Source organism: Pinus tabuliformis, chromosome 6 (assembly GCF_031772625.1).
Source record: "Pinus tabuliformis cultivar Carrire ecotype Pingquan chromosome 6, CPIR1, whole genome shotgun sequence".
In the NCBI taxonomy this organism is placed as follows: domain Eukaryota; kingdom Viridiplantae; phylum Streptophyta; class Pinopsida; order Pinales; family Pinaceae; genus Pinus; species Pinus tabuliformis.
Genome location: NC_142292.1, coordinates 569,890,469 through 569,962,557, shown reverse-complemented (window position 1 = coordinate 569,962,557; position 72,089 = coordinate 569,890,469). Strand labels below are relative to the sequence as shown.

General features: G+C 34.1%; 2 protein-coding genes and 2 pseudogenes across 3 annotated transcripts; 3 read left to right on the top strand and 1 right to left on the bottom strand.

The window, feature by feature from the left end:
* The first annotated feature begins 37,266 nt into the window (after positions 1-37,266).
* Positions 37,267-46,469, top strand: BAC2 (Mitochondrial substrate carrier family protein). Of its 2 annotated transcripts, none has more exons than XM_089419121.1 (2): positions 37,267-37,619; positions 45,354-46,469. In XM_089419121.1, the coding sequence occupies exons 1-2, from the start codon at positions 37,383-37,385 to the stop codon at positions 46,038-46,040; spliced, it is 924 nt and encodes a 307-aa protein (XP_089275247.1). In that variant the 5' UTR covers positions 37,267-37,382; the 3' UTR covers positions 46,041-46,469. The 2 variants fall into 2 exon arrangements, with proteins under 2 accessions (XP_089275247.1, XP_089275246.1); XM_089419120.1 differs by lacking the exon at positions 37,267-37,619 and adding an exon at positions 42,381-43,232.
* A 15,486-nt stretch (positions 46,470-61,955) lies between these two features.
* On the top strand, positions 61,956-62,865 carry LOC149259791 (glutathione S-transferase TCHQD-like; annotated as a pseudogene).
* Positions 62,866-64,005: 1,140 nt separating this feature from the next.
* LOC149259789 (glutathione S-transferase TCHQD-like) lies at positions 64,006-66,992 on the top strand (annotated as a pseudogene).
* Positions 64,149-64,814, bottom strand: LOC149259790 (uncharacterized). The gene is made up of 2 exons (XM_089455195.1): positions 64,788-64,814; positions 64,149-64,598 (listed from the first exon to the last, which is right to left on the bottom strand). The coding sequence occupies exons 1-2, from the start codon at positions 64,812-64,814 to the stop codon at positions 64,149-64,151; spliced, it is 477 nt and encodes a 158-aa protein (XP_089311321.1).
* Positions 66,993-72,089: the final 5,097 nt, after the last annotated feature.

The following is a 72,089-nucleotide window of genomic DNA, read 5'->3' as shown; positions in this document are numbered from 1 at the left end:
TTGATTTCTGAGGCTCTTGTATATTGTTTTAATCTGATCAGACAATGGGTTGTAAATGGGGCAGAGCCTTATCACTCTTTGATTCTCCTGGAAATCAAAAGCCTTGAACATAAGCCTACCAACCCCTTCAAAATGAATTATTCTTGGTTAAAATATGAAAAATTCTCTTCCTTAGTAAAACAACACTAGAAAGATTTTAATCCTTAGGTGAGTTCCTTTGCAACTATCTAGTTTGGGGCAAATATTAAGATAAGAAAAACATCTTCATGGATTGGGCCTTCAAGAAGAGGCAGGTTGATGATCAATAACATAAAGAGGTGGATAGGGACATGATGTGTTTCTCAAATTTTGGAGGAGAAGGTTTTGTCAACACTAATTCAAGGGAGGCCCTAATTCTCTTAGAATCTAAAAGTAAATCCCTCATGGAAGCAAAGGAAACAACTTAGAGACTTAAAAGTAGGGCTACATAGGTAGAATGTGGGGATGAAAACACAAATTTTTTTCACCAATATGCCAAGGGTCACAAAATGCATAATACTATTTGGAATACTGTGGATATGGATGGAAGAGAGCTCTCAAGTTTTAAAGATTTGGTAGCTTTAGGGAAGAACCATTTTCAAGGCCTTTTCGAAGAGGTAGAAGGGGTTTGCATTGCAAAAATCATTCAAGTGGCTAAATCCTTCCCTAGTTTTGTTGAGGAGGAGGACAACAAGACCATCATAGAGGAAGTCTCAAAGGAAGAACTCAAAGTTTCCCTTCATTCTTTTCAAAAGACAAAATTCCCAGTCTGGAGGGAAGGCCAGTGGAATTTTTCTGTGCCTCTATGATACAATTGAGAATGATTTATTAAGAGTTGTTGAAGAATCAAGGAGGAAGGGCTGAATTATTCTAGCCTTTAATTCTACATTCATTTCCCTAATTCCAAAAGTGGATAATCCTTTGTCCTTAATTGATTTATGTCCTATTTATCTGTGTAATTGCAACTAAAAGGTTATTGCCAAAGTGATTGCTAGGAGAATAAAGCACATTTTATCAAAGTCCAATGCAAAAGAACAATTTGGGTTTCTTGAAGGTAGACAGATTCATGAAGCTATTGGTGTGTCTTAGGAAGGTTTTTCCAACATGAAAGTGAATAAGCTGAAAGGGCTTGTCCTTAAGATTGATCTCTCTGAAGCCTATTATTGGGTTAGTTGGCTCTATTTCAGGTTATTGTTAACTCATATAGGCTTTAGCTTGGCCTTATTTTGGATTATGAGCTACGTTTGGAATGTGTCTTTCACAATCCTAATCAATGGTTTAGCTTCTCTTTTCTTTCATGATCAAATGGGTTTGCGACAAGGGTGCCCATTATCTCTCTCCTTTTCTTGTTGATGACAAAAGGATTAAGGATAATGTTGGTCGAGGAAAAGAGAAGAGGTGAGTTTATAAGAACTAGTACTGTTGAGCCCTTATCTATTACTCATGTAATTTTTGTAGATGATGTCCTTATTTTTTTTAATGACTCCAAGAGAGATGTATATAAACTTCTTGAAATTGTAACCCTCTTTGGGAAAGTTACTGGAATGCTTATAAATGACAAGAAATCTTCTATTTCTTTGCATAACTTGGAAGATAGAGAGATTCAACATATGAGAGACATATTTCCTTTTGAGTTAAAAAATATAGACAAGGGGATAAAATATCAAAGATTCCATCTCAAACCTAACAACTACAGTAAGGAGGACTAGATCTTGCTTTTGGAAAAATTAGAGAAAAAGTCAAAAAGCTAGAGTCATAAATGGCTATCCAGGGTAGGTAAAATTTGTACTTGAGGAAATTTCAATATATTGGATGTCATTGGCTTGGATTCCAAAACGTATTTTGGAAAAGGATAAAAGAATTTGCTTTAAGTTCCATTTGGCAGGACATCAAGACCAATTTTTTCTTCATTGGGTTAAATGAGAACGTATTATTGTGCCATAACTTCCTGGAGGTTGGGGATTTTTCTTTTTCTTTTCTCCAAATCATTGGCCACAAAATGCAGATGGAGGCTCCTGTGTACTCAAAGCCTTTAGACCATGGTCATTTATCGGAAGTATATTTCCCTGAGTTTTCTTGAGGACTACATAAGAAGACAAGGCAAATCTAGGTCAAATATTTCAATTATTTGGAGAGCGATTTTGAACTCATTTGAAGTTATTGGCTTAGGTCTTGCCTGAAGCATATGCAATGGAAGTAGGGTGAGGATAAGAGATTATCCTTGGCTAGGAAGTGGGGAGAAACATCTCCTTCCTTAATCTCTCATTGATTTCCTTGGATATAGAGGAGTCTCTAATCTCTATCATTTGGAAAATATAGCAAACTCCACGATCTAGATTCAGGGATGGAAGTCAACCACTGATTTGGGGTTGTAGGCAGAATTTATAGAAGCTTGGAATGGATATTTGGATGCTCTCAAAGAAGGCCATATTAGAGTATCAAACAGAGAAGATGAACTGGTATGGACCTTCTCCCCTTTTGGTACTTACTCTACTAAATTTGGGTATATCTGTTTGAATATGGTTAGAGCAAATGAAGAACCAAGATGGTAGTGGAAGATGGTTTGGAAGTCCAAATGTCCAACAAAAGCCCATATTTTTATGTGGCGCATTTTAGGAAATAAAGCCCCCACTTAGGATGTAATGGAACAAACATTCAAGATAGGTCCAAGATGGTGTGCACTTTGAAAAATGAATGGGGAATCGACTACTCATCTCTTCATAAGTTTCCCTTTCACTCTCGAGGTGTGGAGTTGTTGCCACACAACTTTAGGATAGTCTTGTGTTTGAAATAACACTGCTGTGGATGATTGTTGGAAGAATTGGATTTATTTTCACTGACTAGCTATTTTGGCTCACAATATTCAATCCAAAGACACTCCTCCTCCACATTGTATCATTGCAGAATACCTTGATGTATAAAAATCATGGGAATTTTTTGACTTGGCTTCATAAGAAGATAGTTAGAATTTTGGGGGTGGATTCATTCTTCATCTTTCCGAGTCTCATTCTTTTCATATTAAATGGGTTTTGGCAGTGTATGAAACAACTGAGTTGAGATTTTTCTAGTAAATTTTTGTTGGTGTTTGCTAAAGAAAAAGGATGTGAACAACTTTAAGTTTTTGGTGACTCCCTGCTAGTGATAAATTGGGTCAATGGAGTTCAACACTGTAGAAATATTTTTCTTGTTCAAATTTTGGATGATATTATGTGTTAAAAATATCTTTTGATATTATTTCATGGTCACATATTTACAGGAAGAGGAAATCACAAGTTGATTGCATTTCCAAATAAGGCATAAATCTTGAGTGAGACTTATGACAGATTTCCTAACAGTGGGATAACATCTTAAATGAATTTTATCACAAGGTTTTCATTGAGGGATATAGACCAACTGATCCTTCTTGGAAAAATGATACTTTTTTCTTCTTTTTTATTTCCTCTTTTTTGACACATGTAATGGCTTGTGGGTGAAACAATTTTTTCTTTTTTTGACCATGTAGAAGACAATTGAATCCAAGGGATTCAAATGAATACACACAACGATGTGTATATGTAGAATGTGATTTTGTATCATTTTTCTAATGAAAGTGAATTGTTGCTTTTTTCTGAGGCAAAAAATTAAAAATTATTTTAATTTTTATTAAATTTGGAAATTTTATAAATTTATAACCAAAATTAGAATATTAAAAACCTTTTATAAAAACATATACAAAATGAATCTTCTCTTCCTTATGTTACTAGAGTTAAGGGAGAAATTTAATCATTGAGGGGGGAAATTCGATGATCATCACCTAGAGTAGGCATTGGTAGGTGTGTATTTTATAATTGAATTCATAAAATAATAAAAATAATAAATTTATAATTTCTCATGGGGTGTAGAATAGCAGGTGAATGGGTGCACTATTAAGTCACTTCTTGCATGATAGTCACCAATTTGAAATCCCATGGGTAGTACCATTACATAGCCTTCAAATAGTAATAATAATACTTTTTTTTTTTTTTGAAACCAGGATCGAGGAAATTTGTATTAAAGTAAAAAAATGCAATGAGAATTCATTATTGAAGTACATTAGGGGGGGTTTCTTGGCAAAAGAAAGATGGAATTCCTATTAAAAATAGTTCCCTACTAATATTAGAAGAAATGAATTCCATAGAATATTATTTCTAAAAAAACTAGAAGTGAAGAGTCCACATAAAAGTCCTAAAAGATAACGAATTATGTAATACATTCAAAACAAAAAGCTGAGAGTTGAGTCAGTCATTGGTGACCTCTTCCTTAATTGGTTGTTCATTCGAACCTTGGTTTATGATCTAGGTGGCTCCAAAAAAGCTCAAAAATCAAAGTCCTTGGATTGTAATGAAACTAGGATTAGATCAAATATCTCATTGCAAGATTTCCAATGGCACAAACGACACCTCAATCTGAGTTCGTATGCAAAAGTTATGGCCAATCATAGTTTTGGTCAAACTAGGCAAAAGTTAAAGTCAAAGTCAACATTCTGCTACGTGGCACACCATGCAAATGACACATGGTAGCAAAGTCAACAAGCCTAGTGCAACCCATTGAGTTAATGTGGCATCCTAGTTAGCAAATCAGGTGTACCCACAAGCAAGTGATGTGGCATCACCACAAGTCGACACATGACAAGTAGGTGACAAAAGTGGCATATGATGTGGACTAATGAGAACCTACCACATGGCCCAATCACATGGTGCCACTTGGCACCTCAAATTAGGTGCAAGGGGCCTTAGCATGGTGCAACCTTCATTTTTGTCTTATTCTCATGGTTTGGGGAGTTCTTACAATATGGACATACATATACCATATATTATATAGTTTGAAAACTAGATTAAAACCAAAATTATGCTCTAAAACCATATTAAAGAAAAATTGGGAGTCCATGGGTTTTGAACCTAAAACCTCCCCAGCAACAAGTAACTTATTATGACTATGCAAACCATTATTCCAACAACAAGTAACTTGTTATGACTATGCAAACCATTATGCCAACCACACACTTTGTCTTAGTCACCCTCACACGTTGTTATAAAATGACATTCAAATGGTTCAAAGGGAACCATGGAGAATCATGCAGATACATGAGAGATGAAGATGCAAGAAGATCAATGAAGTCATGAATCTCAAGAAGATTCTAGGAATATTGTCAGAGCATATGTTAAGGAATATTCCAAAGAATATTTTTATGAAGATTCTTTGATGAATCTTTAAGATTCCCTGGGGGGCTGACTTTTCATGGTGCCAAAATTATGTCGAATTTATATTCATTCTTCTCAATTTTTCGCAAATAATGCGATGGTGTTATCATATTCTTCGTCTGAGTAGTATAATTTTAGACAACCAACATAAGAGAATCTTTGAGGAATCTTTTAGGTTCCCGGGAAGCCTAGAATTGGCCAAGTCAGAAGGGGGTCAAGTTTACAGTCAGATTTCATGATTTTTCATCAGGAATTCAACCATGCAATCCATTTCTTTAGCAGAGGTGTGCATTTTTAGGTCGTCCCTAGGAGTGGAGGTATAATATGCATTGATGCCATGCCTTCTTTTGTTTTTTGTTGAGATGACAATTTGATGTTGAGATCCTTGTTTGCCACTTTGTTGGAGGATCCTTATATGCCACTTCATATGACAGTTTGATATTTTTTCATGCTAAAGGAGAGCTTATACAAATGAGATTTCTGATAGAAGAACGTCTCCTGTAGATACATGCCACTCTAGTTAAGGAAGTTCTTCCTTGTATTGATAAAGAACACATCATGTATTCATCATCATCTTGCAGCATTTAATGAAGCAACCTCCCCACTCTTGACACCGGGCCTGAAGATGTAGTCCACACTGGAAAAACTACGTTATCAAGTTGTGTGTGTTATTTGATTTGATGGTTGTCATTATGTTCCCTCTTCTTTAAAGTATGCACATGTGTTTTTTCATACTCTTTCACATGAAATTACGCTAACAACACATAAGTAAAAGATCTTGGTTAATTCGAGTAGTTGAGAGATTCAGATCAAGTTTAGTATCATAGCAATCTTCTCACTGACGTGAGTTGTGAGTGTGAATGGTAACTAGAGGTTGAACGTGCAATAAGAAGGGAAATGAAGGATCACAAAGATCTCTATGTGGACCTCCTCATGATGTCACACATGGTATATATAATGTATGCAAATTATGAGGAGAAAATGGAAAAAGAGGAATAAGAGAAAGAGAGAGAAGAGGATGATGCTCCATCTCCATATTCGAGTGAATATGCTTCTTCTTCATCTTCTTCTCATATTTCAAATGAAGATATCAACAAGAGCCGTCAAGCAGAGAATGTTGAATTGAGGGTATTTCTACAAGAAGCAGAAGAGGAGAAGCAGAGATTGCAACTTCAATTACGAGCCACATAAGAGGCCTTGGAAAATTTGAAGTACAATGAAGGCTTAGGGAATCCCTCATCACCTACTTCAGAATCAACAATTGAGGTAAAAAGTATTGGTAATTCTTTAGTTTTATTTCCACATGATGATGATGATTTGAGTGCTTTTGAAAAACACATTACAGGTATTGGTTCAAGGTTAATGAAGTAGATGGGATATGAAGGCAAGGGCCTAGGAGCTAATGGTAAAGGCATTCAAAATCCCATCCAAGTGGTGGAATTACTATTGGTAAGGTAAATCCCCTCTGCGGACAGAGGCGATCCCACTAGCCTATGACAGAACTAGCCACAAACAAACCACGCTGCTACGCAAGTTCCTAGTTATGCCTCAAAGGTGAATCAAGAAGACTAACCTGGAGTCCAACGCTATGATTGAAGCAGAGTTGATATCCTCGCTCCCTTGCTCCAACAGATCATAACGAATACCTGCACATACAAAGGAAGAGACAGATACCAACATAAAAACTACCAAGGCACAACTATATTTCAGTCAGAAAGGAAATAAATCAACATATCACCATGACAGATAATGAGATTGGAACTATAATAGCAGTCGCTCATCAATTAATAAACAGGAAAAGTTACAACCATTGTTCTGACGTCGACCCTTCTCCTGGCTGATTGAGTAACTATATGTGTCTTGACATGCATCTCCTCTCCGGCAGCATAACCTCTCTAGCACTCATTAGCATTCTCTCCATGACCAATAATCATCACTACTATAACTCAATTACCAAATCACTAGCATAACACTAACACCAACACTCTCTCTAGCACTAGCTTGTCCAATGCATAATGACAAGCTTATATAGATGGAGAAGGGAGGAGGATGCGATGAACCGGGACACCTTTTGTGGAATTAGCAAAAACCATAAAGATGGATAAAGCTCGACAAAAACTGATTTTCTATCCTCAGAAAAGCTCCATGTAATGAAGGAAACAACAGTCGGACGTGCATTAAGGCAAAAAGCACGACTAAATTTGGTTGGCGCGACTGTTGCTCTAAGATAGAGCGCCAATGGTCGTGCCCCCTTTTGAGGATCTCCATCATTGGCGCGGGTAGGATACTGTGGACTTGCGCCAATGGAAAAAGAGCATTTTTTAGGGATGATTTGCAGAAGGTGTCTTCAGGGAACATGGAGTACATACTCAGGGGAACATAATGCAAGTGTTTTTAGACTTTGTCACTTCTTATAACTCCCGGAATGAGTCCTCTAAGGTACGAAAAGAGGAGTAACAGGGATGGTGACAAATTACTGTGTAACAATTACCATGACATGTAGGATTGGGCTATGTCAGAAAGGAAGAGACAAGTCTGAGATAATGAAGGATGTTGAGAGTACATCAAAATCCTCTAGTGATCGTGATTGCAGTTCATTTCCAAATGGAAGTGAGCATTCCAAAAAGAGAACCAAAGCGAGGTATAAAAAGTCTCAGTATTCTAAAGTTCATTTTGATTACAAGAAAATTGGTAATAGTGAAAAAACCTTGTGGCATAAAAAACCACGTAGTTTTTGTGGCTTATATAACCATGTGATTGCCAAGCGTTGGAAGAGAATGGGAGAAAGGAAAAATAAAATACATGTAAACCCTTCCCCACATTAGAGTAGGAAGAAGGTCAAACAAGTCTGGAGAAAGAAGATTTTTTGCAGCCATTGTAACAAACATGGGCATCAAAGAGCTACATGTTGGGAGCTTCATCCAAAGCAACGACTGAAGGAGGAACATAAGGAAATTGTGAAGGAAAAAGGCCCAATTAATGAAGTTGATCAATAAGAGAAGTGACTATGGGAAGAAGAACCATAACCTGGTTGGGTAAGAAATAGGGATTTATAAGTAGTTGATCATGGCCACATTTTGTAAATCACATGTTGTGAGATATTTGTAAAAGTGATGAAGTGTTTTCCATCACTTATAAATGCAACATGATGATGTTTTTGGCCTTTTTCGTTGATAGATGGGGTATGATTTCCATTATGATTCCGATGTAAACTTGACCAATGAGTGTGATATAAACTCTTGGAAAGTATGGTGATTTCTTGGGTCATATTTGGTCATGTAAAAAGAACATGCATTTTGCAAGATGTACTATAGATTTGCATAAGATGCAAGTGTCGGTTCATCACTTATGGCTCCTAAGGTCAAAGGTGAAGGAGAAGAAAGTGTGGCCTGTTAGGGAACTTGTTGTGCATACAAGGGAGTACAACAGATTGCAGATAGTTTCATGCATTTGGAGGACCAAAATCTCCTAAGTGGGGAGGAATGATCCAGGTGGCTCAAAAAAATCTAAAAAATAGAAGTACTTGGATTTAAATCAAACTATGATAAGATCAAATATATCATCGCAAGCTTTCTAATGACGCAAACGAAACCTCAATCCGAGTTCGTATGCAAAAGTTATGGCCAGTCAAAGTTTTGGTCAAACTAGGCAAAAGCCAAAGCCAAAGTCAACATTATGCCACGTGGCAGGACGTACAGATGACACATGATAGCAAAGTCAGCAGACCTAGTGGGACCTATAGAAATGATGTGGCATCCCAGTTAGCAAATCAAGTGGACCCACAGGGGATGTGGCAACACCACAAGTCACATGACAAGTAGGTGACAAAAGTGACATATGATGTGGACCAATGAGAGCCTAGCACATCGCCAAATTGCATGGTGCCAATTGGAACCTCAAATTAGGCCCAAGTGGCCTTAGCATGGTGCAACCTTCATTTTTGTCTTATTCTCATGGTTTGGGGAGTCGTTACAATATGGACATATGTATACCATATATTATATGGTTTGAAAACTATATTAAAACCAAAATTAGGCTCTAAAACCATATTAAAGAAAAATTGGGAGCCCATGGGTTTTAAACCCAAAACCTACCCAACAACAAGTAACTTAATATGACTATGCCAACCATTATGCCAAGCACACACTTAGTTTTATTCACCCTCACACTTTGTTATAAAATGCCATTCAAATGGTTCAAAGGGAACCATGGAGAACCATAGAGAATACATGAGAGAAGAGAGTGCAAGCAGGCTAATGAAGTCATGAATCTCAAGAAGATTCTAGGAATATTTTCATAGCATATGTTAAGGGATATTATGAAGAATATTCTTTATGAATATTTTTAAAGGAATTTTTAAGATTCCTTGGGGGGTGATTTTTTACAGTGCCAAAATTATGTCGACTTTATACTCATTATTCTTAGTTTTTTCGCAAGGAATGCGATGGTTTGATTATATTCTTCGTTTGAGCAGCAAAATTTCAGACATCGAGCATCAAAGAATCTTTGAGATTCCCAGGGAGCCTAGACTTGACCAAGTCAAAAGGGGGTCAAGTTCATAGTCAGATTTCATGATTTTTCGCAAAGAATTCACCGTGTAGTCTGTTTCTTCAACAAAGGTGTGCATTTTTAGGCCGTCCCTAGAACTCGAGGTATACGATATATTGATGCCATGTCTTCTTTTCATTTTTGTTGAAATGATGATTTGATGTTGAGATCCTTGTTTGCCACTTTATTGGAGGATCCTTGTATGCCACTTCATGTGAGAGTTTGATAATTTTTTTATGCTAAAGGAGAGCTTATATGAGCAAGAGTTCTGATATAAGAATGTCTCACGGAGAGACACGGCACTCTAGTTAAGGGAGTTCTTCCTTGTATTGAAAAATAACACATCATGTGTTCATCATCATCTTGCAAAATTTAATGAAGCGACCTCCCACCTCTTGACACCGAGCCCAGAGACATAGTTCACATTGGACGAACTCTATTATCAAGTTGTGTGTGTTCTTTGATTTGATGGTTATCGTTATGTTTCCTCTTGTTTAAAGTATGCACATGTGGTTTTTAATACTCTTTCACATGCAATTATGCTAACATCACATAAGTAAAATATCTTGGTTAATTCCAGTAGCTGAGAGATTCAGATCAATCTAGGACTTGGTTGTTCTTGTTGTCACCCTCTGCAAAATGTGTTTTCAATTGCTAAAAAAGGGAAAAAGAGTAGAGAGGTTTTCAGCCATATTCCAAGATACAGAAGTGCTCAAAGCTAAATCAGACCCTATCCATTGAATAATTCTCAGAATCAGTTTTCCAACAGTATGTGGAACTCCCCAAATGGACTCCAGAATCAAAACTTAGAGCAGATTGAAGTTGCCTTTGAAAGCTAGAAAACAAAGAGAAAATGACTAAGGGTAAGGCCCTAACATATCATAGGTCCCACACATCGGAGGTCTAGAGAGACATCGACATATCAGTAGTCGGTGGGTCCAAGCCATGTCGGCGATCGACGATCGATGTTTTCAAAGTATCAACCTTAACAAGGTTGCGATCAATGAACATTGATAGTGTTAAAGCGTTGAGGAGGGCCTAATGTAGGTTAACAAAGGATTTCAACATAAAAACAGAGTAGGACTGGGCCTCTTCTCTCTCCTCCAATGGGACGAGTGGCAACGTGAGATTGGTTCCAATAAGGGACACATGGTGAGCAGAGATTGGTTCCGATAAGGACACGGGGTAGCTGATGTCAGCATGATGTGGTGGTATGGTGGGCACATGTCAGGAAGATTCAACGTTTTGAGGGGTCATAAGGGGCCAAATTAGGGTGACACGTGTCACCACCCACAAAGTGACATGTGGAAGAGTGATGATGTCACTAATCGGAGATCGACGTTCGCAGGATGAGGCATGTTCTTACATCAAAGTTAAAACCCCGATTGCGATCTGCCGATAAAGGGTCTCCGATATAGGGGCTGGTCCGCGGTCACTTAAAGAGCCGAGGAACCAAGGGCTAAGCAAAAAGGGTGATCGATGATCACACGTTTCAAGAGGATGAACCAAGGAAATGGATAACAAATCACTGATTTCCTGACCTCCAATATTTGGCTAAGCACACGGTCTATAGAGGAAAATAAAAGAAAAGGAGCCAAAATATTTAACAAAGGAAAAGGGTTCCCGGACACGAGTCCAAAGGCTCTAGTGCCTTAGGGTTAAGCCCCAAGTCACAATCCCCCGGTCATATGGAAGAAATGGAGAAAGGTGCTAAACCAAACGGGGCCAAAGGAGATCGAGACTCGCTGTTCTGTAATGCCTTTAAGAGCAAAAGTCCTGATGCAGTAAAGTCTCAGTAGTATGGTATAGAACTCTGAATGCGTATGGGTCTTTAGCTGCAGTATTAAATGAAGGCATGGAGCAACGATAAATCAGTATGGGGGCTCAGGAAGACTTAATGCCTCAACATGGAGCTCCACTCAGTCATACAATGCAGGACTACCTGGTCAATCTTCACTTCTGCATGTGACAAGCCACCACAGGTGATCACTACCACCTCCAGAGAGTGTGGAAGTTAGTTAGTTAAGGCGAAAGTGAGAGGTGAACCGACCAAGAAGTAGAGAGGCACATCATGGCAGAGATGTGGCCTGATCAAGGGTGATCACAGGGACGAAAAGAGATATTGTCCTCACATCATCATTTAGTTTTTCCTTTTTCTTTTATTTCTATAATTTCTATGCATTTTGAAGAAAGGAAACGAATCCGTTAGAATCATTTTGGATAGTAGGGCTATCGCATGCCAAGGCAGCTAGTCAATCAGACAACTGGCCCTTGGCTAAGATATTTTGTAACTATCGATTCAAAGATCCCCCTCTCCTTATAAACAAGGGAAGAAACACCTAATAGGGTTTCCAGAATTCTACACCCAAGAGGCCCAAATTCTGTGATTCCACTTTTGGTTCTACTCGCCTATTTATGAGGAACTTGAGCGATATCTTGCTAAATGTAATGGATTGGTGATTTGGACTCGACGATTAATGAAACTATTATTTTGATTCCTATCATAGAAATGTGCAGTATGTTTTCTTGTTTTCTTATCACTTCATGTATGTTTTTATCCCTTTGAAATAGTGTAATGAAGCTGCAGGTTTCACCCTTGTTCATGGTTGTATATTTGTTGCTAACTAGTAGCAGTACCTGTGTTAGCTACAAATTTAATTATGTACCTGTAATGTGCACAAATTTACTTAATGTTATTTGGTGATAAATGTATCCATGATTAACGCTCCACTGTTTTTGCCATTCCACCTCTTCAATCTTCCATACTTATGCCAGAACATTGTTGCTTAGGATTATGTTTTGTTTACAGCCCTATGCGTCGAATTCCCTCCTTTCTTTCCTCCTCTTCATGTTACTAAAACTTCAATATTAAGGCTTCTTGTTGTTGTGAGAGCCACCAGAATCAGTCGTTTCTCTTTGAGATGAACTAGATCTACCTCCTATGCATTTAGATCCCTATATGTGTTTGAGTCTACTGTAATGAAATACTATTGAACCAAGCCCCCTTTATTCTCTTTTCCCAACTACGTGACAATTGGAGTGCAACAAAAATCCATACTCATAATATCCAAAGCACTCCTCTATTAAGATGTCTTAGGCACAGGTCTACAATCAACCTAGAGGCTCTTTCTATGAGGCTTTTCATATCCCCTAAAGCACTACTGCTATAGGTGCTAGAAAAAGTGACGACATCTTTCTGGCATCATTGTTGGGAACGAATTATAATATTTTTCCGTGGGTACAACAAATATTTACATTCCCTCTGTTAGGTGGGAAACAAAAGTGTGGGTTGAAGATCTCTCACCTTGGCGACTCCATTGTTTCAATTTTATGGTAAATATCCCGGCGACTCCATTGTCTATATCTCTATTTTATCATCTCGACTTTCAAGCAACCTCATACTCGTTCTGATGCTAAAGCAGTCGAAAAATTTCCCTACCTTTGAAACTGAGATCACTCACCTACGAAGGTTTTCAAAATGGCCATTCCTGCATTCCTGGCCAACAAATTTGCCCCACTGGATTTTTCTTCTATTGTTGGTTATCCAAGTCCTGTCCCTTCATTTCATGAATGAAATATCTATTTGCCTAGATTCAGTGGAAACACAGATAGAAGGTTGAACCAACACCTTAAGAATTTTCATGAATGCATGGAACAACAGGGTATTTTTTTTGAAGATGTGCAAATGAAATTGTTCATGTACTCTTTAGAAGACGATGTTAGAATTTGGTATAGAACAAGACCTCGTGGCAACATATCTTCTTTAAAGAGTTTTCACATAGAATTAAATCATTATTGCAAAAGATTATATCCTCCGGATGCTCTGTTTGAAGATTGTTGTGCATATTATAATGATGAAAATATTCTTGAGGTTAATGACCCCAGTGAATACGCTTTTGGAGCTCCGCTCCAAGAAAACATATATTCGCATCAAGAAGCATCACCCAATGACTAAGAAAGAGAAGAAGGAGACATCATAGAGCTACAAATAAATCCTTAGAGCTCTCATTCAACCAAACTTGATGATTATCCTTCTTATTATGTATATGACTCCAATGGAGAGTCAAGTGATGCAGAGCCACAACAATCCCAGTCATGGGAAGTTGCAAAAGAAGAGGAGGCCCACCAGGAGGTCAACAAAGAGGCTCTAGTCCATGATTCACATCCTTTGCCTCGAGAACAAGTTCAAGGACCTCCTCCAATTTATGATTCATATTATTCAGAGGAGGATGTGATGGTTACATATTTTCAAAGGGAGTGGTTTACCAGCAAGTGGGGAGAAGGCTTCTAGCAATACGTTTTTCTTGAAAAATATAAGGCTAAGGAGCTAAACAATATTTGTGGCTTCCTTGGCCAAGAAGATATTGGTCAGCAGAAGTTTCATGAAAATAAGGCAGCTGTAAATTTTTCTTGTCAGTTCTATGACCCTTTAGCTGATAACATGAGCACATTCTTTGGTCAATAGCAGAGGTTGTTTCCGGAGCATGTATCGATTTTTTTGTTGGAATACTTTTCATGGTGCATACTTGTTTTGATTTTTAAATTTTAGCAACATAGAGGCATTAGGTCCAGCACCCAAATGCTAACCTAGTACCATTGGAGGGATGAACTCACTTAGGTGAATTGATGCTCAATACTTAAATAGGAGTTGTATATAAATAAGCTCATTAGCTGAGCATTTATTTTCCAGTTGTTAGAATTTACTTTTCTACATTTTAGTTTGATGAGGAAAGGACTCCCTGCAAGTAAAGTTCCATGGATATTTTCTGGTTATATAGGTGCATTATAATTTTTGACTCCATGCCCAATGGTGAAGGCTACTAGTCTGTAGGTTCTTAGCACCTTGCCAACAAGGCACTGTCCCTAGGTGGGGCCAATGTTGTCACCCTCTGCTAAATGTGTTTTCAGATGCTAAAAGAGGGAAAAAATGCAGAGAGGTTTGCAGCCATATTCAAAGCCACAAAATCACTCAAAGCTAAATCATACCCTCTCCATTGAATAATGCTCAAAATTAGCTTTCCAACGGTATGTGGAACTCCCCAAATGGACTCCGGAATCAAAAGCTAGAGAAGATTGAAGTTGTTAGGCCCCTATACTACTAGTATAACCCCTTATTGTTATTAGTACAACCCCATTATTATATTGTTGTACCCATGTAGTCCCCATATTGTTACTATTGTGCCCCATAGAAGCCCACTATTGTTATTATTGTGCCCTTACATTATTATTGTTATGTTGGCTCTGATTATCTTATGACTCCTTAGACTCCTATACATAGAAAAGAGGTCTTGTCATTTGTATCATCCAAGAATTGTTCATTTATGTAATGTAAAGGAGGTTTCCCCCTCAAAGAGGCTGAATTCTAAGGTGTTGATCTATCTTTTCTATCTTTTTGTGAGTTGATTTCGTAACATTTGGTATCATATCTTTGGATTCTAGGGTTTCGCTGCTCCAAACAAGTCATCGTGGCATTTTTGCTATAACGTTTTTTTTGCGACGTTTCAAAAGCTAAAAAAAAACCCATTTCAGAAGAAATTGCGCTGAATCTTGGGTCCGAATTTCAGAGCTTTTCGCCCTATATTTGCGGATATGTGATCTGAGGAAGTTGGTCTTTTTTCAGACTCCTAACTTACATTCCAAATAGGTGACCTGGGGAAAATCGTCATAACTTTCTCTCTGAGCATTAGATTGAAATTTCATAAGAAGGTACAAAAAGAGGACGGACTGTAGTTTCTTGTATATATTTTTCAGAGCCAAAGGTTGAAACAGGACTCATGGCATGTTGTACAAGTTCTCTCTACTGAACTAGTCTATAATCAGGTCACTATGGGAATTTGGCATAACTCTTCCCTGGAGAATCAAATTTGGATAAGGCTGGTGGCATTGGAAAGAGGACGCAGAGGGCTACATCAAGTCGCAATTTCAGAACTGGAAGATCCGAAATTACAGAGTTATAGTCGTTTCAAGATCGAGCTCCTAAAATCAAGAAAAAGAAAGATGAGGAAGTTTGATGGCAAGGATCCGGTAAATTGGATACTACAGATGGAGAAATATTTTGATCTACATGGTGTACCACTGTTACAAAAGGTATGTATTGCATCTTTATATTTAGAACCAGATCAATTTTTATGGTATAAAGGGCTTTGTTCTTGTAAACCGCTTGTTACGTGGTCAATTTTCACGGAGGAAATGATAGCACATTATGAGGATACAAAGAGAAACACCTTGTTTAGCCAATTGATAAATCTAAAAAAAAAGTGTTCAATGGAAGAACACATTGAGGACTTTCAAAAATTGAATATAAGGGTAAACAATATTCCAGAGAAGCAAAGGATTGATGTCTTCATAGGTACTTTAAAGGATAACATTCAACATGAGCTTCGTCTTTGGGAACTTGATTCATTGGAGAAGGCATTCAAGTGGGCAAGAAAAATTGAAAGTGAAATTATGGAAACAAGGAATCCAACCACTCACGACTATAATTATGGAAGTTTTTCTTCTCCTAGCCTTCCACAACCTACAAGGGTGACACCACAACAATTGGAAGAAAAAAGAGAAAAAGGGCTTTGTTACAATTGTGATAGCAAATGCACTAAAGGTCATAAGTGTGTTGAGAAGAAATTATTTTACATAGATTATGAAGAGGAGGAAGAAAAGGATCAAGAAACATCAAAAGAAGAGTATATACACCAGGAACCAACCCCAGAGAAAGAAGAAATGAATCCGACCATATCTTGTAAAGCATTGGCAAGAATTACCACTTCTCAAACTCTCAAAATAGAAGGAGATATCAAGAAGAAAAAGGTTCAAGAAGTGAAAGATCACATCGAGAAAGAAGAAAAGAATCCAACCATATCTTGTAATGCATTGGCCGGAATTACCACTCCTCAAATTATCAAGATAGAAGGACATATCAAGAAGAAAAATGTTCAATAAGTGAAAGATCACATCGAGCATCAAGAAATGAATCCGACCATATCTTGTAAAGCACGGAAGAAATTACCACTTCTCAACCCCTAAAGCTAGAAGGACATATCAAGAAGAAAAAAGTTCAAGCAGTGAAAGATCACATTGAGCATCAACAACAAGTTCTCCAACTTTTAAAGGATAATGCCACTTTGGTGTAGAATCGAATGAAACCACTAGTAGATCAACATCGCAGTGAATTTTTTTTTGATGTAGGTGATTAGGTATTTTTATGGCTACATCTCAAGCAAGCTATTTATGAGAAGGAAATGTTGGCAATACTACATGCACTTAAGAAATGGCGACCTTACGCAATGGGAAGACACTTCAAGGTAAAAATGGATCATGGTAGTCTTAAATACTTTTTAGAACAAATATTATCTGTAGAAGAACAAAAAAAATGGGTCACAAATATATTGGGTTATGAGTTTGACATCATCTATAGAAAAGGGAAGCAAAATTTTGTTGCAGATGCAGTCTCAAGAAAGGATGAGGATGTGGAAGCATTGTTTTGTGCTATTTCTATTATCCAACCAGATTGGATAAACGAAGCAAGGGATGAATGGAAGAAGGATGAAGAAGTGTGGCCACTCATTCAAAAGTTGCAGAAGATCCCAATTCAAACAATATTGTCAGAACTTGAAGAGGAAGGAAAAATCATATTGGAACTTGGAGCAGTCACAGAAACAAGAACTCGAGAGCTATGAAATCAATCAATTTTAGAGTATCTCATCAAGTGGAAGAACTTACCCGCTGAAGATTCCACATGGGAGGACAAGAATATTCTACAGAAGCATCAAGAACTACTCAAGCGTTGAGGACAACACTTTTTGAAGGAGAAGGGCATGTTAGGCCCCTATACTACTAGTATAACCCCTTATTGTTATTAGTACAACCCCCTTATTATATTGTTGTACCCATGTAGTCCCAATATTATTACTATTGTGCCCCATAGAAGCCCACTATTGTTATTATTGTGCCCTTACATTATTATTGTTATGTCGGCTCTGATTATATTATGACTCCTTAGACTCCTATATATAGAAAGGAGGTCTTGTCATTTGTATCATCCAAGAATTGTTCATTTATGTAATGTAAAGGAGGTTTCCCCCTCGAAGAGGCTAAATTCTAAGGCGTTGATCTATCTTTTCTATCTTTTTGTGAGCTGGTTTCATAACAGAAGTTGCCCTTTGAAAGCCAGAAAACAAGGAGAAGATGACTAAGGGTAAGGCCCCGGCATATTGGAGGTCCCACACATTGGAGTTTTAGATCGATATCGACATATCAACAGTCGGTGGGTCCAGGCAATGTCGGCGATCGACGATCAACGTTTTCAAAGTGTCAACCTTAACAAAGTTGCGATCAGCGAACATCGATAGTGTTAAAGCACCAGGATTGTGCCTTCAATGTTAAAGCGTCGGGGAGGGTCTAATGCAGGTTAACAAAGGATTTCAACATAAAACCATAGCAGGGCCAGGCCTCTTCTCTCTCATCCAACAAGATGTGTGGAAACGTGAGATTGGTTCCGATAAGGGGCACATGGTGAGCAGAGATTGGTTCCGATAAGGACACAGGGTAGCTGACGTCATCATGACATGGCGGTACAGTGGGAATGTGGCAGGAAAATTCATTGTTTTGAGGGGTCATAAGGGGCCAAATCAAGGCGACCCATGTCACCACTCACAAGGTGACACGTGGCGAAGTGATGGCGTCACTAATCAAATATCGCCATTCACAGGATGAGGCATGTTGTTACATCAAAGTTAAAACCTCGATTTCGATCCACCAATAAAGGGTCTCTGATACAATGGCTAAGCTAAGGAACCAAGGGCTAAGCACAAAGGGTGATCGACAATCGCAAGTTTCAGGAGGATACACCAAGGACATAGATAACAAATTACCGATTTTTCGACCTCCGATATTGGGCCAAGCGCGCGGTCTATAGAGGAAAATAAAAGAAAAGGAGCCAAAATATTTAACAAAGGAAAAGGGTTCCCGGACACAAGTCCAAAGGCTCTAGTGCCTTAGGGCTAAGCCCCAGGTCACAACCCCCTGGTCATATGAGAAGAAATGCAGAAAGGGGCTAAACCAAAGGGGGACAAAGGAGATCGAGACTCACTGTTTTGTAACACCTTTAAGAGTAAAAGTCCTGATGCAGTAAAGTCCTCGTAGTATGGTACAAAACTCTGAATGCGTATGTGTTTGCAGCTACAATATTAAATGAAGGCATGTAGCAGTGGTAAATTAGTATGGGGGCTCAGGAAGACTTAATGCCTCAGCATGGAACTCCACTCACTCGTACAATGCAGTAATACTAGGTAAATCTTCGCTTCTGCTCTATGACAAGCGACCATAGGTGATGGCTACTAGCTCCAAAGAGTGGGGAAGTCAGGAAGTTAAGGTGAAAGCGACAGGTTAACCGACCGAGCAATAGAGAGGCACATCATGGAAGAGACGTGGCCTGATCAAGGGCGATAACAAGAACGACATAGAGATATTGTCTTGCCATCATCATTTAGTTTTTCATTTTTCTTTTATTTCTGTAATTTCTATGTATTTTCAAGAAAGGAATCAAATCATTTAGAATCATTTTGGACAGTAGGGCTATCGCATGCCAAGACAACGAGTCAATCATACAACTGGCCCTTGGCTAAGATATTTTGTAACTGTTGATTCAAAGCTCCCCCTCTCCTTATAAATAAGGGGAAGAAACACTTAATAGAGGTTCCAAAATTCTGCACCCGAGAGGTCCAAATTCTGTGATTCCACTTTTGGTTCTACTTGCATGTTCATGAGGGACTTGAGCGATATCTTGCTAAATGTAATGGACTGGTGATTTGGACTCAAGGATTAATGAAACTATTCTGTTGATTCCTATCAGAGCAATGTGCAATATGTTTTCTCCTTTGTTTATCACTTCATGTATGTTTTTCTCCCTCTGAAATAGTGTAATGAAGCTACAGGTTTCACCCTTGTTCATGGTTGTATATTTGTTGCTAAGTAGTAACAATACCTGTGTTAGCTACAGATTTACTTATGTACCTATAATGTGCACATATTTACTTAATGTTATTTGGTGATAAATGTATCCATGATTAGCGCTCCACTGTTTCTACCATTCCACCTCTTCAATATTCCATACTTCTGCCAGAACATTGTTGCTTAGGATTCTATTTTGTTTATAGCCCTATGCATCGAATTCCCTCCTCTTCATGTTACTACAACTTTAATATTAAGGCTGCTTATTGTTGTGAGTCGGCCACCAGAATTAGTCATTTCTCTTTGATATGAACTAGATCTACCCCCTATGCATTTAGATCCCTGTATGTGTTTGAGTCTACTGTAATGAAAGACTATTGAACCAAACCCCCTTTATTCTCTTTTTCCAACTACGTGACAATTGGAGTGCATCAGAAAGACCTACTCATAATATCCAAAGCACTCCTCTCTTAAGATGTCCTAGGAACTAGTCTAGAGTAAACCCAGAGGCTGTATCTAGGCGGCTTTTTGTATCCCCTGTAGCACTACTGCTACAAGTGCTAGAAAAAGCGACAACAATTCCTTTGAGCCTATGATCTTGTGTTTGATTGTGATCAGGGATGGTTATTGATAACTAGAGCATGGGTCACCTTTAAATTATTATTGGGACAAAGAGATAGAGATTCAGATCTCGGGAGAGCCTGCTTCAAAGATGATTGTTGGGTCAATTAGAGTTGAATATCGCACACTTGCGATTCCAATTAGAGATGCGCCTAGTTTGGAATATCAACACACTCATGACAACTTCATTTTTCATGAGTGCTAGAGGATGCATGGGCATGAGATTAATGTTGATCTAGCCCGATTGGTGTTCTAATTTGCTTATACTCACTTCTTAGTCTCTTAGGATTTGTTTGGTTTGACGTAGTTCTAAATCCTCAATCCTCCTCCCATCCTTTTGGCATCTTGTATTTATTTATTACTAGTTTTTTCTTTTCTTTCTCCTTGAATTTTTTGTCATGATGATATATTTTACTACTTGATTCAAAACATCGCTTACCAATATGTTTACTATGGAGGAAACTTTAGAAAATCTCATTAATCAATAATTCATTCATTGAGTGTGCAACTATGTTTCTAAATTACAATTAATTAATGTAGACTTATAAGTGAAAATGGACCATGCTCTAATGAATTAAATACCCTTTGAATTGTCTTGCTTCCCTTCAACTAAAATGTTGAGAGTCTCACATAAATTGGAGTACGTTGATCCAAAATTAGGTGGATTTGTGCCTAGAAGGGCTAATGAAGCTGTGATATAGATGTAAAAAGGAGGAGATAAGGGAAATTGAGATTCATCAATCCTTATATTGCTAATTTAGAAGAAATGGATGGTGCTCTACATCCATATAAAGTGCAGTTAAACTATTCATGAGGGAAATCCTAGATAGATCTTGCTGACATATAGAAAGGTAATAATAATGTAGAGAGCGTGAAAGAACGAGTAGGTGGTGGAGAGGTCTTACCAACTTCTCCTCACCACATGCCATATAATGTGTCACCTTATTGTATATAATGTGCCTTGTGTTGATTTCAGCATGACTTGACATGGAGAGATTATGGTATTAGTTGATCATATTTATTAGAGTTAATTAGTGTTATCCTTACTTTTTTCTAGATTACCACATTTGTTAGAATATAAAATTATTTATCCTAGTGCCTTAGAATATGGATGTTTAGATATTGGTGGTATTTTGTACTTCTCATACTTGATTCTCCTTAGTATCTATTGCAAGTGATATTCTTCAAAGGGGATATTATAGTGTAAGGTGTTGATGATTACCATAGAATCCCATAACACGATCAACTTTCAAATTTTGTTATGCACATCTTATTTGAGGCCTTGAAGGAGGGAATAAGACTTGGTTCAATTATTTGAGAGTTTTATACTACTCCAAGTGTAATAAAACACTCTTATCCCCTGAGGGCTATAGATAACCTCCCCACCTTGCACCTATCACCCTTGGGTTTTCTTTGAGGCTCCATCAAATAAGAGAAGATAATATAACTAATCTTTTAACCATGAGACCAACTTTGAGTCACTAAATCAAAGCTTCCAACCTATAGAAGGTGTAGAGGAAATTCTAAATACATGGGAGGGAATGTTAAATTTATCAAAACATATTAATTCTTCCCATAGAAGTGCTATATTATTCTGAGGGAAGAGATATTTGGATTGAAGGGACTCTAAGAGATGAGTTATGGCTATGTTTCCCACTTAAGTGGGGGAAGAGTCTCCCTGCAAGAAAGTGATTCTATTTATAGGTAGCCATATGTTCTAGCACAAATATTTGGGAAGTACATTCCATGCTCTATTGAAGGAAACATTATTTTTTCATGATCCTCTACACAAATTTTACAACTTCTCAGGTAGTTGGAGGATGGATGTTGGCCTTTGAAACTTGTGTTTCATTTTCTCGAAAGGAATGTCCCAAATTTTTTGAGTGAAATTGTAGTACAAGAACATGTTATTTGAAGTTTCAAACTAATCCTGGGCCGATTATACCTTGTTTTTACAGATTTTCTGATGTTAGAAGCATGCCATGCACAAAAATTCAGCTAAAATATTGACTTTTTAGAGGCCATATGTTTGCTGGATTTTCGATTAGACAACATTTACATTAGTTTAATTGAAAATCCAAAAATACAATTACTCAATCATCTTTTTCTTATGCCCCAAGGGAACACCTAAAAGTAGACCCAATGCAAATCATTTTTGACAAATGGTTGGTGACCTACAAAAGTTATAGTTTATTAATAACTCATCACCAAGAGATAATCTATGTATTGCTTTCACTACAACAAATCTGCATGCCTTCCATTTCATAAAGAACTCTTTGTCATTGGAATGTTCCTCAAAGGAACAATTTGCGCTAAATAATGAGGGCCTACAACTATTTATGAACACTGCAATGTACACATGACTCATGAATGACTGTTGATGTTATAACATGTTCTTCCTGTAAAAGTTTCTAGAAGCATAACTATTCATGCACATACTATACATGGAGCTGCTATGTTTGTTTTTAGCAATATTCAAGTACTCAAACTAACTACAAAGGGGACCACAAAATGACATAAATGCTATTGATTGTTTAGGAGGAACAAATAAATGTGAAAGGATAAACAACACAAGGTTTGAAACCTTTATTTTTAGACTTGGTAATCATATAACTATAACCATAGAAGGAGAATTTGGTTCCAACATCAGGAAAATGTATGGAAGATAACCAAGCCCCATACAAAGTGAAATTGTAATAGGCTTGGTATTTAATTTGTAGATGGATAGGAAGAGGGAAGTCATCACTACCCTCCAACAATTGAACCGACTTTGGTGTGTACTTAGACATTTTTTCTCTCAACTCATACAACTTTTTGGATCTCTTAGTAAAGATGCTTTGGGTAGTATTTATATCATATGTTGGATAACTAGAATTCTCCATTGACTCAAAATAAGGAGACAAGTTGGTCAATTTAGGATGAAAATTAGTTGATCTAGTTTCCAAATTTTCAAAAAAGGAGCATATGAAAGTGGTCATATGTGTCTTTTCTATATCACATATTGAATTCTTGATTGTAGTGGGAGGTATTAGATCATCAATTTTTGGTAGTTGATCATTAATATAATGGGACAATGTGACACGTTGATGGTTTTCCTTTAATGCTTTACATTTTGAACGACCACATACTATTGGAGTGTTATACAAGAGATCCAATTCACAGTGTAATATCGTTTACCCAGGTTGATTGCTAGAAGATGGCATGTTACAATTGGTAGGGTAAATAACTCTTCATGTTTGTCAAATATTTACTTGTGGTATATTTTTCCTAATATAGTCTTGTGACATTTTTGGATTGGTGGAATATCTTGCACCGCTGAACTAAATCTTGAATCACAATCCTACAAAATTCAATGAATAATCATTTAAATGTACATGCATAAATAATATAAATTCGATTAGATAAATGAATTAAGATTAAAATTTAGATTTATTACAAAAGAGACACTGAAACTTGAAAGACTTGCAATGATATGAAATGAGTTGGATTCTAAAAAATTGACAATTTGATATTATAACTTTTTTTCCCTTACATTTTATCCAAAACCATGATAAATTAATTCGTTAATAAAAATGTTGGGAAGCGTAAAATAATCTAACTTTAAACATAATTCCAAATGGTTTTTAATGTAATTGGCACTCTTAATTTTTTTGATGAGTAGATGCGTCTATGTAAAACCAAAGCAAGTGATTTCATGATATTGATCGTTTTAATATTTCCTTTTTTATCCAACACATTCTCAAAAAACTAAAAGGGATTCATAATTACATTTCATAATATTAAAACCTTTAGCTTTCTTGGTTGTTTCTCTTGATTTCTCTCACAAAGAATATTTTTTTCCTTACCAGCAATAATTTTTTATAGGTTTTTAACTTGTATATGGCGCATTGCATTAGATCCCAAAACCTTTTAATATATATATCATTGCATTAGATCCCAAAACCTTATATATATATATATATATATATATATATCTATATATATATATATATCTATATATATATATAAAACGTTTCACAGTTAATAGTTTTTATTAGATATTACTAGAGCACCCATTGGTAAGTTTATGTCAACATCATTGCTTATTTTAAAATGAAATAATAATGCTTTTTAATATAAAAAAATTATGTTTTAAATTTGTTAATGAGCGTTGTAGTGCACAAAATATAGTAATGAGGCACTGGTGTATCTACTATTTTATAGAGCACGACGTAAATTTAGTAATTTGTAAATAAAATAGTTTTCTCACAAAATGGTAATCATATAGTGGTGTGTATATATATTTCAACGACATTGGGGTGTATAATTTTCTTATATGTATGGTAATTTATTTTGTAAAAAACATTTCATGATTTCTATATAAATATTTTTTAGTTTTTTTTGAGAGAAGAGGGTTGATAAAGGCTTAAAGAAAATAAGGCAAGTTCTTTAAGTTTTATTAAAAAATTAACATATTTGAATTATTTGTAGGTTTACATTAATGTTATATATTGGTTAATGCTTGTGATGCAGAGTAAAAATTCGAAGAATCTCGATAATGTTTTTCACAATTTGAATGCAAAAGAACATAAAAGTTTTATAGAAATGTTGCAAAGAGAGGAATTAGGTGGATCAAAAGGTAATCAACATAAAGTTTTATTTTGGCAATTTTTTTCCTTCTAAAAATGAATTTAACATTAATCACTAATATGTTTAAAACACTTGATTTCACCTTCTTCTTTTTTAATGTTGTGCAATAACTAATAATGAGGGAACTAAATGCCATCCTAAGAAGACAAAAATTATGAAGGATGCAAATATGATGACTTGATCTTTAGTTCATTTGGAGTGGTCCTAGAAGTTGATGAGAGGAGGATTTTTTTTACAAAACTATGAGTAATATAGTGGAAACACTATATTAATTAATATTTCACTAATCAGATTATACATAAACTATACGAAGTATTTTTGGAGCAATAGCCATTGAAGACTTGAGATTTGCATTAGAAAAAAACTTACAATAACAAAAAAGAATCATTCATGCCAATTAAAAAAAATATATATTGTGTTTTTCTTTTTTAAGAATATTATGAAAATTCAAATAGACAAACAAGGGACAACCCAATAAATGCTGATAGGGATATCCAAGAAAATGTACAAAGGGATGATAAAAGAAATAAACATAATTGGATCATAGGAGGAGCCATCTTAATATCAATGTGCATTAAATGTATGCAATGATTCATTTATTCTTATATCTAACATTGAATTTAATTATTGCATGAAATACTAATTTTTAATTATTTTTTTGTAGAAAAGAAAACAAAATGGAACCCATTCATCACCTAAAATAAGACATGGAGGAAGAAAATGGTTACTTACAAATTTTGTGAGTACTTACATTTTTAGCCTTACTTAAGATTTCATATTTTTTGTGATCTTATATTAAAATAATTAATTTACACTTTTTATGTATGTCTTCTAATAAGTGCTAACATACAAAGAATGTGCAAAGAATATCCAACCAAATAATTGATATGCCCCAAAAATGGCCTCCTTTACTAGAGCTTTATGCCCCACTAGGAATCATTGTTCCATCACATGTATTAAGTTAGAAAAATAATTTTTAAAAGAGTACTATGACAAGGCTTCATTTGTACCATCTTAAAGAGCTAGATCCCATATTGTCCTTTTCTTGACCATTACACAAGCATGTCATGTCATGGTTTCTTATGTACCATTTGACAAAGACACTATCTCATATTGCATCTTGACTATTACACAAGTGTGGGTATGCCTACCTCATTTTGAAAAGATTGTATAGATATGTCTAATTCCATATTTGTTGTGGGTGGCCTACTTTCTTTCTTTAACAAGGATTCTCCTCAATTTGCTTCCTTCTCAAAATTGTTATAGGAATATGTGAAGTATAAAAATGGCCTCCTTTATTAGAGTTTTATACCCCCACCAACAATCATTGTTCCATCACATGTATTAAGGTAGGAATATATTTTTTTAAAGAGTATTATGACGAGGCCTCATATGTACCATCTTAAAGAGCTAGATCCATATTTTCCTTTCCTTGACTATTACACAAGCATGGCATGCCATGGTTTTTTATGTACCATTTGACAAAGACAGGATCCCATATTGCATCTTGACTATTACACAAACATGGGTATGCCTACCTCACTTTGAAGAGATTGTATAGATATGCCACCTTCCATATTTGTTGTAGGCGCAGTTGTAGGTGGCCTACTTTCTCTCTTTAACAAGGATTCTCCTCAATTTGCTTCCCTCTCAGAATTGTTATAGGAATATGTGATGTATTTCTTCTATACCATACTCTACTAACCCCACACATAAAGGGGCATTTATTATTAGGTTACTTTCATCCACTTGCAAGACTTAAGTGCTTCTTATCAAATGCATTATAAATAAGTTCTTAAAGTGATTTATAAGCTTAAAATCGGTAAAAGACATGCCAATTATACATAAATATTAAAATTCAACTTCCCATTTTACAAGTTGAAGAACTATTTGGTGCCCCACATTTACATATGATGCATAACTATGTAGGAAATCTTTCACAAACCACACATTTATTGTTTAAATGTGGTCACTTCAAAAGTTGCTTTTGTCAATGAACACCCATACCATTCAAACCACTCCCTTAGTTGAGTACATAGCTATTCTTAGTGTATATACAGTCACATGGGTGGAAATTTGACATTCAGACTCCATTTTAGAGCCAAAATGGACATAGGAAATCTATAAATTAAGGCCTCCTCTTCCCATTTCACTAAACTCAATGATTGTAATTTTGTATTGCAAGATTTTTGCCAAAAATCATAAAACCCTCTTTCTTTAATCCTTTTATTAAACTTCATGGTGTTTATACTACCCAATTTTTCTTTATTTAATCATTTGATAAAACTAGATATAACAAAATTATTTTTTTTAATCATTTGATAAAACCAGATATAACAAAATTACTTTTTTTAATCATTTGATAAAACCATATATACCAAAATCACTCCAAATTAGAGATAATCTAAAAATGAAAAAGATTGAGAGCATCACCTGCAATCTCAAAAAAGATGAAAGCATCAAATGCCACTTTCACTATTTAATGTAAAATCTTCATCTTATTTTTAATTTTTCAATTAATAATAATACAAATATTTCATTATCTCCTGCCTGTAAATTTGTAAATTATCTTTCATTACATGCTGTTTATAATAGTAACATTGCTAAGAAATAATATAATAATATAATTTGCATTTAGCTTTCAATTTATGCAAGCTTATTGTGAGATTGATTCTACGTGTGAATCCTCCTCTTCACACTTTTCTCTGAAACCAATTTGCAATGGGCTTCCCTCAAAATGCACCCCACCTTTACTCTCTAATGTTCCATTCATTTAATGCTCGAGGATGGTTTAGGCTATACCTTACTCTCACATTTATTTATGTATATCTTAACTGGATTTATCCAATTATTAAGATTTATCTAACCACCTAGAACATCAATCTCATACAAGCATGTCTATATTTTAAATAATGTATATTATGATGTATATTTCTGTATTCAAGTTTTTGTGATCTATATTTTAATTTTTGAGCTATCTTTCAGTGAAAATTATGTGGGAGAATTTTTTGCTGACATATTTCGAACCATCTAGTGTGGTTCATCGTCAGGACAAGATGGAGATTTAGATCGTGGCATCAGAATTTGATGCCACGATCTGAATCTCCATCTTGTCTTGACAATGAATCACACTAGATGGTTCGAAAGGCGTCAACAAAAAACTCTCCCATGTAATTTTCACTAAAAGATATCCGATGCCATGATCTGAATCTCCATCTTGTCTTGATGATGAACCACACCAGATGGTTCGAAATGCGTCGGAAAAAAACTCTCCCATGTGATTTTCACTAAAAGATAGCTCAAAAAAAATAAAATAATGCATACTCTTTGTTATCTCGGTTACCTCATTATTGAGAGAGAGATTATGACCACTTTGGTCTTGGATGGGCAGTAGCGTCAACTTGTTATCTGCAGAGTCAAATTGCTACAATACTTCCGGGAAGAGGCCGTTGCTTGCTCTGGATATTTATCTACATCTACATTGGTTACTGTTGGTTTGGTTGAATCCATCATTTGATCTTAATCTCAATTTGGCTTTACTTATGAGTGAATAAGGTTTATTCAGAACCCAATTAGCCCCAACAAGTTGAAGCGTGGGTTTTATTCCTTTAGATTTTTTGGATTAGGTCCAGACAATTAGGTCGGACAGGCATAAAGCCCCTTTGGATCAACCCACTTAGAACATTCCAACCAGGAAAAATAAATAAAAAAATAAAATAAAAAGAAAAACAATATTCCAACCAGAAAAAGGAAGAAAAAAAAAGAAAAACAAGGTCCATTATGGTAAACCACGAGCTTGGGCCGGGTCCTATGTCAGCTATGATTTCGCAAACAACTTATTGTATTTGCAAATGCAAAATCATTATCACTTTAAAGAAAAAGTTACAACATAGTATTACGTAGACCTAAGACAACCTCACTTAAATTATTTGTTATTATAAACTTGAATACTAATAGTATTACGTAAACCTAAGACAACCTCACTTAAATTATTGGTTATTATAAACTTGAATACTATAATACAACCTCACTTAAATTATTTGTTATTATAAACTTGAATACTAGCTACCTTATTACAACTTTAGACATAGCTACCATTTATATTTCTATTCATTTCACTTACTTTTTTGATTTTTTTTCCTTCTAATTTCATTTATGTTATGTGAATTTTTTGATTAATTAATTATAAAATTATAAAATAGAATTAATTAATTATTAATTAATTAATTAATTTATTTATATATATGTGTGTGGGGGCATAGTATGATATATTTAGTTTGTTTTTTACTGAGTATTAATTTATTTTTGACTAAAAAATTATGACCTTAATCTATAATTTAACATTGGGAATTTAATTTTTGTTATTTATTATTATTATTTAAATTGATTTATTTGTAAGATGATTGGTTGAGGTCTTATTATGAGTTGTTTAGTAATTTCCATTTTTAATATTATTAATTTTTAGTTTTTAGTTTTATTTCTTTTCTATCTAAATTTCTGATTTTTTCCTTTTTTCTATTATTTCCATTTTCATGACTTCTATTGTTTTTCTCCATATTTTCAATTTAAAATGACTTATTAGCATATTAAAACATATTTTAATAAATTTAATTATAAAAAATTATATATATTAATAAAAAATAAAACACATAAATATATATTAAAATAATATATTTAAAGTATATAATTGTTAATATGGACTATTAGTTAATCAAATTTCTTAATTTTTTGTGATGACACTCAACAATATAATATTTTATTAGTTGCTATGTGGTCCATTATTTATTTATTATTATTATTATTATTTTTAAAATTAGTGCAAGATTTTATATTAATAATTACAAAATTCTACATAGATAAATCTTTATGTCTTTATTGTTTTTTAGTTTAATTAGGCTAATATTGGTGTGTGAAATAATAATAATATCCATTTTTAAGGTCACAACCAAGCCTATTGGTGTATGAAATAATAATAATGTCCATTATTTATTTATTTATTATTATTATTATTATTTTTTAAAAATTAGTGCAAGATTTTATATTAATAATTACAAAATTCTACATAGATAAATCTTTATGTCTTTATTGTTTTTTAGTTTAATTAGGCTAATATTGGTGTATGAAATAATAATAATATCCATTTTTAAGGTCGCAGCTAAGCCAGACACCAATATTGGTGTATGAAATAATAATAATATCCATTTTTAAGGTCACAACCAAGATTTTTTTTTTAAAATTAGTGCAAGATTTTATATTAATAATTACAAAATTCTACATAGATAAATCTTTATGTCTTTATTGTTTTTTAGTTTAATTAGGCTAATATTGGTGTATGAAATAATAATAATATCCATTTTTAAGGTCACAACCAAGCCTATTGGTGTATGAAATAATAATAATATCCATTTTTAAGGTCGCGACACCAATATTGGTGTATGAAATAATAATAATATCCATTTTTAAGGTCACAACCAAGCCCCTTGTTTGTGGGACAAGGATCTACCAAGGCATACATACTCTACCCCCTCTGGTTTTGAAGTGACCTCTTAGGAGGAAACACATGCTCTTAACCATTAGGCCCACTCAAGCTCTCTATAGCCCTTGTTAAACAATGTTTTAAATATAATAATAAGTCATTTTAAATTGAAAATATAGACAAAAAAAATTATAATTCATGAAAATGGAAATAATAGAAAAAGGAAAAAAATAAAAAACAAAAAATTAAATAAAAAAGAAATAAAAATAAAAACAAAAAAAATAGTAACTAATAGAAATGGAAGTTACTAAATAACTCATAATAAGACCTCAACCAATCACTTTACAAATAAATAAATTTAAATAATAAAAAAAATAAAAAAAATTGAATTCCCAATGTTAAACTATGTATAAACAACCCATAATAAGACCTCAACCAATCACCTTACAAATAAATAAATTTAAATAATAATAAAAAATAACAAAAATTGAATTCCCAATGTTAAATGGATGCAGCAATTTTTTTTGGTCAAAGACAAACTGAAAAGTTTTTATAATATTGAGATTCATCTTAATTCCAAATCTATCTTTTGAAGTGTTTTACATTCTAAAAAGAGAATTGCAACTCAAAAATTTGATCGGTGCATGATAAATCAGGAGTTCAGACTGCGCAGACACACACTCTCTATATATATGTGACAAGTTAATTTTAAATACTACGAATTCATTTATACTCCCTCGTTCTAGGATGTAAAAAGCACTTATCAATGTAAATTTTTTTTTTATTTTTTATTATTATTATTATATTATACAAAATTTTTTTGTTAGTATTTTTTTGAAAGGTTAGAAATCAACTCCATGCTAAACACAAAATTACCTATTTGTCGTAAGTAACTTTTTTTTATTTCATATATATATATATATAATCCCAAAGGAACCTAGTAACCCGCTTCCATGTAGATACCAGTGAAGTAAACATTTATGAATTGTCCTCTTATCTCTAAACCAGGTCACAACTGAGTGATTTGAACATTCCATCTCTTGAATTGTCCTCTTATCTTTAAACTGGGTCACAACCTAGGGATTTGAACCTTGGATCTCTTAGTTTTAGACTCAAACAAGGGATTTGAACCTTCCATCTCCCAATTTGCTTAAAACTCACATTACTTCAATCACCCATTAAGCTATTTGAACCTTCCATCTCCCAATTTTCTTAAAACTCACATTACTTCGATCACCCATTAAATTGCCCCTAACACATTTTTAAAAATATTTTATTTATTATTTACTTATAATATTTTTATATATATATATATATATATATATATATATATATATATATATATATATATACATCTGGAACAATAAAATAATTAAGTATCTTTCTTATACTAGAATGTAAAAAATACATAATCCTATTATTTTTTTATTCATTTTCATATGTTATTTGTTAAATCACATTGAACACTTAAAAAATATACTTCTCTCTTATACTAATTTACTAAACTCAACCTAGTTATATTAAAAAATGATTAAAAACACCTTTTAATATAATTAATTAACTCAATTAATTAATTCATCTTCATTAAATAAAATATCTAAGAGTATAAATACATAATTAAAAATGATGTAATTTAATTAATAAACAAAATAGCCGATTTTCCCATCAATTTAAAGTTTACACTATTTAAGTTGCAAAGTGAATAATATTATCTTCAGTTCATTAAGTTCATTAAGACATTTGTACTTATTCATTTCCTTAAGTGAATAATATATCCAGTTCATTAAGACGTTTGTCCTTATTCATTTCCTTAAGTAAGGAGATCATGCAAGAAAATTCTTCCATATCTTGTTATAAATATATAGTTTAGGTTTCCCAAAAAAATGATTTTGAAATTCTTTGTATATATTGACAGTTAATGAGTTTAAAATCTAAAAAGTTTTTGAAATTAAATAATAATTATTATTATTATTAAAATTAAAATTTATATTTGATTAAAATTTACAACATTTCATTATTAAGTCACGATTTGATTTTTTAAGAATTTGATAATAAAGTTTTTAATAAAATTACGATTTTTAATTATTCAAAATGTGTTTTCAAACCTCTAATTAATTAAAAAAAATATTTTTAAATAATTAGATTTTACAAATTACATAATTAATACTTATAATACTAAAATACACTTTAAAAATACCTTTAAATAGTTATATAACTAAACCAATAACACTTATAATACTACAGAAACACAAAAAAAAACCCTTAAATAATTATATAACTAAAACGAATAGTATTAAAAATAAATCTTACCAAAATTTAAACAAAATTATCAAAACATATATCCAAGAAATTAAATAATTAATTTACAATTTTTATCCTTATATAATACTTATCCCTATTTTTTGAACTAGTTTTTATGAGAAGATCACAACTCATTGAAGTGGCACAAGTGTCAAAAGCCTTGGTCTTTTTAGATACGAATCGGAAATGCACCAAGGACTCTAGAAAGTAATTTGGTAAAGTATCTCAGACTCTTAAAAAAAAACATTATTTTCTAATCAACTAGGTCATTAAATAATGGAAAACTTTATTCTAAACGAGACAGTTCCATAAAAGAAGAGATGATAATGAATGATCTATAACTGAATCATCCACCAGATTGGATGGTAAGGGATCTCCATAAGTTTTTATTTTTTTAATGGAAACTATTGCTTTTATAGGTGTGTGATAGTGAGGGATCTCTACAAGTTTTTATTATTGTGATGGAAACTATGGCTTTAGGAGTGCCATTCTTAAGGCACGCCTCTCCACTTACAACATGGCAGGAATAAAAAACATACAAAGTCCCCACACTTACAAGTTAAAATGCATTAAAACATACAAGGTCCCAATAACCCCATAGGCTTTATTTAATTTAAATAAAAATGGTTAATTATTGAAAATAAGTTTATTTAATTTAAATACAATTAATTATTGAAAATAGGCTTATTTAATTTAAATAAAAAAGTTAATTATCGAAAGTAGAAGGCATGAGTGGAAAGTGGAAAATGACTCAAATCTTACTAGCTAGTAATAATCTTCATATAATTTACCCATTATGAGATTGTTTTCAAAGTTAATTAAGAGTTTATTATATTTTATTATAATGAAATATTATTAATTTTGATTAAATAAAATAATTAAAAATTTATTATAATTTATTATGAAATAATAAAATATTATTAATTTTGTTTAAATAAAATAATTAAAAATACTTTAAGAATTAATAGTAATAGATTTTTTTTGAATAAAATAATATTTTTTTAATAATTATTAAATAATATTAGATTTATATTCATCATATTATATAATATGATATTTCGCTTTTTAATAGATAGTAATACTTAAAATTAAGATTAAGTAAAGTAAAAATACAACATATTACAAATTCATTTTTAATTATTTCATTTAATATAACAAATATAAACAATATAACACATGTCATGCATTGTAAAAATATAAGTGTAAAGTGCTTCATATTTTTATAATTAAAAATGACGTTTATGGTAAAACCTTAAATATAATAGAATGTATAGTGAAAGTTTTCACAATTCAACATGTCATATCTTTTTGGTTTAAACTACTTCATAATTTTTAGTTTGATTCATTTTACAAATTCCCTTATCCTTGAGGCAAAACATAATGAGAAAGCAAAAAATGAGTGAACAACTTGAGTTTTTGTTTTCTTTCTCAAAATTTTGTATGTTATATGTAGTGAAGTGATTTACTCAAATTACATGAGACTATTTTTTTTAACATAGTTTAAACTAAACAACATGTCAACTATAAAAGTGTCAACTCTACTATCTATGGTATTTGATAATTGTGTTTACTCATTATTTTCTTTCTCACTATTTTTCCCTCTAGCGTTGAATGAAGTTGTTTACTCGAAATGCATTAGCCTATTTTTTTAACACAATATAAACCACAAAGGTATCATAAAATGATGTAGAGTCTATTAAAACCAAAACCAAGGTGTACAATAAACTCACACTACTAAAAAAAATAGTGCACTTCCAAAATAATTGTAAAGTCTATAGTGCACTTGTAATATAATTGTAAAGTCTATAGTGAGTTTCCATACAGGCACATGGAGCCAAAAACATTCATAAGATTCATAAAATTATTGAAATATTGGAATCATGGACACATCAAACAATATGAATTTTTTTACTTGATTTATGTTTCCATCTATCATTGTTCAACTTGAGATTAGGAAACATGGCTTCCCATCCATTATTAGCTTGATCATGTCTCTTCAGGGGGTTTCTCATTCTTAAAAATGACTACAACAAGTGTTTGGGAACTTGTGACTCTATGTCTTGATCCAATATTTCTAGGTTAATTACTACAACACCCTATTAAAAAATATAACCCACCCTACTAGCTACTTAAACTCTTTATCAAACAATGTGACCCACCTTATATCATTACATGCTTTCAAAGTGTTGAGATTTCATAAAACAAATTGAAGGCTTAGAGATGCAGGAAGAGGCCACATCTTAAGGTAATCTTAGAATACTATTATTTCCTAGAATGAGATGAAGGAGACTATGTCATAAGTCAATGTGAAGGTCCGAGAAGGGTTGAACCTAAAAAAAAGGATTGTGCTCAATTTTTTAGTAATGCATGCATGCTCCTAAAATATATTGCTTGTGTTCTCCTCTTGCACCAAAATTGTGTAGCATCTTTGTACGAACACCGAGATGCGAAGAGGCTCTCCGCTCATGGCACAGGGAGTCCTCTCCATTATTCCAACAATACATCAAAATAATTTTGTCAAACTTAATCATTATAAGTAGTTATATCAAACTCAATTTTCTATACTTCCATAGTAATTTGCATGCAACGATCATGGGAAGCAGTTACATTGAGCTCCACTTTCTATATATGCATATTTTGTATACAAAGGTCATGATAAATATTACTATACACATTAAAAACTTACTTAAACGCTAAACTTCATCATTCGTCAAAGAAACCACATCAAATTCCACTTTATGTACCACTTAGTGATTTGCATGTAACTAGATTGTGAAGTCCCAACTACATCAAAGTTTGTTTTATATACCCACATAGTTATTTGCATCTAACTTGGACATGAAAAGCAACTATATCAAGACCTTCAATACCTACAAAATGATTAGAATGTAAACATCATTAAAATAAACACCAACTTCATTATTCATGAAAAGTTACATGACACATCGACCTATCTTAAATAGTTAACTTCATAGGTCATGAAATGCAACTACATCAATCCCCACTTTCTATGCTTAGGAATGATTTGCACATAATCCTTAAGAAAAGATGCTAAATCAAGTTCCATTTTCTATATTGACACAATAATTTGCATGTAAATATCATGATAGGTACTCGCATTAAGCTTTATTTTATATGTTTACACAATGATTTCCGGGTGAAAGTCATGAAAAGCAACATTTACCATGTTTAGCTTGCTTAAGTATTTAATTTCACAAAGCACCACTACATCAAGCTCCACTTTTTATACCAACACAATGGTTTGCATGTGGAAGTCATGAATTATTGCATACATTGAATTTGATTAACCATTTAACTTCATTGGTAATGAAAAGTAGCTACATCAAGCTTGGCTCCCAGAACAATAATTTACATGTAGAAATTATAAATGCATTATTTAAAATATTGATTTGGCTTAACTATTTAACTTCTTAATCCTAAAAAATAACCATGACTTATTAGACCTAAATAGTTACGCCAAACTTGACTTATTAGACCTATAATTTGCATGCAAAGTATTTAAATTTTTACTTAAATTAATATCTAAAAATATAAAAATAAACAACCAAATCAATTTATATATTTAATTAAATAACTATATTTATAATTTTTATATAAAAATATATTAATATTGAACTTATTTCAAATCTATTAACTATAATTTATATATATATTTTTAAAATTTAATTATATTATAATTTTTCCATTACAATTCAATTTATAAATTACTTATTATCAATATTAAACATCACTATCCTAATAATAAAAAATAATAATATATTACCATATTTTATATTCTCGCAATCATGCACATGTTACACCTCTGCTTTCGGTGAATAACAACAACTTAACCAACACCTTATCCATAATCTTTAATAATACCTAAATTCCTCCACCACATATATTATATAAGCATTAACAATACATTTATTAATACATAATAAATAATATTACTCATAATTTCCTATAATCCAATAAACCAAAAGATAAGATGAATTTAATAATATCCACAAATAACGCCCGTGACCAACCTGAGAAGAACGCCGAGCAAGCTTAGCATTTCCAAACCACTCACAAAGGATTCTCGAGTGGTCCTCCTCCTCCCCCCTTACTGACTTCCACCTTCGCATGTGATGCCAGATTCCATTGTTTCAAATCACTCACCATCATATTTAACAGTGCAATCCAACATAAGTGCAGCACTGCATCGAAGCCACGTCCTTTACCTCCATTAAAACGCAGATAAAGCTTTTCCTATGCTTTGGGAGGAAAAATAGGCATATCCATGATTGGCTGCAGATTGTTTTAACAGTGGAGAGATTCCAAATTTTACATACAGTACGTGGCTTTTGAGGCCCGTCACGATCATTAATAACAGACCAGACATACGTGATTGCGAAATTGCTGCACCCTATTGAAAGGCTGAGTCAGGAATGTTTGTGGGCCATTAAAGTTGCAGGTGTGAAGCTGAATACAAGAAGGCATGAGATCCGCGCCCAGCGTTGTGGAGGAGATATTTGAACACCGTAGTGATTGTTATGGGGTTGGCTTTGACAGAGAATTGAAGAGAAAAAAATATATGCAGGTCGATCAGATTTGGTACGTGAGGTACAGACACAAATTAGATGGAGTATCTTGCAGGCAGCGGGGGACGGGAGTTTGTTGCAGGCGGGTTCGGAGGAATGGCGGGCGTTGTTGCGGGGCACCCACTTGATACTCTCCGGATTCGTTTGCAGCAGCCGCAGCCGCCGATGGCGGCGCCGACTTCGGCTCTGAGGATGGCGCAGAGTATCGTGAAATCACAAGGCCCTTTGGGTCTCTACAGGGGCATGGGGCCTCCTCTCGCCACAGTTGCCTTTCAGGTCAGATCCTTTGCTTCAACACTTTTGTTACAGTTGTGAAAAGCTGGTTTCGTTGTATTGAAATTTTGTAATTCTGGTGTTTGAAATTGATTTGCAAAAATTGTTACAATGGTGAAAAGCTGGTTTCGTTGTATTGAAATTTTTAAAGAATTGATTTGCAAGAATTTCGCTCTTATCTTAAGAACTAATATATTTTTATATATATATATATATATATATGCACTATAAATTTAAATAAAATTTAAATGGATTTTGTTTCTAAAAAAATTGCATATAAATATGAATGAATTGATTTTTATTTCTGGTCTAGATTAGTTATATGATATTTGCATGGAAAAATTTGTTTTTTATTTAATTATAATATGTTTTTCTAATAAAAATTTTCATAAAATTGTGAATTTTAGTAATTTAAAATGTATATTTAATGTATTAATAAATTCAGTGTCTTAAAAAATATCTAATATATAAAAATTTTGCAAAACTACACAACTTAAATTTATAATTTTGAAATTGTTTTTAACTAATTAATATAAAAAATATCAAAAATCTTTACCACAATAATCATTAAGAAATAAAAAATCATCAATTTTCTATCTCTATTACATAATTTGATTTTAATTTAATATCTCTTTAATCTATACTTTTGATTATACATTCCAATTGATTAAAATTTATTAAAATTAATAAATATGAATTATAATTTATTAAAATTTTAAAATATATGAATATGAATTATAATGTAGAATTTTCAATTCTTTGCTAAAATTTCCTTATTCTTTTTGTTTTTCATTCTTCATTTTTTTCTCTTTTATATTTTTTTTATGTTTCAAAACAATTCATTTCCTCTCTAATCATTCTTTTTATTTTATTATTTATTCTATTCTATATTTTTTTGTTTATTTTTATATTTTATTTAAACAATTAATTTTCTCTTTAATCATTTTTCTTATTTTATTATTTATTCTATTTTGTTTTGTTTTTTTTTTTTTTATATGCAATTTTTTCTATTTTATTTATTTTCTCTTATTCTTCGTTAATTTTTAATTCTTTATTTCTCTTGAATTTATTATATAAGTTTCCATTTTTTTTTTCCTTTCTCTCTTTCACATCATATCCCATAACAAATCATATCCATAAAAAATCTTATTGTAGAACAAAAATATTAATATATAAAAATAACTACTATAGATAATTATCAGAATCCTCACCTATTAAAACCCTACCACAAAAATCTTTCACAATATTTTTCATTGAAAACCATATATAATGCGGTATTTTACTATGTTTCTCGTTGAAATCAATATATAACGAGACTCGCGCTTCATTCAACTGCCCAAAAAAATTATTATGATTAAATGGTATTCTTGAAAAAAAGCTTAAAAATAAATTTAATTTTCAATATAAGTTATTTTTAATTTGTAAAATGTATTATATATATATTAATACACTTTTGCTTGGCTAAGATCGGGATAACATTGATGTGAAGTCCATTTAATGGTTGAAGTAGCATTCTATAGCAGCCAAGAATTGGTTTGACCTTAGTTGGTTTTTAAAAAAATTAGGATTAGGCAACTAAGTTACTCACGTTCTCAGTCTCTCTAGTTTCTTAATTTGATAAACTTTTTAAAACATCCAATTATAAGGTAATTTTTTTAAACTTCAAATAATAAAAAATAAAAAAGAAATGAAATTATAGATATGTAAAAAGAGAATATGGTTGATTATAAAAGAAAGTACTGTTATATTTTATTGAATTTTTTTGGGTTTAAATATAATAAAATATATAAATTATAATTTTTTTTTTTATGATTGTGGTGAATCTTTAATTTTAAAAAATTATTTGGAAAAGATTTATTATTCAATCACAATGTTGGTTATTATTAATATTAGATATTCAAGTTTTCTTGCATGTTCGAGTATGTAGGAATTACTTGTAATGATTTTCAAAGATGTTTAAATTTTGCCACATAAAATAACATGTCTTTCGAGAATACAACCTAAAATAAATTCAACTTGTTATCTACTTCTCAAGCTATGCCTTCATAATTATTAAATTTTAATTTAAAACAAATAAAAAATACATATTTTTTTAATAAATATAAGATATTGTTAAATAAAACTAACAATTAGAGATAATGAATCATTTAAGTTTTTTTACGGAAAAATTTTAAGAATATGAACAACTGTGAAAATCTACAATTTCTTATTATGAAAGCTTTTAGATCACTTATTTGGAGAGATTGCAACAAAACAAAATACAATTTTATTGGTAAATTTATAAAAAGGAGAGAAAATGATATCATTATATGTTTTATATTTATGATTAAAAAATTATTTCTATATTGTTAGATTTTAAACTTTTGTAACTCATAATGTAGTAAGCAAGTTTTTCGGATTAATCACATTAGAATTTGGTCGATGTTTCGAATCAGCTAATGTGATTCACCTTTGTCACAAAGATGAACCACATTATCTGGGTCGAAACGTCGAGTAAATAATTATAATGTGATTAATCTGAAAAACTTACTATATTTCTATATTATTAAAATTATATTTAAATTTAAATAATTTATATGTAATTATTCAAAACAATTTAGTAATTAAATAAAAAAAAATTTTCGTTATTTTTTTAACATTGTCATTAATAGAATATAATGACCTCCTCAATTTTAAGAAATATTATAAATTTCATATTTAATTTATGCCCACTTAAATTAATATCCAATATTTATTGTTAAATATAATAATAATAATAATAATAATTATTAATATATACTTCAAAATATTATCGATGATATCTTTCATTAACATTTCCAATTTATCTATATTTTCGTATTAATTATTCTATAATACTACTTTGCACCTAGAAATACAAAAAACACTGAATTAATGATCCTAATATGAAGCTTCTCTAAAATTAGGGAGGATCCCAATCACATTACCAAAATGGAACCGATCTTAAAATTAGGAAGGATCTCAACGACATCACTAATTTGGAATCATTAAAATTAGGGACCACATTATTAAAATGGAAATCGAATATTTCTCTGAATCCGAGCTTAACTAAAGTGCGATCTTAAAGGAGAGTTGCCGTACCGTAAAAGCATTATTTTGAAAAAGCAAAAAGATAAATGGAGATAACGACACGAGTATGGACAAACCAGTGAGTACTGTCTTAATCTGCGGAAACAACAAAAATTCCTTAAACTCAAAAAATTAAACCCATATTTTAAAATCTAAAGAAGTTGAGAGGTGTCAATGTAAGGGAGGATAATTTGTTATTGCGACAAATACTTTTTTAATTATTTAATACATGTGGAGCCTATATAAATATTTTAAATTAATTTATTAATTAAATAAACGAATTACTGCAAATAAAGTCAGTGTCGTCCTTAGATACAATTAACTTCCGTATACAAGTCACTGTCCTCGTTACGTGTACAAGTCTTTCTAGAACTCTGGATGGAGCTATAAATAAATAGTTTAAAATATATAAATTAGCTTAGAAAATAATATAAATTTTGGTAAGATTATAATAAAATTTAATAGAAATTTTTGAAATTTAAGTTATAGTTGTTAAATTTCAAGATTTTGGGGGTGAGTGGTTCTTGATGATGTTGAATCTATTTCCACTATCAATTTCTAGATTCAAACACTCCAACATTATGATCTTTTGAATATTTTTTTACTAGATTCTAGCAAGAAATGTGTTGTTACCGCATATTTGTGATCTCCATCGACAACACCGAAATAAATTTATAATATTGTTCAGTGAGTTTAGTTAGGTGGTAAAGTCAATATTGTTATTTTTTTGTTATGTTTAATTTATACATGTGATATTTTGAAATTATAATGAATAGTTTCACAACTAATTTTGTTATATTGATAAATTTTTAAAATAAAAATATGCATATTTTTTATAAAAAAATAAAATATTTCTCATAAAATATATAATATATTTATTGAATTAAGGTTTCTCTGATCTATATCAAATTTGTAAGATAATTTTCAACGATAATCATATCAAAATTCATTTATCCACCAGTTTTAAATAATATATATATTTTTTTCCTTCCAATTCAAAATAATAATTTTTTAATAAATATATTATTATTAATTTTTTTTGAAATACACCTCATAATTTATGAAAACTACATTTGAAACCCTGTGAACTTAATTTTTTATTTGAAACACTTTGAACAAAATCAAATTGGTTGAACAAATATCAAATTGATTTGAGTGTAGAAAATGCCTATGTAAATGAGTGGCCCATAGCCATCTCAACACCTTTTCATGGAAATCCACCTCAGATACCATATGGAAGGGATCTTATCAACTTTTCATGGAAATCCACCTCTTATCACCTTTTCATGGAAATCCAACTTTATGGAAAATAAAAGTTCACATGTACAATCTGATTGGGATGCTTATTTTAAAACTAATCTTTAATATGTGTTTTATTAAATTTTAAAATATAATTTTTTATAAATTTATAATTATTAAAAAATTAATTAAAAATAATATTTATTTTAATTATTAAATAATTGTTTGTTTTATAAAATAGTTATTAAATATATATATTTTTTTGTAATAAAGGATTTAATTATATATATAAATATTGTGATTTTAAAAATATATATTATTCAATCTGAAAATACTTTAAATCTCAACAAATAATTATTTTAAAAGTGCTTTAGATCTCAAAATATATATAATCTTGAGATCTCGACATTTATACCTAAAAGGCACTTTAGATCTCAAGCATTAAATTGTTTGGTAGCGAATGCATATTATTTACCGCATAAAAATATCCGAGCTCTCAAATCCCAATCCGGATTCCTCTGTACTTGAATCTGAACACGCTTTGTACCTGCACGGACTTCTATATTTTGGTGTGGGCAAACATAGGAACCATAACTTTCATCTTTCCCCGGAGAGAGTTTTACAGAGAATATGACCACGCAATCCAAGCAATGGTGGCAGGTTTGTCAGCATAAACAGCCTTAAAGGTCAGAGACTCAGAGTCCTGCGTTGGATTGAACACAGACTCCAAAGTATTTGCGGGTCTTTTAAAATTGAAACTCTAAGAGTCCAAGGTGCCTTGCTTCCTTGCAAAAAGCACAGTATATCCTTTGATGTCATTAATGTAGATTCTATCCTGAGACCTTGGGAATCAGCACAGGATTCAATCGAAAATTGAAGATTGTGTCGGATTCCATTCATCAGCCCCTGTTACGAAGGATTTTAGAATACCATCTGTTGTTTTGGACTCCAGGTTTTGTTGTGGCGTCGGATCTGTACTGTAAATAAGAGCATCAGTTAACAGGGGATGAGAGTTGTGGGTGGGTGGATAGAAAAATGGAGTTCTGGCCTGAGTTCCTTGCAAGCAGCTGGGGGCGGGAATTTATTGCAGGTGGGTTTGGTGGGATGGCAGGTGTTTTTGCAGGGCACCCTCTAGATACTCTCAAAATTCGCTTGCAGCAGCCCAACGTGGCACCACTGGCAAGGCCACCACCCTCGGCTCTAGGATTGTTGAAGAATATTGTGAAAACAGAAGGCCCTTTGGCTCTTTATAGGGGCATGGCGCCTCCTCTAGCATCTGTTGCCTTGCAGGTAACTTGTTATCTCCTCTGCCCAAATCAGTTTTTAGTCCGTTTTTTTCTTCAATGGGTTTTCTCTATCCATTCGTGGTTGCAAAATAATAACAGATACATTACTTGGATCAAGCAGAGGAATCTGAGTTTCCCCTTCCAACCAAAACAAGAAAAACCAACGTGTTTACATTTGTTGGTGTATTGGATCTGATTGATTGTGGTAGGATGTAAGGGGTCTATTTTCCCTCTTAGTGGATTCATTGTGGATTAGGGGATGAAAAGGATCAGAGCATCAACTATTTCATGTTGTGCTACAGTTGAGTCAGTTGCATTCCTTACTGCATATGCAAATTTGCACAGTGGTAATGGTAACGTTTATTTATCATGTTGGTATATTACTAGATTGTAGATGATTACATTATTTCAAAATTTGGCAGCATAAAAGTCTCAATGATAATTCAATGGGTGGAGTTTTCATTGCTAAATACTTTGCCAATTGAGAGGTCACAGTCAAATCCTCTAAATCCCATGGATTGGCCACACGGTCAAATCCTCGAGCAATTCGTCGAGTTTCTGTTGCTTACCAATCGAAAAATCACAGATCAAATTACCTTACCAATTGAAAAATCACAGATCAAATCCTCTAAACGCCTTTGGAGTTATGCCCCAAGGTCAAATCCAGTAGACGCCCTTGGGATTAGGCAGGCTCTACCATAAGCCCGACCACATCAGACGGCAAGTAAACCACAATTGAAAAAAAACAAAATTCTGCAGCATGCATTGAGAACGGAACCTAAAAACTTGAAACCTGTTGTCTTTGGCAAATTGCGTGATGTATACATTTGAAAATTTCAAATAATTATTTAAAAAATACAGAGCAGACCCTTGGAAGCTCGTTTACTGATAAATTTCAAATAATTATTTAAAAAATACAGAGCAAACCCTTGGAAGCTCGTTTACTGATAAATTTAGAAATAAGGTGGACCATAACCTTTTAATACAATTAAAATTTAGTTATGTTAAAAGTTACTTATAAATAGGAATCTGTTTGTTTGAGGCTCCATAGATCTTATGTATTTCATATATTAGATATAAACAAACTGTAACATGTATTATAAAGGTCAATGTCATTTTATATATATATATAGATTTAGATCGGGTTGAACTAGGTTGTCTTTGGTGTTTTGTACAAAAATTGAGCAAATGTCTAATTATATACATTGGAGATATGTCAAAAAGCCAATTCATGAAAGCCATAAAAATTTTCACTAGTTGCCACATTCTTTTTTATATTTTTCCATGTAATTGTAAGACTGGTCTGGTTTGTGTCCATCCATTCACCAGAAGAGACAAAAGGTAATGAAATAACTGATTTAATACATTCATATCTAAGTTCCAGACAGCAAATCCCCCTTTCTTTTTGTTGTATATGGTGGTCTGGTCTGAGTCCTTCCAGAGCAGACTTGCACTTGGGCAAAGGAAGTTGGTTGAGCCTGTGCCGTTGGCACTCAATCATGTTTTGTTCATTGTAGGTTATATAGATAGAAGCCAGAGCTCAAGTTATTTATGCCGTTTGGATGTGCTGAATGTCAAGATTTATAAGGCAATTTGTTGACCTACTGCTGGCAAATATGTTACAGGGCATTGCCCATTCTTCAACCAGGCCTATCCATGGACGGTGGGTTGTGTGTATCACAAAGAAGATATATGTGGGGATTGGGTTCACAAACTTTATTGCCTTCACATTTTAAATGGATTTTTTCTCTTCTTCCATGCTGTCTCTTTATGCAACTTTCATGCCAATTCTTATTTTTTATGCAACTTTCATGCCAATTCTTATTTTTTATGCAACTTTCATGCCAATTCTTATTTTTTATTAATTCAGTCATTTATGGCAGTGCTTGCGATATTTATAATTTATTTTGTTGAAGGTATTTTTAACTACTTTAGTTGAGGCCACTCCAATGACCAAACTAGTGAGTGTATCTTTCTGTTTTACTATTCAGAAGTCGTCCTTTCAAAACGATGAAAGATTGGGAGGCTGTTTTTGTAGTTTTGCATTTTAGAACTTACTTGAATCCCCTGTTCTGTTTGAATTTTGAAGCATTAATCTTTATTTGTTCTCTCCGTGCGGGTGCAGAACGCTGTAGCATTCCAAGTTTATGCCGTTTTATCTCGCGCTTTTGATGGTAACCGCAAGAAGAATGAGCCACCATCATATAAAAGTGTAGCACTGGCAGGTATAGGAGCAGGGACTATACAAACTGCAATTCTTACACCTGTGGAGCTGGTCAAGATTCGCTTACAAGTTAACACAGCTCGAAACCCTACTTCAAGCTCTGTTAAGATTGGTCCCATCAAGGAGGCAAAAGGCATCATACAAAGAGAAGGGTTGAAAGGCCTTTATAGAGGACTTGGTATTACTGTACTTCGTGATGCTCCTGCTCATGGTGTCTACTTCTGGACATATGAATATAGTAGAGAATGGCTTCACCCAGGTTGTCGGAAAAGTGCAGAGGAAAGTTTATTAACAATGCTCACAGCAGGCGGTTGTGCAGGAGTGGCAAGTTGGGTAGTTTGCTATCCATTGGATGTGATTAAATCCAGACTTCAAGGACAAGGTGATGCATCTCCCAAGTACGCTGGGATTGTTGACTGCTTCAAAAAGAGTGTACAAGAAGAAGGACTTCCAGTCCTCTGGCGAGGCCTTGGAACAGCTGTGTCACGTGCGTTTTTGGTAAATGGAGCTATATTTGCAGCATATGAACTCGCATTGCGTTGTTTCTTCCCAGAGACACCGGATCAGGTGCTTAACACTGCTGGTTAGCTCTGCGAGGGACAGAAACACTAAATTTCAAATGATCTTCATGGGGAAGAATGATAATCAGTGTATGGAATACAGTGTATTCTTTACTGTGTGACGATCCTTTTAGTAATGTAAAATCTTGTACTTTCATATTGTTTAAGAATGAAATATCTGTTGCATTTTCCAAAAGGGAAACAAAAACAATATATTTTCAGATGGGGGATATTATAGAAGCTTCAGATGTGGTCCTGGAGTTCTTCAAGGAGGGAGTTCCAGTTCCTTTTTCATGAGTTGGGTATCAAAAGCTTAGCGTTCAAAGGTCATCTATGATTTTATTCATCATATAAAAGTTGTGAATTTGCCATAAAGGCATGATATGTAAATTTTTTTAGTTTTATATTCTCTGAAGATTAACATTGCCTATTCTTAATTTATGGTCTGTTTGATTTAGCCTATTTTGGTTTTGCAATGTACAAATTTACCATCTAAGGAGCTCCTACACTGGAAGACCCTACCTTACAAGATTTCCCACAACATGAAACATACTCTGCAATTTTTTTCAAAATCAAAATCCGCGGTGTGAACAATCAAAACCGTTGCATAGAACACAAAATTGAATTTTTTATTTTACAAGCCTTTAGAAATTGGGGCTACTCTTAATTCTGCTACAAAAGTCTTTAATTCAAATTATAACTGAAATTACAAATAAGTTTTGCGGAATTGAGAAATAATTGTAGCTTGGGATTGTATTGTGGAGTAAAGAATATATACAGGGAATGAAATTGGTGTGCTTGACGAAAGAAAACTGGAATTCTGGCTGGATTTATTTGCAAAGAAATGGGGTGGGAGCAGATTGCGGGTGGGTTCTTAGTGAGGGTGGGTGTTATTGCAGGTCACTTGATACTGTCAAGATTTATTTGCAGCATTGTATGGTGAAGGCATGATCAACCTCAGTTCTTAGATCTGACAGTAAAGGAGGTCCGTGGACTCTTTTTAGGAGCATGTAGCTTCCTCTGGTCACTTTTGCCCTGCAGGTAACTTTTTCTTCCCCATAACTGAATCACTTTTTGGTTCTTTTCTTAATGGGATTTTCTGTATTTAATTCTCTTTTTATCTGTCCCTGCTCTGAGATTAGTTTTGGGCCTGGAGATGAAAAGAAAATCAAAGCATGCAATTTGTGATTTCTAGGTTATATTTGAGTCAGTTGCATTCTGAACTGCATAGGAAAATTTGCATAGAGGTAATGCTTATTCATCATTTTAGTACATTATAGATGATCACACTATAAGAGAATCCTGCAGCTTGGGCTAATAATATAATCTGAAACTTGACATTGGTTGGCAGGTTGCCTGAGTGATAATTAGAAATTTCAAATATTTACTTGTAAAATTGAGAACATCACTTCGAAATTCATGTATTGCTTAAGTTTGAAATTATGGTGGATCCATAGCCTGTGCTGTACCACAAAATTAGTGATAGTAGATCAGATGATAAATGCTCCCCAACACACGCATAGGTGAATTACCTAATACATGCTATATATTTATCTAGATTGAGTTGAAACTTGGTATATTTGGTACAAAAGTTGAACATATGTAATAATGACACATATTGCAGTTATATGTGTTTGAGAGCTGTGACAGTGCCAATTTATGAAACATGGCAAAAAAGCCAGATTCTCTCTTTTCTGGGTATAATTCTAGTTGTTTCCTTCCATTCACAGTAATAGCCAATAGCCAAAAGTCAGGGAAATAACTAGGTATAATGAAAGTTTTGTCTAAGTGCCCAATATCAACTCTTCCTCCTTTATTTTGTGGAGGATGATCTATTTTAAGCACACGCTGAGAGGGATTGAACCAGAGTCTTTATATCTCTTGTGAAAGAGCGAATCAACTTTTAGATTTATATACGTATATTCTTTGATCTAGATATAAATTATATAAAGCAACTAGAAAAAATAATTTTTATGGTTAAAACATTTCAAATAATCTCACAATTTTATATTTTAGACCATTTTCAGGTATATTTTTTGGTCAATTTTGTTTAAATTTCAGCAAAGATTTGTTAGAATTGCAAATTTAAGCTATGTAAATTACACAATCCAAGTGTCCAAGGGGATTTTCAATGCATTAAATCTAGTTATACATTCAAAAATGCAATTGTCAATAAAAAATTTCACATGGTGTATATATAGAGAGATTACCACCAATCTATCAAAAGCACAGAGAGGAAGCACAGAGAGGGATCAAATCTCTCGAATGCAAACATTTTTTTCGAACTTTGCACTATAAAAGCACGTAGTCTAAAGAGTCGGAGGAATTGCCTGGAGAGTTCTGGAAATTCCGGTCATATTTAGAGAAAATTCGGTAAGGATTTTTGTAAATCCAACTTATAGTTGTTAAACTTCAAAATTTTAGGTGTCTTAGACGGTTTTGAATCCATTTCCAACATCAAAAACACAATTCAAACACTGCCTCTATAAAATGTTTTAATTTTTTTTTTTCCCAGATTCCAATCACTTTGGTGATCCGAGCAATTCCTCCTCCTCATTAGGATGACTCCCTATAAAAATGATTTACAATTCAAAAAATTTAATCCCTTTCTATACATGCTAAATCCTTCTCCAGACATTGGACCAAGTATGTTTGGCACTCGATCAAACTCTTGACATTCGTGCTAAATACTTCTCCGGACATTGGACCAAGTTGAGTCTGTATGTTTGGCACTCGATCAAACTCTTGACGATTGTTATTGTTAAATTTTACTTCAAATGTCACCAGCCATATATTTGAACCCATTCCTTTAAAGTGTTTAATACAAAATTTCCCTTTTATTAAAGATCTACAATTTAACCTTGTGTCATGTTCCATTCGTTATATACTATCTTACTACTAATATGAAGTGCGGCCTTTTTCAAGGTCCTCGAAAGGAATTATTTTAAGAGTTGTTTTAACGATGACATTTCTTTGATTATACTAGACAATCGAGTTATGTATGGAGTGTGGTGCAACATTAATAATATGTTCAAAGTCTTAGTAACACGGTAAGTGATTAGTGTTTGGTTAATTTAGTGTGATCTAAATTGTTATTTAGAATGTCAATCTGGGATTCGTAAACTGATGAAGTGAAGTGTACTATATGTACTAGATAATCATTTCTTTAGTCTTTTGTCGTTTTTGAGTTTTTTTTTTTTAGTTTGTTTTTGGATTTATCTTGCCCTAATGTGTGATGGCGGAAATGAAAGTTAAGTATGGAATATGGATGGATGGATGATGATGATTTCTACAGTGATTTTTCAAAACTTAGAAAGTGCTTAAAAAGAAAGTTTTAAAACAACTAAACTGAAATCAATTCTTAAGAGGAAGTAAATGCATTAAACAATGAACTAATGACAATGGCCCAGTATCCTTGCTGCTGAATGAAAAGAAAGTAAAAACGGAACTTAAAGCAACTCAAACTAAAAGCAAAGCAACTAATTCACACTACTTAAACTCTTCAGATCCTTTACCCTTCAGCTCAATCTACCTTGTGGGAAGCAATCATGAACAAGTCAAGCAATATGATATCTAAATGGCAAGAAATTAAATTGCATAAAAGAAACTAGTCACACTACTTTAACTCTTCTGGTCCTTTACTCTTCAGCTCAATCTACCTTATAGGAAGCAACCATGAATAAGTCAAGCAATATGATAACTAAATTGCAGAAAGGAAACTAATCACACTACTTCAACTCTTCTGATCCTTTACCCTTCAGCTCAATCTACCTTGTGGGAAGCAATCATGAATAAGTTTAAGCAATATGATAACTAAATAGCACTACAGTTAGTAATATTCTGATTTCTTGCTAATAGAGTCACTTCACTATAAAAAGAAACCATAAATTGATGAGCAGTATGATATCTAAATAACAAAAAAAATAAATAAGCAAATCACAACTTGAAAAAGACAATACTGAAATTAAACTTCAGAAAATGAAAGTTAGCAGGAAGGACAAGATGATCTCATGTGTCAATAGTTATCAAAAAGATGAAAATTTGCCCGGGCTGTCTAAGAAAACCTGCAGAAAAGCACTGATCAGCTGATGACTATAAGAAAACAGAGGTGAAAATATAAACAACAGTGAGTTAAGAAACATTAAAACAGCGTGTTATGTACAAGCTAAAGATTATGAAAGCAGAAACATAATAAAACCAAATGAAAACTTTACAAGGCTTCAGCGCGCAGGGGCCCTCTGCCACTTCAGCCAGTCAACGAGTAATCACACGAATGAACTCAGAAAAGTCTTCTCATGTATTAAAGCAGCAACATATATAAAACAATGGGGTGATAACAACAACAGTTCAGAATTTACATATCCAAAAAGCTTCTTTACAGCGTTCATCGACGCGTTATTTATAATGAAAAAGTGCTGAACTAATTAACTGAATCCTACGCTATTAACTGCGTTGCCAAAGACACGTAGATCCCTTCAGCCGAGATCTAGCGTAACTGTCATCATGTCTATTAAATCTCCGGAGTGGTAGTTGTTGGATTCAGGTTACGGAAATGATCTCCAGGTGTGCCGGTGTCTTCGTGAGCTGAGGACTGTGCCACGTAAACGTTCACATGCTCAAAACAGAGGCGTGCCACCGCTGAACTCCTTGGTTGGCTTTGCCTTTGACCCTCGTTGACCGTGACCTTCCATGGATGATTTGATTGATTTGAAGGCATACGTTCCATGTATCCGTCACCTGGAGCTTGCCCATGTGGCTCGTTTCTTCATAGGACGCCTGTAGCACAACTTTTAACAAAATAGCTACAGAATCCTGTGCTGGCTGCGGAAACCTGTGCTCGCTGCGGAAACTGACAAGTTTTCGCAGCTGCATGAACAAAAAAACTAAACCAAACAACAGTCATAAGCATAGTCAGAAAACCATGTAAAAAACTCTTTTTAAACTACAATGCAATGATTTAACAGCTGGGTGGATGAAATAAGTGGAAAAGGAAGGCTGAGAGGGTGTATAGGAAGGTGCAGGTTTGAGGCTCAACAGCTGGCAACAAATAACTGTAGCTGTCAGTGTCAAGGAAGTTGGGTTATAACCAGCATTTGCACCTAATGTTGCAAAGGAAATGCCGTAAGGCATAGTGTGTGGAAGAATATTGAATTGTGAATGGGCTTTTGTGGGCTTTTTTGAAGGCAAGGGTGGATGATTCTGAGTTTTAATTTGAGGAAGCCACGCCGAAAATCGCTGAAATGGAATGCAAGCAGCCATAAATATCCATTGAACTTGTTTAGAGACCTTTGTTTGTAGTTGGTAAAAATTGTGGAGTTAAAGGTGAAGATAAATGAATGAATCCATGCGAACAACAACTGGGTATCCATATTGATTTGGATAGGGTTATTTAAGAAATCATTATTCAAAGGGGAAATTAAATTAATATGAAGATATATTGAAAGCATGTATTATATTCATTAAAATCAATTGATTTTGTTAACAAAATATGTTAAAACCCATTGACAATGAATTGGTTGTGAGAACATAAACTATCAAAATGGTATTTGATCTTGAAACATCCTTTTTTAAGTTTGAAATGGAAAACACAAATAGTTGTGAGGACATAAACCATCAAAATAGTATTTGATCTTGAAACATCCTTTTTTAAGTTTGAAATGGAAAATACAAATAGTGAATTGTAACATCCTTTTTTAAGTTTGAAATGGAAAATACAAATAGTTGTGAGGACATAAACCATCAAAATGGTATTTGATCTTGAAACATCATTTTTTAAGTTTGAAATGGAAAATACAAATAGTGAATTGTAACAAAAGAGGTTCGAGGAGGAATATAATATTCTAAAGAACATTGTGCTTGTCATTCCATATTTGAAGTTGTATCAAAACATGTTGGAGGCATCGAAGACCTGAAGAAGCAGTAATGGACCTGCAAAATGCATATTTTGTTAGAATTAGTAATATGTAAATCAGTTGTGGAAATTTATTAGTAATAATTTGAAGGTGAGGTGTGTTAAAATGAATTTGGAATGAATGGAAATGAAGTTACCTTTGCTATGGGGATTTATATGTTGTTAGTGGAAGATGCATGGTGAATAACGGCATATTGAACACCATTGGAGGTCTATGCGTAGTTGGAGATGCATTATTTTTGCTTGCCATTCTACTTGTAGTTGCTTAGGTATGCTATTTCTGAGTCCATGTGTCCTGTTGCAAAAGAAAGAAAATGTTAGAACGAGATGTATAGATAATATAAAGACATTCTAATATTTGGATAATTATTAATATTGATTAAAGTTGGTTGTTGTTGAAAGATATGAAAAGTATGTTATGAAATAGAATGAGGTAAATAAATGGAGGAAACCCTTTGTTGATGTTAAAGTATGGGTTGGGGCAGATTATCTGGAGGCGACATTGAACGAAGAATTTCTTCTGCGTGTTTTCTGTGAGCAATGTTTTTGTTGTCCTTCATTTTACTGTAACGATCGAAACTGAATGCGGGGCTAATCCGGAGATCTTGTAGAGAAGGTACTCTTGAAATTGCTGTGAATGTGAGACCTTGATGTTCTGTTTTTCCAATGTCAATTGTTGCTTTTGGACGTGTCATACCTTGAGATTTATGTATGGTTAAAGCCCAAGCCATCTTCAGTGGAATTTGTGCACGTCCATTTCTTTTTACTGCCGGAATAGGCAAGTGATTGGGGTTTCTTTCATCCCAAGGAGGCTCGATGTATTTGGGAAAATCTACGACAACAAATGTTGGAATTTGTGGTGGTGCAGCTGATTCTTTGTAAAAGATGGTTACAATTTCTTCGAGGGAACCATTAACAAGTCCGGCTGAAACCCGAAGGGTGGAAGTCAACATAACTTTTTCGCCATTGCATAGTAATACAATTCGCTCAAGTTGCCCGTCTTCTGAGGAAATGTTGGAATATGTGTTGTCATCTTCAACAATGGATCTTGCGATAGGAGTGTTTAGAGATTTCATCGTTTGCTTATTATGGACCATTGTTTGAGCATTTGTGGGGAATAGATGCATGGAATCATGGAATGAACATATTTCTTCTTCTGATAAAAAGGAATCTGTGCGCGACATGAGTACGTTGTAGTCGTCAATAGTTGGATTTGCATCTCTAATGTTCTGGAGAATGTTCCTGAAAGTAACATGTGCGATGTTGTCGCCTTGTTGACGAAATATTATTTCTAATGTGATGACTTTGTTGAAGGTGTTCCACAGTGCGCTTCTGTGGCTCGCCCCTGCATATAGAGGTATGTCTTTGATGGGTGGTAGCTGACCGAGATCACAAACCAATATAATGGAACATCCACCGAAAGGAGTGTTTCTTTGCTGTGGAAATGCCTCTCGAAGACGTTCATCAATATGGCTGAGAAGCTTTGGCCCAATGAAGCTCATTTCATCGATTAGTATGTATCTTATATGCCTGAGTTATTCTTGGAATTTTGCAAGAGCATTACCTTCTAAGGGCATAAGATCCTTTATAGGAAGGTGCATAGCAGAATGGATTGTCGATGCTTGTATGTTAAAGGCAGCAACCCCTGTAGGGGCGAGGAGCATGATCGGTGAAGGTCTTGGGCTTGCAAGGCTTATGAGCATATCTTTGATGCAATTGATAAGGAGGGATTTTCCTGTACCAGCAGTGCCTTGTATTATCATTCTGAAAGCGGCTAAATAATCCTTCTTAGCAAAATGATTAGAAATAATATTTAGAGCTTTTCTTTGCATTGGAGATAATGTAGTAAGGGTCGCCAGGATATGTTGATGTTTTTGAAGAATGCGGTGGATGGAGCGACTATTCTCAATGAATTGTATGGCATTATTTTGTAGATCTAATGGGATAGTGGTATGATTCTAGTTATGGGTGTCATCAAAGCCACGAAGCCCAAGCATGTCAAGGTCATTTATGAGAAGCTCATTTGTAGGGTGTAATTGGGAAAGTAATTCCCATTCATTTATTTCCATGGTGTCTGGAGGATTGGTTTCATGAATAGTTGAGGTATCATCTGCGACAGATTCAATATCAGATAGTCTGCAGTGTTGATGCCAAGGTTTGTAGAATGGACGAAATGTTTGCCAATTTGTGATGAATTCTGTAGCAGAATCTCCTATATCTTGTACGATATGGCGAAAAGGTTTGTATAGCATAAGTTCAACTCTGCAAAAGTCAGTGTAGCAAGGTTTAGTTGTGGATGGTATGGAGGAGTAACGTGGTATGACCCGAACAATTTCTTTTGTAGGTCTTTGTTTCCATTTGTTTGTTTTGCGACGAGGATCATATGACCGGGATCTTGCTAATTCTATTAGTGATGTGGATTCTAGGGTAGAAGGGCGCTGGATATATGTATCTATGATGTGTGGGGATGTAGTGGAGGTGGTGTTTGTTTGTGGAGGGCGCATAAGAATTTTTTGGCTTACATTTAAAGAAATGAATGGTCGACTACATAATGTTAATGGTAATTTTTGCAGCATATGGTAGGTTTCTTGTGGTCCAATGTCACGATCAACAAGGGTTTCTGCAAGAAATTTTCGAAATGCGGATGTTGCTGGGTTAGCAATGGGTGAAGCCAGGACAATTCTACGTAGCGTGTGGTGGAAGCTTTCAGATTTTTTATTTTATTTATTTTTTATTTTTATTTTTATTTTTATTTATTTTTTGGATGCATATTTGGCGATATATTTTTGTACAACATGTATGGAGAGTACTGGTTGGCAGTCAACATTTGCACGCCAAATAGATAGGATGGTAGGGTTATGGCTATTGAGTCGATCGTCATTGCGAGCAGGGTTGTATGTTTTTTGGCCATTGGAATCAATGAATAGGGCTGATTTTCGATGTAATTCCCATGGTGCTTTATAACGACATTGGAGTGAGGATCCATTTTTTGTTAGGCATGTGCTTTTTGAGCATTTTGTGTGACGTTCAACACAATTGATGAGCTGTTCATAGTCATTGAAAGGATTGGTTCTGAAGATTTGCGGTGTGGACAATAGACAAGGGTCTCCGGGATTTGTCCAAACAATTGGTTGGTTTGAAGTTGAAGGAGTACGAGGGTTCCAAGCGGAAATATACTTGTCGAAGCACTGCCTTGTAATATCAATTGCTTTTGTGTCTTCCCAGTTGAGATTTTCCATATTAGCTGCATTTTCTATCCAAAGGAAACCATGGATGTGCGTAGATCCCCTATGTTGCCATTCATACCTGTCAAGTATGCATTTTTGTAAGATAATTTTGTAATAGGTGAGGAATGTTGTTTCGAGTTTTTGGAAAAAAAATACGGTAGAATGCATACCTGTACCAGTGATCTTTTGTCTTCAAGTGTTTCTCTAAGATAATCTCACGAAATGCTGTGAATCTATGGTGCATATATAGTGATGTTAAATGTGGGTTAGAGATAATGTTATCATTTCTCCACTTTTTTTGTTTTGCAATATTAGAAGGAAGACATCCGGGCATGATTGCATGAAGATCAGGCCATTTTGTATCAGCTACACTTAATGTGAAGAAGAACATCAGGCAACCGAGTTGAGATATCATGTCCGTTAGTTCATTTTTAGCTTTGTGCCAAAATGATCTTGTTCCACGTAAAGAGCTACCGAATCGCATGACTTGCTCTGCCAATTGCTCATCTGGAAATTGTTCTAATCGGATGTTCAGATCTTGAATAGATATTGGGAAGTTATCTGTGATGTTCTTTTTCACAAAAACCGATGCTATTGCTTGACTGCGATATCACATTATGAGATTATATATGTAATAACGAAAGCGTGGGTGCTTTCCAAATCTGTTATCATAGTAACGTATGAGATGAAGTGCATATTCATGTAACTGCACTGCTTTCATTCTTGGCTGATTTGGCATTGCAACAACCGTCGGAAAAAGGGTGGGGAAAGCCATAGAGAGTAGACCTTCTGTGTTGTATTCATTGATTGGTGATAAACCAATTGTTGGCCACTCAATTGTAGTTTCAGATTGGTGGTTTTAAGCATGTAAATAATGGCGGATTTCTGTATTTGTATTAGGTATGATGGGTACGAATGATGATGTTTGGTTTACGGATGGGTCTACGGAATCTTCGATGAGCTCATGTGGTGGTTCAAGTGAAAGGTGGACCGTGGTTTCTGTAATATTGGAATGGTGAAAGGAGGAGGAGACATCGGTGGGGATTGCTGGTAAGGATGCCAGTGCGTTGGTATCAATACGAACATTCTTATAGTATGGGTCATTTGCCAATTTGTATTCTAATGCAGCGAGTACGCGATGTTTACTGACAATGAAATCATAAGCCTTATGGTCATTACTATGATGAGTGACAATTAGGATGTCCAAGTTTTCAACATGTCGTGGCAACATGTTTGCGATTTTTGTAATGTCTTGAGGCAAACAAATTGTGTGGCCACTGTATTTATATTGGCCACCACGTGCATGTGTTACTTGCAGTATAGGGTTAACCCTAGCAATGAGCATTTATTCTATTTGTGAAAGAGATGTAAGGATAGCTGGTTGAGGACCAGGGTCCATGTTGTTTGATAATGAGAAGCGATGACCCTTTGTTTAAGAGACGCATCTGGAGCAACAATACATGTGCTTGGAATTGCGGATATGTATTCCAGGGTATGATTCAAGACAAATGGAGCATGGGCATTTAGGTGGAAGTTTATCAATCTTTGCACGAAAATCTCAATGTGCTTGATTAGTATAAACGTTGTTGAAAGCATGTGCGAAGGAGGGGTTGGGGCATTGAAGTATGGATGCATTTGTTTGAGAGGTTTGCTGAGAAGATAAAGAGTTTGATAATTGCAAGGGAGGATTGTTTTCGGGGTGGGCCATTTCAGACGAGGAATGTTGGTTTTCCTTCTGTTTTTTGTGTTTTTGACATTCTCTGATGTCCTTTTTTTCTTGATAAAGCTCACAACGACGTGCATTTATTCGTTCTTTATTTGTTGCATAACATCTTCGAGCACGTTCATTATTAGAAGAAGAATCCATTCGCAAAATTTATGGTACCTATAAGCAAGAGGGGAAAATAAGAATGTTATTTGGAGACAACAACCATGTTATTGTATGAAAGGGAAAGAAGGGTAAAAAATTTAAGTGAAAGCGAAAGAAGGGAAAAAAATTTAAGTTTTGAATAGTTTTATGTGAATATTTTTACTTGAATAATGTGTTTGAAAGAACATATTAGTATTTTTTCTTTATACATGTATATAGTTTCATGTGTAACTATAGTATCATTTGGGTGCTAATTTGATTGCTCAAGAATCACGGTGTTTTGAACGACAGAGGTGTGATGAATATGTACAAGATTCCACAAAAAATATGTTTGGAAATATTTTGTTTGGAAATTGACTATATTTTGTTTCTGACTTGTATGTTTCGTTAATTTATTTAACATAATCTCTTTGCAAAAAAACTTAAAACAGAGTAGGCCAAAGCTTTTTTTAGGAAGCGATGCAAAGTATCTGTATTTAACATTGCTGTGTGAGTAACCAACATAATCTATACAGTGTTATGGAAATTAATAGTCTCTGCGGGAAAAAAACCTAATATAATCCACACAATCTAATCCTCACGGGGAAGGTTTTGCAGGAATTTAAAGGTTTTCTTATGTTATAAAATCCTAAGCTAATGTGGGTGTCCTAGGAAATAAGCATATAACCTCTTCGCTAATAGTTAACAAACGCCATGAAGCAAAACATGTTGCAAGGTACAAACACTTGGAAACCTAGGTAGGGACCAACCAGTGTCAATTTGTCTAATTTGTCTATTATATTGAATAACGATATATTGCTACTTTAAGAATCATCCAAAATAAAGAAAAGATATACCGGAGTTTATATTTCTCTGAAAGAAATTGATACACCTGTGATCTTTTAACGCTACAAGAGGCCATGATCTAATGGAAGAAAAAATATGACAACAGTGTTTATATTCCTCTGAAAGACATTGATACACCTGTGATCTTTTAAGGCTATATGAGGCCATGATCTAATGGAAGACATGCTGATACACCTGTGATCTTTTAAAGCTATAACAGACCATGCTCTAATGGATCTAGGCAACAAAACATTCTGATACACCTGTGATCTTTGAAGGCTACAACAGACCATGATCTAATGGATGGTTCACAACTGGATTTATTTCATTGAATAACTTAAGTATAACTCGCAACAGTATTTGAGAGATGTGAAATCTCTGGTATGCTTCTCTTTTGGCCAATTATCAATCAAATATCATCATATCACTGGTGAGAATTGAATCTGAAAATAATTATTTGTTACATACTGGAATCCATTATTTTTGTTCCATACTCGAACCCATTATTGAAATGCAAAAAAATGGACTGATAAATCTATGAACATGCCATTCTAAGATTTGTCCCCTGCTTGATATCAATCACAAAGTTGCAGTAAACAATAGATTTAACATAAGAAGTGAAGAAATATAACAGTCTGGCATCTCCACCCATGTGTACTGTGAAGTCTATGGGAATAATCTTGGAGGAATTGGCATCAAAGAAGAAATCTGGATTCTGAGAAGCAGGAATGAAAGGAAACGGTTGAATTGTTAGGGTTGTAGAAAGATACTCTGTTTCCTCTGCCACTATCCATCCTCCCGGAACTGAATTGATAATTCCAATATGCGTACCATAGTAATACATCTAGTAATTATGGCAAAAAAAAAAATCTGAGGTAGCAGTCGACATGGCACAAAAGCTATACCTTCAAAGTTATGGTCCAATAAAATGTTTGAAAAATAATTTTTTCAATAATATTTAAAAATAAATATTTATTTCCAAAGTTAAACATTATAACTTGGATTGATCAATACTAAACTAATAATGATCAACAAACTATAATGGCAAAGACTAATAAATATAAATTATATATATATATATATATATATATATATATATATATATATATAGTAGATTAATATCAACCCTCGTTTAAAAATGAAACACCATTTACCTTTATCTCGAGATTTAGTAAATTTGGTTAAATAGTTAAGGAAAATGTAAATTTTTATTTTTAAATAAATATTAAAATTAACTTAAAAATATACACCAATAAAGAATACATAATTAAGCTACAACTTAAATAATATCTTAACTAATTCTCTCTCATGGCAAACACTTTAACTCATCAAATGTTTGCTAAATCTAATGGTGGTTCACTAATTTGACTAATTACTCACACTCTGGAATTGGACTTGTCTTATTGAATAACACATACCAGATATCGATGGAATCCCATCACCTAAATTTCAAAAAAACTAGCGTGTTAAGTTTTCTCAGAATATTTTCTTTGTAATCTGACTTGCACCCTTCAAAAGAAATAATACTCCCATGAACATGAAAATATGTATTCAATTGCTGGTTCAGTCTTGTTGTAATAGTTTCAGAGATACATATTCCCATATGAAATTTGGACGTCCATTGCTGGATTAGTCCTGTAATTCCCATATGAAAATTTGGATTCCATAGCCGGATCTTCCGTATTACAATAGTTTCAGAAATACTGGATTTTATTGCTCGATAAACCATGTTTTAATAGGGATTTTACAATAGTTTCAGAAATACTAGATTTTATTGTTGGAAAAACCATGTTTTAATAGGGATTTTATCTAATGGATGGTTCACAACTGGCTTTATTTCATTGAATAACTTAAGTATAACTCGCAACAGTATTTGAGACATGTGAAATCTCTGGTATGCTTCTCTTCTGGCCAATTATATCACTGGCGAGAATTGAATCTGAAAATAATTATTTGTTAAATACTGGAACCCATTATTTTTGTTCCATACTCGAACCCATTATTGACATGCAAAAAAATGGACTGATAAATCTACGAACATGTCATTCTAAGATTTGTCCCCTGCTTGATATCAATCACAAAGTTGCAGTAAACAATAGATTTAACATAAGACGTGAAGAAATATAACACTCTGGCGTCTCCACCCATGTATACTATGAAGTCTATGGGAATAATCTTGGAGGAATTGGCATCAGAGAAGAAATCTGGATTTTGAGAAGCAGGAATGAAAGGAAACGGCTGAACTGTTAGGGTTGTAGAAAGATGCTCTGTTTCCTCTGCCACTATCCGTCCTCCCGGAACTGAATTGATAATTCCAATCTGCGTACCATAGTAATAGAACACAATTGTGTTGTTGTCATGTTTGAATCTCTCAATGTTGGGGTTCTTGACTACTGTGTATATCGTCACTGTAAAAATCAAGGTTTTGCAGGAATTTAAAGGTTTTCTTATGTTATAAAATCCTAAGCTAATGTGGGTGTCCTAGCAAATAAGCATATAACCTCTTCCATAATAGATAACAAACGCCATGAAGCTAAACATGTTGCAAGGTACAAACACTTGGAAACCTAGGTAGGGACCAACCAGTCTCAATTTGTCTAATTTGTCTATTATATTGAATAACGATATATTGCTACTTTAAGAATCATCCAAAATAAAGAAAAGATATACCGGAGTTTATATTTCTCTGAAAGACATTGATACACCTGTGATCTTTTAAGGCTACAAGAGGCCATGATCTAATGGAAGAAAAAATATGACAACAGTGTTTATATTCCTCTGAAAGACATTGATACACCTGTGATCTTTTAAGGCTATACGAGGCCATGATCTAATGGAAGACATTCTGATACACCTGTGATCTTTTAAAGCTATAACATGCCATGCTCTAATGGATCTAGGCAACAAAAAATTCTGATACACCCGTGATCTTTGAAGGCTACAACAGACCATGATCTAATGGATGGTTCACAATTGGCTTTATTTCATTTAATAACTTAAGTATAACTAGCAGCAGTATTTGAGAGATGTGAAATCTATGGTATGCTTCTCTTCTGGCCAATTATCAATCAAACATCATCATATCACTGGCGAGAATTGAATCTGAAAATAATTATTTGTTACATACTGGAACCCATTATTTTTGTTCCATAGTCGAACCCATTATTTCCATGCAAAAAAATGGGCTGATAAATCTACGAACATTCCATTCTAAGATTTGTCCCCTGCTTGATATCAATCACAAAGTTGCAGTAAACAATAGATTTAACATAAGAAGTGAAGAAATATAACACTCTGGCATCTCCACCCATGTATACTGTGAAGTCTATGGGAATAATCTTGGAGGAATTGGAATCAGAGAAGAAATCTGGATTTTGAGAAGCAGGAATGAAAGGAAATGGTTGAACTGTTAGGGTTGCAGAAAGATACTTTGTTTCCTCTGCCATTATCCGTCCTCCCGGAACTGAATTGATAATTCCAATCTGTGTACCATAGTAATAGAACACAATTGTGTTGTTGTCATATTTGAATCTCTCAATGTTGGGGTTCTTGACTGCTGTGTATATTGTCACTGTAAAACTCAAGGTTTCACAGGAATTTAAAGGTTTTCTTATGTTATAAAATCCTAAGCTAATGTGGGTGTCCTAGCAAATAAGCATATAACCTCTTCCCTAATAGTTAACAAACGCCATGAAGCAAAACATGTTGCAAGGTACAAACACTTGGAAACCTAGGTAGGGATCAACCAGTCTCAATTTGTCTAATTTGTCTATTATATTGAATAACGATATATTGCTACTTTAAGAATCATCCAAAATAAAGAAAAGATATATCGGAGTATATATTTCTCTAAAAGACATTGATACACCTAAATTGTTGATTAAATGTAGCATTGAGGCTTCTCCAGTAATTGAATGCATCAAAGTGCGATTTTATAATAGATTACATACTGAATGAAAAAATCTGTCCCGTCTCTGAGAATAATTTACCAGCCTAATTTTTCCCTTTCACATTGCTATATGCATCACATTCATTGCTGTCGAAAACAATAGTAAGAAGTAGGTCTATGAATTATCTATTGCAAGGTCTGCGAACTGTAAGGCATTCAATATGATGGATTTTTATTACCATCCCCTTTCACTTCACTGCCAAAAGGTATGATTGGTGATGGAAGAGAAAAATACAAAGTATAACCCCCACATTGTGGATCCTTTCAAAGCAAGGAATTTGGATGCAGAGTTTTTCAGGCAAAGTCCTAATGGTAGCATTCCTGTACTAATCACCGCGGATCAAGTTTTCTGTGACTCATTGACTATGATTCGGTAAGTTTCTTTCACCTACAGAATGTATAATATTTGAATTATTTTCAGAGGCCTTATTGATGTCTATTTCATGATTCGTATCCTATCAATTTTTATTGGTAAACATGTATCTTACCAAGATTGGAAAGCCTTTAGGCCATAAAAGGGTAGATCAAAGCAAGGTCCAGGAGTGGCTAGAGAAGATTGATTCATGGGACTCGAAACTCTTCACGCTAAATCCCTATCCAAGTGATCACGCTATTCATTTTTTTAGCAAATTCAAAAGGCAAGGTGTCATTACTCATCTTGTGGAAAATCCTGATTTGGCAGAAAAATATCACAACAAACTTCAAACCATGCATGCCATGGAGGAAATGTTGAAGGATCAGGAGGCTTTGGCTTCAAACACGAATGAACTTATAAGGCTACTTAATGAGGTTGAGAAACAACTTACAAACACACAGTTTTTGGCTGGAGCTGAGTTTTCTGTGGCAGATTGTGCATTTATCCTTGTGCTTGCCAAAATAGAGGTTTTGAAGTTGGACAAAGAGTATTTTTGGAAGCATCCTCGTCTTATATATTACTTCGAGTAGATGAAGGAAAGACCAAGCTATCAGACTGTAATAGGCCCATATTCCACCTTTTTTGGAAAGATGAAAATTTTATTGCCTTCTATCTGTAATATGAGCATCAGGAGATTGCTACATAACTACTAGTATGCATGGTATTATTTTGTTGTCCTCTATCTATAATATGATCATGAGGCTGTTGCATAAATATAGTATGCATAGGATTATTTTGTTCTACATGATTACAAACTATATAGAACCCTCAACCCCTTAAATGACCAAGCAAGCAAGCAATACAATAGTATATTCGTGAAGCTTGTGAAGGGCCTATTGAGATTTTTATGCTAGTCGTGAAGCTTGTGAAGGGCCTATTGAGATTTTTATGCATGCTATAGAAATTTGGCGAGCTCTATTGTAAACAAATTCATAGGCAGACTAGAATTTTGAAGTGGGCTTAGCTATTGGTTAAGCCACCGAAACTATTGATTCCTTTTTTTTCTATGGGAATGTTAATTGTCTTTGACAGCGAGCATACAGGCTAAGCTTTTATTTGTGACTTTATTATATTTTCTTTGTAGTTAGCTTGATAAATGCAAACAGTGAAAGACTTGGCAATGGTACTTAAATCAATCAGCTTTAGGAGCATCACAAGAACCAATCAGTATGCTATATAATTTCGACTTTAAATTACCATTACAGATCTTCTGACAAGTTATTCTAGCAGCATTTTCTAATCAGTGTGCTATGTAATTTCGACTTGAAATTACCATTACAACTCTTCTGACAAGTTAAGCTAGCAACATATTCTAAGCACTACTTGAGGCATAATATCTTCCAACATATTTCCTTTAAAAGATGTGACTGAAGCTGTTATCCAGTATTGGTAATTTTCAGAGGAAGTAATCCTTTCAATAGACTAAAGCAAGAAAGAACATAGAAGATATATTTTGTTACTATTGGGGGATAAAATGGAAAATAAACTCATGGCTTATGTCAAATGGAAGAAAAAATATGACAACAATGTTTATATTCCTTTGAAAGACATTGATACACCTGTGATATTTTAAGGCTATACGAGGCCATGATCTAATGGAAGACATTCTGATACACCTGTGATATTTTAAAGCTATAACAAGCCATGCTCTAATGGATCCAGGCAACAAAACATTCTGATACACCTGTGATCTTTAAAGGCTACAACAAACCATGATCTAATGGATGGTTCACAACTAGCTTTATTTCATTAAATAACTTAAGTATAACTCGCAGCAGTATTTGAGAGATGTGAAATCTCTGGTATGCTTCTCTTCTGGCCAATTATATCACTGGCGAGAATTAAATCTGAAAATAATTATTTGTTACATACTGGAACCCATTATTTTTGTTCCATACTCGAACCCATTATTGACATGCAAAAAAATGGACTGATAAATCTACGAACATTCCATTCTAAGATTTGTCCCCTGCTTGATATCAATCACAAAGTTGCAGTAAACAATAGATTTAACATAAGAAGTGAAGAAATATAACACTCTGGCATCTCCACCCATGTATACTGTGAAGTCTATGGGAATAATCTTGGAGGAATTGGCATCAGAGAAGAAATTTGGATTCTGAGAAGCAGGAATGAAAGGAAACAGTTGAACTGTTAGGGTTGCAGAAAGATACTCTGTTTCCTCTGCCACTATCCGTCCTCCCGGAACTGAATTGATAATTCCAATCTGCGTACCATAGTAATAGAACACAATTGTGTTGTTGTCATATTTGAATCTCTCAATGTTGGGGTTCTTGACTACTGTGTATATCGTCACTGTAAAACTCAAGGTTTTGCAGGAATTTAAAGGTTTTCTTATGTTATAAAATCCTAAGCTAATGTGGGTGTCCTAGCAAATAAGCATATAACCTCTTCCCTAATAGTTAACAAACGCCATGAAGCAAAACATGTTGCAAGGTACAAACACTTGGAAACCTAGGTAGGGACCAACCAGTCTCAATTTGTCTAATTTGTCTATTATATTGAATAACGATATATTGCTACTTTAAGAATCATCCAAAATAAAGAAAAGATATACCGGAGTATATATTTCTCTGAAAGACATTGATACACCTAAATTGTTGATTAACTGTAGCATTGAGGCTTCTCCAGTAATTGAACGCATCAAAGTGCGATTTTATAATAGATTACATACTGAATGAAAAAATCTGTCCTGTCTCTGAGAATAATTTACCAGCCTAATTTTTCCCTTTCACATTGCTATATGCATCACATTCATTGCTGTCGGAAACAACAGTAAGAAGCAGGTCTGTGAATTATCTATTGCAAGGTCTGCGAACTGTAAGGCATTCAATATGATGGATTTTTATTACCATCCCCTTTCACTTGACTGCCAAAAGGTATGCTTGGTGATGGAAGAGAAAAATACGAAGTATAACCCCCACATTGTGGATCCTTTCAAAGCAAGGAATTTGGATGCAGAGTTTTTCAGGCAAAGTCCTAATGGTAGCATTCTTGTACTAATCACTACGGATCAAGTTTTTTGTGACTCATTGCCTATGATTCAGTAAGTTTCTTTCACCTACAGAATGTATAATATTTGAATTATTTTTAGAGGCCTTATTGATGTCTATTTAATGATTCGTATCCTGTCAATTTTTATTGGTAAACAGGTATCTTGCCAAGATTGGCAAGCCTTTAGGCCATAAAAGGGTAGATCAGAGCAAGGTCCAGAAGTGGCTAGAGAAGATTGATTCATGGGACACAAAACTCTTCATGCTAAATCACTGTCCAAGTGATCATGCTATTCATTTTTTTAGCAAATTCAAAAGGCAAGTTGTCATTACTCGTCTTGTGGAAAATCCTGATTTGGCAGAAAAATATCACAACAAACTTCAAACCATGCATGCCATGGAGGAAATGTTGAAGGATTAGGAGGGTTTGGCTTCAAACACGAATGAACTTATAAGGCTACTCAATGAGGCTGAGAAACAGCTTACAAACACACAGTTTTTGGCTGGAGCTGAGTTTTCTATGGCAGATTGTGCATTTATCCCTGTGCTTGCCAGAATAGAGGTTTTGAAGTTGGACAAAGAGTATTTTCAGAAGCATCCTCGTCTTATATATTACTTCGAGCAGATGAAGGAAAGACCAAGCTATCAGACTATAATAGGCCCATATTCCACCTTTTTTGGAAAGATGAAAATTTATTTCCTTCTATCTGTAATATGAGCATCAGGAGATTGCTACATAACTACTAGTATGCATGGTATTATTTTGTTGTCCTCTATCTATAATATGATCATGAGGCTGTTGCATAAATATAGAATGCATAGGATTATTTTGTTCTGCATGATTACAGACTATATAGAACCCTCAACCCCTTAGATGACCAAGCAAGCAAGCAATACAATAGTATAGTCGTGAAGCTTGTGAAGGGCCTGTTGAGATTTTTATTCTAGCCGTGAAGCTTGTGAAGGGCCTATTGAGATTTTTATGCCTTCTATAGAAATTTGGTGAGCTCTGTTGTAAACATATTCACAGGCAGGTTAGAATTTTGAAGTGGGCTTAGCTATTGGTTAAGCCACCGGAACTATTGATTCCTTTTTTTCTATGGGAATGTTAATTGTCTTTGACAGTGAGCATAGGGGCTAAGCTTTTATTTGTGACTCTGTTATATTTTCTCTGTAGTTAGCTTGATTAATGCAAACAATGAAAGACTTGGCAATGGTACTTAAATCAATCAGCTTTAGGAGCATCACAATATCACAAAAAACTTCAAACCATGCATGCCATGGAGGAAATGTTGAAGGATAAGGAGGCTTTGGCTTCAAACACGAATGAACTTATAAGGCTACTCAATGAGGCTGAGAAACAGCTTACAAACACACAGTTTTTGGCTGGAGTTGAGTTTTCTGTGGCAGATTGTGCATTTATCCCTGTGCTTGCCAGAATAGAGGTTTTGAAGTTGGACAAAGAGTATTTTCGGAAGCATCCTCGTCTTATATATTACTTCGAGCAGATGAAGGAAAGACCAAGCTATCAGACTGTAATAGGCCCATATTCCACCTTTTTTGGAAAGATGAAAATTTTATTGCCTTCTATCTGTAATATGAGCATCAGGAGATTGCTACATAACTACTAGTATGCATGGTATTATTTTGTTGTCCTCTATCTGTAATATGATCATGAGGCTGTTGCATAAATATAGTATGCATAGGATTATTTTGTTCTGCATGATTACAGACTATATAGAACCCTCAACCCCTTAGATGACCAAGCAAGCAAGCAATACAATAGTATAGTCGTGAAACTTGTGAAGGGCCTATTGAAATTTTTATGCTAGTCGTGAAGCTTGTGAAGGGCCTATTGGGATTTTTATGCCTGCTATAGAAATTTGGTGAGCTCTGTTGTAAATAGATTCACAGGCAGGCCAGAATTTTGAAGTGAGCTTAGCTATTGGTTAAGCCACCAGAACCATTGATTCCTTTTTTTTCTATGGGGATGTTAATTGTCTTTGACAGCAAGCATACGGGCTAAGCTTTTATTTGTGACTCTGTTATATTTTCTCTGTAGTTAGCTTGATTAATGCAAACACTGAAAGACTTGGCAATGGTACTTAAATCAATCAGCTTTAGGAGCATCACAATATCACAACAAACTTCAAACCATGCATGCCATGGAGGAAATGTTGAAGGATCAGGAGGCTTTGGCTTCAAACACGAATGAACTTATAAGGCTACTCAATGAGGCTGAGAAACAGCTCACAAACACACATTTTTTGGCTGGAGCTGAGTTTTCTGTCGCAGATTGTGCATTTATCCCTGTTCTTGCCAGAATAGAGGTTTTGAAGTTGGACAAAGAGTATTTTCGGAAGCATCCTCGTCTTATATATTACTTCGAGCAGAGAAGGAAAGACCAAGCTATCAGACTGTAATAGGCCCATATTCCACCTTTTTTGGAAAGATGAAAATTTTATTGCCTTCTATCTGTAATATGAGCATCAGGAGATTGCTACATAACTACTAGTATACATGGTATTATTTTGTTGTCCTCTATTTGTAATATGATCATGAGGCTGTTGCATAAATATAGTATGCATAGTATTATTTTGTTCTGCTGATTACAGACTATATATAACCCTCAACCCCTTCGATGACCAAGCAAGCAAGCAATACAATAGTATAGTCGTGAAGCTTATGAAGGGCCTATTGAGATTTTTATGCTAGTCGTGAAGTTTGTGAAGGGCCTATTGATATTTTTATGCCTGCTATAGAAATTTGGCGAGCTTTGTTGTAAACAGATTCACAGGCAGGCTAGAATTTTGAAGTGGGCTTAGCTATTGGTTAAGCCACCAGAACCATTGATTCCTTTTTTTTCTATGGGAATGTTAATTGTCTTTGAAAGCGAGCATACAGTCTAAGCTTTTATTTGTGACTCTGTTATACTTTCTCTGTAGTTAGCTTGATTAATGCAAACAGTGAAAGACTTGGCAATGGTACTTAAATCAGTCAGCTTTAGGAGCATCACAAGAACCAATTAGTATGCTATATAATTTCGACTTTAAATTACCATTACATATCTTCTGACAAGTTATTCTAGCAGCATTTTCTAATCAGTGTGCTATGTAATTTCACTTGAAATTACCATTACAGCTCTTCTGACAAGTTAAGCTAGCAGCATCTTCTAAGCACTGCTTGAAGCATAATATCTTCCAGCATATTTCCTTTAAAAGATGTGACTGAAGCTGTTATCCGGTATTGGTAATTTTCGGAGGAAGTAATCCTTTCAATAGACTAAAGCAAGAAAGAACATAGAAGATATATTTTGTTACTATTGGGGGATAAAATGGAAAATAAACTCATGGCTTATGTCAAATGGAAGAAAAAATATGACAACAATGTTTATATTCCTCTGAAAGACATTGATACACCTGTGATCTTTTAAGGCTATACGAGGCCATGATCTAATGGAAGACATTCTGATACACCTGTGATCTTTTAAAGCTATAAACTCTTTTAGCTGATTACTCTCCCAGGAAACAGTCCTGCCACCTCACACATGCTACTGGCAAGATGCTTCCTTCTCATCTATTTCTACTCAGCTTAACACAACATCATTTCTTCATAGAATGAGACTGATGATCAAACACTTGCTAATAGATATTAGATTGTAACGCATATTGAATTTCATGGACAGGGCAGGTAAGGCATTTCAAATATGGTGAAGGATAAGGCATTCCAAACATAGAGAAGGTATTTCATTTCAATATGCTGATCAACTTACAGAACAGTAGCTTGTTCCCCAGGAATCACATCCCGTTAGGTAGTTCCCCAGCCACACCAGACACTTCGTACCCAGGCCAGGCAAGATATTCCTTCTATGCAAACTGTGCCAATCCCTTTGAAGCATAGCCATATTCTAATCTAGTGCAGTTTAGAGTTAGACTCCCTGGCTTACCCCTAGAGTTTTGGCATGAACCTGGCCTTGCCATGATGAACTTCCACTAATTTTCTCCTATAGCAAAGCCCAACCGACGGCCAAACCCACCGATATGCCCTCGACTGATACATGACGAAACTGCAAAGAAGTCACTATTGAATTGAACATGCCTGAACCTCAGTGGCTATACCTTAGTTCAGGGTAACTATCACAAGAAATCCACCCTTAACTGTAGCTGAAATTCACATAAAATCTAATGCAGATCATGAGTGGGTAAAAAACATTATGCACACACATTCCATTCCATTGGTTATGACTAACTAATTCACCTCATTTGTTGTTGCTCTGTAAATATTTCTGAAAATCAAATAGGCTGTTTGACTAAAGGATCGCATAAAAGAGAACCTAGTCAGTCCAGGCAATCATTTTAGGAATGCTTCCAGTGGTCAAGAAACTAATTTTGAGAGTAAAGAAAGCTGCTATGTTCAATGGAGTTCCAACATCAACTGATAGACTTAGCACATTTAGTGAACCCAAAAGCATTCTACAACACAGGTGGAGAGGGTGGGGTGAGCCACCATGTTTATGTTTGCGCATTGAATCTAAATGCGAGATTAGGTATATTGAATATGGATACTACCAAAACCCATCTGAACCTAGGTTTGATATATCCCTACAAATTATCAGGCACAAAGATGCACATATTTAATTTGTGCAAACGGCCAACAGACCAAATGCAAAAACCCAAAAGAGAAACCTCAACTCTGCAACCTAGAGGCGCATCTCAGAACTGGATTCAGATGAGCATGTGATAGTTGATGCTCTAACATAACCAAGGAAGGAAAGCGTGATTGGATCAAGCATTCGCATATATTAAATCCAGTTACATAACATAAATAAGAAACCATAACAGAAAGAAGAAGAAAGAAGGGCAAGAAACACTGACCACTAAGAGTTTTCCAACCAAAAGACCTCTGAGTAGAAATCCCACGTGTGAAGTAGATGAGTACAAATATTGATATCAACAACACAAGGATACGTGGGCTACGCGACCCTCATGCAGGGAAGAAAGACACAAAACCAGGGAAGAAAGACACGTTTCGTGCGGCCCTCGTCGGTTCAGTCATGGCCAAGAGTCTCATCGCCAGGAGGCCTAGCCTTTCATAGCCCATAGCTAGATCCTCCCTCTTTGTCTTTTAGTCGGTGGGAAAAAAAGACATTTTTCCATGAAAAAAAAACATATTAAACCAACGGCGGAAAACACCCCAATCGTCTAACACAGAATCAATGGCTCAGGATCGCACACGTCACATTTTAGGGATGTCTTTCTGAGAGGGAACGCCTTACGGCGTAATTATGGTGAGCCTAGCGAAATAATATCATATAAGACATATCAAGATGGGTTCAACTGGTAGTTAGCATGAAGGTGAATTTGATGCGCTTAAAGTGCATGTGCTGTTTGTTATGGTGATTATTGTCATCTTGAGGGTGTGGATTAGATATTTGATGCAATCAAAGTTTTAAAATTTCAATTTTGGTTTGGAAATAGTTGAGGGTTGGTTTTGACTCTGAGTCGGTATTGATTCGGCCTGTTTGATTTCAATGACTTGGTTGTTGTAAAAAATACATTAAATATTTTTATTTTTTATTTTTTAGAAAACATAATTTTAAAGATTTTCATTCATGTTTCCAACACACAAAGCTTTAGAATATAGAGAGAAGACAACATATGATCAAAGTAGGCTCATGAATATATCCATTATATCAAAATGGCACCTAGTGCATTGTCCAATACAAAGTTCATACTTAGCCACCAATGCCAGGATTCTTTTCTACCTCAGCCTAAGGACAATCACTAGACTACAACAACAATAATACCAATTCTCTGCCCCTACTGAAGTCTCAAAACCCTTGATTTAATTCTGGTCAAGCTCCAAAAAAACATAGGTAAATATGTATTTATTAGCCCATTGCAAGAACGTTTGCCTTTTTAAAAACATTGTATGACTCAATAACATTGTATGACTCAATTCATTGTTTCAGTTTTCTAATTCATGCCACTAGGATAACCATACTTTGGCCTTGTAATTTTCAAGACTTTCTCACAGTGATAGATTACTTTAAAGCTATAAATATGCAATAAACAACAACCCAACCATTGATATGTAGGAGGCGGAACAACTTTTGACAAATGTGCTTCAGGATTTTTGTCAAAGCGCCGAGCCGACCGAGTCATTATCGAGTCGACTAAGTCAATGACTGGCTCGGTAACAACCCGACCAGCGGTTCCATTTCAGCCACCGAGCCAACCTGGCCAAGCATTGGCTCGATCTGACTCGGCCGAGTCGGAGTCGACTCGACTATTTTGTAAAACAATGGATGCAATCTCTTGAACATTTATTCTCGTCAAATATATAAGTTACATAAGTTTGTTGTAAAAGCTAATGAACTTCAATGGTAGAAGAAAAATGACCTATTGCACTCAATTTAGAATTTTTAAATCTTCTTCTCTATATTGGAGTGTATTTTGGAAAAGTGTCAAATTTAAACATACCTTATACATGAAAAGGCTACTATTGATGTGTGTGTAGTAAACACATGTTGGAACCTAATATATTCGTTCCTTGGGAAAGCACAATTTGGAACATATCATGCTCTATTAATGACAATCTACATGAATTGTATTTAAACAAGAGTTTATATTCTTTCTTCCCTCCATCTATGTTTATGGATGATTTTTGGGGTATACCTTCTCTTGGGTTCCAACCAGAGTTTGTATTCCTTTTGCCCTTTATTTATGTTCATGGATGATTTTGGTGGTATTTCTCTTTTCCGTTCAAGAGATTTTTGTTGGAATTATGGTTCCGTGTTGTCCTTGATGGAAACCAAGACTGAATTTTCTGACTTAAAGGATTTACTTCATGATTATCCAATTATG

What these genes read in the sequence shown, in the direction of transcription:
- BAC2 (XM_089419120.1), top strand. Translation starts at nt 42,978, where the DNA reads ATGGAGTTCTGGCCTGAGTTCCTTGCAAGCAGCTGGGGGCGGGAATTT. An exon ending in TAGCATCTGTTGCCTTGCAG is followed by an intron (nt 43,233 to 45,353) that starts GTAACTTGTTAT and finishes GTGCGGGTGCAG; the next exon opens with AACGCTGTAGCATTCCAAGT.
- LOC149259790 (XM_089455195.1), bottom strand. Translation starts at nt 64,814, where the DNA reads ATGTCTTTCAGAGAAATATATACTCCG. An exon ending in TCAGAGAAATATATACTCCG is followed by an intron (nt 64,599 to 64,787) that starts GTATATCTTTTC and finishes CTTATTTGCTAG; the next exon opens with GACACCCACATTAGCTTAGG.